This window comes from Acomys minous (assembly GCF_964271855.1).
Source record: "Acomys minous genome assembly, chromosome: 5".
In the NCBI taxonomy this organism is placed as follows: Eukaryota; Metazoa; Chordata; class Mammalia; order Rodentia; family Muridae; genus Acomys; species Acomys minous.
Genome location: NC_140494.1, coordinates 98,990,845 through 99,062,933, shown reverse-complemented (window position 1 = coordinate 99,062,933; position 72,089 = coordinate 98,990,845). Strand labels below are relative to the sequence as shown.

Genomic DNA, 72,089 nt, shown 5'->3' with positions numbered 1-72,089 from the left:
TACTTTCTTTGATCATATTCACCCTCAATTTTTCAACTCTTCCCAGAACTAGATTCCCTTTCCTACCTACTCAACTTCATATTTTTGCTTTTTTTTTAATCAGAGTAATTTTGTTTTTTTGCCCATATAGTCTTGGATTTATGGCCTTCCACTAGAAGATGGTTAACTTACCAGGGACTATAATTGTAGAGGACAGACTATCTTTCTCCAGCAGCCTATAATTGCCAGAGTAGATCTTAACCAAGGTCAACAGATCTAACCCTATTGCACTTTTTACGCTAGAATTTAGTCTGTATTTGGGCTTGCAGAAATCTTATGTATGATTTCACAAATATTTTAAGTTTGCATGTGTAACTGTTATTAGGGGTCCATAAGACATTTTCCTCCTATTAATCCACCCTCTGACTCTTATACTCTTTCTGTTCTAAATTATTAACAGGACAAATAATTAATTAGAATATTAAGCCCATACTACATGACCGCTGAAAACCAAAAGATAAGAAAGAGGAGACTGAGCCAAGATAGAATCATTAGTTTTTTCTTGTCATGAAACTTCTGCTCACTGACGGCATTGGAGGTATATACCTTGGCAACACATGTTGTCCTCTAACGTGGGCTAGACTTTGATAAAGTGACATCAGTACATTGTTCTAACAAATTCAAGAATGGTTTAGTTACTTCCACATCATAGAAAAATCTATGAACATAGAATATTGAGGTTCAGTCTAAGGAGAAGGACTTCAAATTTCTGCATTTCCTAAGGTCCCCAATATCTCTAAACAGTTTCTGTGCATCACTTTGAACAGATTCTTATGTACCTTTCACTTGAATCTGCAAAATATGGAAAATGGTGACTTATATTTTAGATCTCTGGACTTTAGGCTTTGAGGAAGCCAAAATGTAAATTCAATTCAAAACTTAACATTTATTAAATTAAAAAATATAATGTTCTCTCAATTTTTACTTACTTAGCTGGTCCTGAAAGAGCAATATCTCAAAATAAAACTCATAATGCATTATCATAAGTTAAAACCATCTCAAGAAACAGAGTAAGATTATTTTTGTATGTAAGGAGTTTAAAGTGCTATTATTATTATCATGTGTTCCCTTATAAGAAAGGATGATGATCATTTAGACTTCTCAAAGGATTAGTTCTCATGTGTAATAGGAAGGTAAATGGTTTGCAGCTAGCTACACTTTGAACTTTAATATGTCATTGTTTCCTTAGGGAACCTTGTTGTTTTACTCAAGTTTTCCTTGGAAGTCCCCCAGGGAGAATAAAACTAAATTGTACCTAATTCAGCAAGATAATGGGATAAATAGGAAGTATGGAATCCTTCTTCCTTAACACAGCAGCCCAGCGACAATTTCGTACTTATCAGTCTGTGAGGATTCTGAAAATTAGTCATGAGTTTCTTGCATCCTGGCCTTCCATGCAACTAGGCACACTGGACCTGATAGGAAAAACAAGCTATATATAGTTACATGCACTACTGCTGACATAGCAGCACAGAATACTTTCCCCTAGGAAGTGAATGCAACACACATACACACATCTAATGCCACATTGTGTTCATGGGTTATCTATAGGATTGTTTTCTATCTAACCTGTCTCAGAGGTCTTTCAGACAACACAGTATATACCAAATGCTAGTGAGAAAGGGATGGTGGATGAGAGTGGCAGTCTGCATGGCCAATAACCGCAGATCAAAAGAGGGGTAAGAGCTGAAAGATCCTCACCCTTAGTTTCTCCCAATAGAAAAAAGGAGGTGTGTGGTATTCCAATGCCCTAAACATTTCTGTGGGTTAATCAGCTCTTTGGCTACTATCCAATGTGCTAGACTATCGTGGAGTGTTGATAGGAAATAAGATACAGTAAGCTTATTTTAAGTAATAGTAACAGTAGATATGGGTATGTGGACTTGTTATAGCCACAGCTTCTACCCAAAATGTGTCAAAGACATGATACGAAAACCACTAGACACCGCCCTTTAGCATCACTCCAGGGAGAAAAAGAAGAATGTGATATGTCATGATGGAGCTCATTTGGATACTGCTGTGTGGTTGATTTCTGTCCCTGTTGTTTCAGAGGACAGACAGGGTCTGCCATATCCTGAACCACTGGCTGCCAACAGGAAGGGAGAGAGAGAGAGAGAGAGAGAGAGAGAGAGAGAGAGAGAGAGAGAGAGAGAGAGAGAGAGAGAGAGAGAGAGAGAGAGAGAGAGAGAGAGAGAGAGAGAGAGAGAGAGAGTTCAAGCATATAAAAATAACTAATGCTAATATCTTTCGAACTTCATCAGAATTGAATAAAAGTGAGGACATCAAAAACAATTGTATTTCTTAATTTATTTATTCACTTTATATCCCAATCATAGCCACCTCCCTTCTCTTCTTCCTATAGAATCTTCCTCCTCTCTTTCAGGTGTTCTCCTTCCCCTACCTTTAGAGAAGTGGAGCCCTCCCAACTACCCATTCTGGCACATCAAGTAGCATCAGAGCTCAGCACAACCTGTACCACTGTGGCATAGCAGGGTAGACCAGGAAGGGAGAAGTGATCAAACAGCATACAAGAAAGTCCCCACTCTCCTTACTAGGTGAGCCACATGAAGACCAAGTTGCCTATTGGGTACATACATGTAGAGTGCCTAGGTTTAGTCCATCTGTGGTCCATGGTTGGTGTTTTAGTCCCCACAAACCCTTCTGGACAGAGATTACATGGGTCTGTTGGTCTTCTTGAGGAGCGCCTGTTTCCATTAAGTCTTTCTATCCTTCCTTCACCTCTTCTACAAGGCTCTTTGTACTCTGCTCAATGTATGGCTGAGAATCTCAGCATCTGTTTTGATCAGCTGCTGGGTGGGGCCTCTCAGAACGCAGCTCTGCTAGGCTCCCGTCTGCAAGCATAGCAGAGAATCTTTAATAGTCTAAGGGGTTGACTTTCTTGCATGGTATAGCCAGGCATTTGTTGGACATTCCCTCAATCTCTGCTCATTCTTTATATCTGCGTATCTTGTAGGCAGGGTAAACACTGGGTCAGAGTATTTTGGGGTAGGAAGGTGTTCTCATCACCCTACTAAGAGTCCTGCCTTGTTAGAGGGTGGCCTGTTCAGTTTCCATGTCTGCTGATAGTAGGTGTCTCAGGTAGAAAAAAATGCCCCCATATCCTTCCAGGCATCTACCTTCCAATAGGTCTCTAGCCTGTCTCAGAAATGCCCCAGTCCACAGTTTCTCTTCCCTGTGAAATCACTCTGCCCTCCTGCCCTCCTCCCCACACCCTCCTCACTCTCTCCACATCAGATATCCACCATCATTTCCCTCAACATTCCTTCTCCTATCCTGTTCTCTCTCTTCCAGCACTTTCTCTGTCTATTCTATTTCCCCTTTACAGTGAGAATCATGCATCCTCTCTTGGACCATCCTTGTTACTTAGCTTCTTGGAGTCTGTGAATTATAGTATGGCTCTTCCTCTCCTTCTCCTTCTCCTTCTCCTTCTCCTTCTCCTTCTCCTCCTCCTCCTCCTCCTCCTCCTCCTCCTCCTCCTCCTCCTTCTTCTTCTTCTTCTTCTTCTTTTCGGTTTTCCAGACAGGGCTTCTCTGTGTAGCCTTGGCTGTCCTGGACTTGCTTTGTATACCAGTCTGGCCTTGAACTCACAGCGATCCTCCTGTCTCTACCTCCTGAGTGCTGGAATTAAAGGCATGTGCCACAATGCTCAGCCCCGGTTATTCTCTTCTATATGGCTCATATCTGCTTATGAGTGAATACATATCATGTGTGCTTTTCTGGGTCTAACCCTTTCTAGTTCCATACATTCACCTGCAAATTTTGTGATTTCCTTATTTTTAATTGCCAAGTAGTGTTTAATTGTGTAAATGTACAACAGTTTGTTTACCAGATCTTTGGCTGAGAAATCTGGGTTGTTTCTTGTTTTTGGATATTAAAAATAAAGCTTTATGAACATAATTGAGAAAATATTCTTGTTGCATAATGGAGCAACTTTTGGGTATATACGCAGGAGTGTTATAGCGGGGTCTTGAGGTAGAGCTATGTCCAATTTTCTGAGAAACCCCCAGATTGATTTCCAAAGTGGCTGTACAAATTTACACTCTTACCAGCAATGGAGGAGTGTTCACCTTTCTCATTTTCCTCACCAGAATGTGTTGTCACTTGAGTTTTTGGTCTCAGCCATTAGGATGGGTATTAGATGGAATCTCAGGGTAATTTTGATGTGCATTTCCCTAATGACAAATGAGGTTAAGCATTTCTTTTTTGTTTTTGGGTGGGGATCTGAGATTTTATTATTAAATATTTTTACATATACATTTTTATTATTACACATATATACAATAAACTACCTATAGCAAGAAGAACCATGAAACAATCAGGAATTATATAAATGTTACATTCATAGTTGTAGGCTCCAACTTTTTCAAACCTACTTTGGGGTTCTTTCAATGTTTATACCTCCCTTCTAACTGGTCTACCATAGATAGGAGAAAAAGGAGGTTTATGGGAATAGAGGAAGTAGAACTTGCTGGATTCAGGTTCTGGGAGCAATTGGCCTGGTGTAGTTAGCAGGATTTCAGCAGACCAGCAAATCCACCAAAGTTGCTGCTGGAACCTGGAGCAGCTAGAACCCAGAACCCCAACTGGAGCCCAAAGCCTTGAAGAATTCTCAGGAGTAGTCCTCTCTAGGTGTGTCTCGAAGTGGAAAGACAAAAAGCCAAACAATACAAAGACTCAAAAAGACCAGCCTCCTGTTTTGGGCTCATATATTTATTTTCTCTCAGCGTCTATACTAGGATGTTTTTCAGCTGGAAAAAACTAAGCCCCGCCCCACCCCCTACAAAGTGGTTTGCTTTTAAGTGGATAACCATCACCTGCTCTCTCACAAGTCTGTTCCCCATCCCACACTTGAGATCAAAACAAAAACATGTTTACATACAAAACCTATCCCTCACTTGGGAACAAAACAAAAAAACATGTTTATATCCACTACACGTAGTGCTTTGGCTATTTGTATTTGGCAGCCTTGAAAAAAATATCTCCCCATTTGAGATTCCTCTGTTGAGAAATCTGTTTAGCTCTGTACCCCAAATTTAACTGGACTATTTGGCATGCTGGTATTTAATTTCTTGAATTCCTTATATATTTTGGCTATTAGCCTTTTGTCAGATGTGTTGGTGATCTTTTCCCAGTATGTTGGCTTTCATTTTGTTCTGTTGACTGTGTCCTTTGCCTTACATAAGCTTTTCAGTTTCAAGATTTCCCATTTGTTAAATGTTGATGTTAGAGGTTGAGCTGTTGGTGTTCTGTTCAGGAAGTTATCACTTGTGCCAATGAGTTCAAGGCTCTCCCCCGCCATCTTTTCTAACAGATTTAGTATTACTGGTTTTATGTTATCCACTTGGACTTAAATTTTGTGCAAGGTGATAAAGGTGCATCTATTGGCACTTTCTTTCTGTAGACATCCAATTAAACTAGCACTATTTGTTGAAGATACTATCAGGTTTTCCATTGTAGGGTTTGGCTTCTTTATTAAAATTCAAGTGTCTGTATGTGTATGGATTTACTTCTGGGTATCCAATTTGATTCCGTTGATCAACAAAATTGTTTCAATACCCATACTATGCAGTTTTTATTACTGTTGCTCTGTAGTACAGCTTGAAATAAAAAATGGAGTTACTGTTAGACGTTCTTTTATTGTACAAAATTTTTTTAGCTATTCTGTTTTATGTTTGTTTGTTTGTTTGGGTTTTTAAATTAAAAATTTTTTAAATTTACATATACATTTATATTATTACACATATATGCAATGAACTACTTGCAGCAAGAAAAACCATGACACAATCAGGAATTATATAAATGTTACATTCTTAGTGTTTTGGGTATTTGTATTCGGCAGCCTAGAAGAAAACATCTTTCCTATCTGGGTGTGTCTAAAATTCTGAATGTAAATCAATATCATATCTTGTCATTATCAACTTAAATCATCTATCTAGACCAAAAAATATCTTAATGCCTAAACAACTAAGCTTAATTGTGAAACTAAACTATCTGGTCTTCAACCCCATCAGAGACTTGAGAAGGGATAAAATTGATTACCTGAGTATACGAGTGTAAGCATCCCTGCATCACTGGAATAAATCCTACTTGATCATTGTGGATGATATTTTTCATGTGTTCCTGGATTTTATTTGCAAGTACTTTGTTGAGTATTTTTGTAACAATCTTCATAAGTGACAATGGTCTGAAATTCTCTTTCTTTGTTGGATCCTTGTGTGGTTTAGATATCAGGGTAACTGTGGCCTCATAGAATCAGTTTGGCAATGTTCTTTCTGTTTTGATTTGAGGAATAGTTTGAGGGGTATTGGGGTAAGCCTAGTAGAATGCTGCACTGAAACCGTGTGGCCCTGGATTTTTTAATGACTACTTTTATTTTCTTGGTGGTTGTAGGCCTATTTAAATTGTTTTCCTGATCTTGACTTAATGTTGGTAAGTGGTATCCATCAAGTAAATTATCCATTTCATTTAGATTTTCCTATTTTGAGATGTCAAGTCTTTTGAAAACAACCTAAAGATACTTTGGATTTTTTCTGTGTGTGTGGTTATGTCCTCCTTTTTATTTATGATTTTGTTAATTTGGATACTCTTCCCCTGCCTTTTATTTAGTCTGCCTAAGTGTTTGTCTATCTTGTTGATTTTATCAAAGAACCAGCTCTTGGTTTGAATTGTCCTCTTTGTTTCTGCTTTATTGATTTCAGCGCTGAGTTTGTTTACTTCCTGCCATCTACTCCTCTTTGGTGTGTTTGCTTCTTTTTGCTTTAGAGCTTTCAGGTGTGCTTTTAAATTAACTGTATGGAATTTTTCCAATTTCTTTATGAAGGCACTTAGTGCCAAGACCTTTCCTCGTAGTACTACATTCATTGTGTCCCATAAGTTTGGGTATGTTGTGCCTTCATTTTCATTAAATTCTAGAAAGTCTTTAAAGTCTTTCAATATATCCTTTCTGATTCAGTTGTCAATAAGTAGATAGCTGTTCAGGTTCTATGAGTTTGTTGTCATTCTCTCTTCCTGCAAGAGAGAATGTTGCAGGAAGAACATTGAAGTGCAGCTTTAACCCATAGAGTTCTGATGGAATACAAAGTGCTATTTCAATTTTTTTTTAAATATTAATGCCTCCTTTGTGGCCTACCATGTGGTCAATTTTCAGGAAGGTTCCATGAGGTGCTGAGAAGAAGGTTTATTCTTTTGTGTTTTGATGGAATGTTCTGTAAATACCCGTTAGGTCCAATTGACTCATAATGTCAGTTTCATTATTTCTCTGCCTACTTTGTCTATCTGACCTATCCATTGGTGAGAGAGGGATGCTGAAGTCTCCTATTATTAATGTGTGTAGCTCTGTATGTGGTTTAAGCTTCAGTAATGTTTCTTATACAAGTGTGGGTGCCCTTGTATTTGGGGAATAGATGCTCAGAATGGAGCTGTTATCTTGGAGAACTTTTACTTTAATGAGTATGAAGTACCCTTCTCCATGTCTTTTAATTAATCTCGTTTGAAAGTCTGTTTTATTAGATATTAGGATAGCTACTCCAGTTTGCTTTTTTTGTCCATTTGTTTGCAGCATCTTTTGCCAGCCCTTTACTCTGACATAATGTTTATCTTTGTTACAGAGGTGTGTTTCTTGTATACAACAGAATGATGAATCCTTTTTAGCAACCATTCTATTAGCTAAATTTGTTGATAGATGTTGTTTAAAATTGGTTTTGTCTTGGAGTATATTGCTTTCTCTAGCTATGATAATTGAGCATTTGCTGGGTATAGTAGTCTGGGCTGATATCTATGATATTTTAGGGTTTGCAAGACATCTGCCCAGACCCTTCTGGCCCATAGAGTCTCTGGTAAGATGTCAAATGTAATTCTGTTTGTCTGCCTTTATGTTACCTAGCCTTTTTCCCTTGCAAGTTTAAACATTCTTTTGGTCTTCTGTAATTTAGTGTTTCGATTATTATGTGGCAGGAGGATTTCCTTTTCTGGAACAATCTAACTGGTGTTGTGTATGCTTCTTGTATGTTTATAGGCATCTCTTTAGCTTGGAGAAATTTTTTGTTGATTTTGTTGAAAATATTTTCTGTTCCTTGCAGCTGGGAGTTTTCTCTTTCTTCTATTCCTATTATTCATAGATTCAGTCTTTTCATAGAATCCCAGATTTCCTGAATGTTTTGTATCAGGCAATTTTTAGCTTTACCATGTTTCTTTTACTAATATATCATTTGCTTCAACTGTATCTTCTATACCTGAGATTCTCCCTTCTACCTCTTAGATTCTGTTGGAGATGCTTGTGTCTGTTATTCCTGTTCTCTTCCCTAGGTTTTCCATCTCAAGGAATCCTCCACCTTATGCTTTCTTTATTGTTTCTTCCATTTTCAGGTCCTTCACATTTTAAACTGTGTTTTCCTATTTTTCTTTAAGAGATTTACTCATATCTTCTTTAAATGTCCCAAATCTTCATAAGACTGGATTTAAGTTCATTTTTTTGTGTTCCTCAGCTGTGTTAAGACATCTTGGGATTGCAGTAGAATGATACTTGGGTTCTGGTGTTGACATATTGCCAAGGCTCTTGTTATTTTTGTTCTTGTGCTGCCCTTTAGCTATCTGGTTGTCTCTGGTATTGGCTGATAGTTCCTGGTGAACACAGGCTTCCAGGAATACACATAGGTGTGAGGTCCAGTAGATGGAGGATACAGGGGCCAGGCATAGCTCACCCCTTGACACATGTGTTTACATGCTTGGCCCAGGGAGTGGCACTATTAAGATATGTGGCATTATTGGAGTAGGCGTGGCCTTGTTGGAGGAAGTGTGTTGCTGTAGGGGGTGGGCTTTGAGTTCTCAGTCAGTTCATTTCTTGCTGCCATGGATCAAGATGTCATATGTCATAATGCAACTTATTTGGATTCATTTCTATGTATGTTGTTTCAGAGCACTGAATGGGTCTGTCATATTCTGAACCTGGTGACCACCCAGGACAAAAGAAAATAAGAGTGAATTCCATATCCTAGTATATAAAAAAAAATAATTAATACCAATATTTTAAAAAATCTTCCCAAAAGTTGAAGAGAAATGAAAACATCAAAATTAATTATCTAAGTCCAATGTAACTAAATTCAAACAAAAAAATCCTCCAGTGAACATCTTTAAGTTTTTCATTACTTAGATAAGCATGTTTAAGTTAATTTGGACATTATTGTTTAACAAAATTATCTTCCAACCTATGGATGAGGACATATCTTTTATATTTATGTTTATTAATTCCTTTAGCAATGTTTGATATATTTTGTTGTACAAAATATTGTACTTTCCACTGGGTAGCATTGGTATATATTATTTTTAAATTTCCACTTCATATTATTCTTTGTTAGTATATTAAAATGAAATTGATCTTTACATGTTGATATTCATTGTTTATTAAATGTTTATGTTCCTTATGTGATTTTTGTTTGATTCAACTAGACCTTTGTTCAAATTGGCCACATCTGTTGTAAAGAGTGTTGAAAACCAGACTCAGTGGGTCAGGGTAAACTGAGATGGATCATAGAGTTGGGCATTGATCATCACTCAGCAGATTTCTTCTGAGGGAACAAAGCTTGACTCACTAAGACCAGAAAAAAATGCTACCTGGGGCCAAAGAGAAACAATCTGTGGACAGTGAGTAACTGTCTGGGCAGCAAGAAAAGGGGGGAAAGGATCACACACATATACATATGGCTGAGGCTTCAAAAAGCTCCAACAAATTCACCCATACACATACATGCATGCATGCATACATACATATGTACACATATACGTACATATATCATACATACCCACATATTTGTTAGATGGAACAAAACTCCAACCAACTTCACATATATACATATATATATATATATGCATGTATACATAAACACCCATATATACGTACATACATGCATACTTACACACATATATACATATATATACATATATAGATATATGCATATTGGGCATATGGAACAAAGCTCCAAGCATTTTTTTCTCTCACAACTTCTATATCCCAGCAAAATCTTTCAAGCAGTATAAATATCACACTGTAGTTACATTTCTATTTTTCTATAAGTGCATGATTACAATGACTATACGTAGAAAAACATGTTCCCCAATGCATTCACATGTTCAAATGTTTCATGTAGTACAGGTGAGAAACAAATGTAAAAAATGAATTATTCCCAAGAACCCACATACATTTGTAAACGTGTTTTAGGTTAGCAAAGTGTAAGCAATGAAGGTAATTTTCTCAACTGCAATTTGCAGTTATAAAGAAAGGATCAATTATTTCATTATTTATCTTAACAATTAATCTTATAAAATCTTTAAAAATCCCTAATTTAAACTATTATATTAAAAGGTCATTCCTATGTTACATCATCAAGATTCACATCTACCTATTAACATTTTTTATTAAATCTTATTAGGAAGCTGAGGGCATATATAGGTACATGAAATTAATCATAACCTTGATCACTTTAAAAAGAGGGCATAGATGAGAGAAGCATGGGAGAATGGTAAAGTAGAAGGATCCAGAGGGTCCTAGAAATCTACAAGTAGAACATTATGATAGGCAGATTTGGGCCCAGGGGTCCCGCTCAAACTAAGGCACCAGCCAAGGACAATACAGGCGGTAAACCTTAAACCCCTACCCAGATCTAGCCAATGGACAGAACATTCTCCACAGTAGAGTAGAGAGTGGGATATTACTTTCTCACATACTCTGGTCCCTCACCTTTGACCATGTCCCCTGGATGGGGAGACCTGGTGGCACTCAGAGGAAGAACAGCAGGTTACCAAGAAGAGACTTGATACCCTATGAGCATATACAGGGGGAGGTAATCCCCCTCAGGAACAGTCATAGGGGAGGGGAATAAGGGGAAAATGGGAGGGAGGGAAGAATCGGAGGATACAAGGGATGGGATAACCATTGAGATGTAACAAGAATAAATTAAATTATCTGTATTGTCAGTAAAAAAAAAAAAAAAAAAGAGGGCATATCAGCCAGTATTAGTCAGGATGCTATTCTTCCTGTTTCCTGACATTACAAAGAAAGAAAGAAAGAAAGAAAGAAAGAAAGAAAGAAAGAAAGAAAGAAAACAAGTAAGAAAGAAAAAAAGAAATCCCTAGATCAATTCTCAAGAGAATGCCTTTCTGAACTTCAATTTGTCCCCTATGATTTTCTAAATCAAACCAGGTAGCCAAAACATCTTAACCTAACTTTACTAACCATCTACATCTCCAAATTTTTCTAGGGGCTGTGGACCTTACTAACAATCTACATCTCTAAGTCCATTCTGAGGGTGGTGCATAACTCATTAATCTGCTCCAGCAGCAATGCTTGAAAAGATGAATCACTGTTACTGTACGTGCCAATGATACTGCCCAGGGAGGGGCTGAAAGCCCTCTTGTAGTTTTCACACAACTCACAGATTATGAGACATGTAATGACTATGAAGACAACAAGCAGAGAGATTCCCCATAACAGCATTGAGTCATCAGGGCACACAGTTCTCAGAATTCTGCCTCACATGTTTGTGCTAATACTGGGCTGCATTCCATGGGTTCTAAAGCTCTTCCTCATGTACTGTCTCCAAGAAAAGAAAGATCTTTATTCTTCATGATTTCTAATTTAGTAGCAGGATATCTTCACTATTATGTGTATATTATTCTCTAGGGAAATGTTTAACCAGAGTAATGACCCACAAAATGCTCTAACCCAGTTTTATATGGCTAAACATAAAGAACTAGGTATAGAGTGTCCTATGAACTTAACTGGAACTGTAAAATATAACTGTAATTATATTTTATAACAACTATGGCGATAGAGCTATTCCCTATATATTAAATATCAGCCCTAGCTGATATACACCAGTTAATAGAAAAGCCATGGGAATACTAGTGAAATTAATACCAGCTGTCAGAAGACTGGGCCTGATACTGCTTTGGGAGTACTTTGCTAGAGTCTGCCCAAACCATGAGCCTGGGGTAAGGAAGTGTAGCCACAGAAGCAATGGTCAACAGCAAAGTATATAGGTGGCTTTCATGAACCAAAAGGCAAATCTTAGTAACACTGAAATCTCATGCAGTTCCAGCTTTCTTAATTGGGATTAAAAAAAAAAAAAACACTGAAAGCCATCTTAGGACTAACCAGCCTATCCAGGTCACTCTTATATTGGTCCCCTGCAAATATATATTGCCAGCACAGCTCATGACTCCTCGAGTAAATTCTAGATGGACCTGAGTAAGACCATCCAACAAGTCCCTCCTCCAGAAATAACACAAACATACTTAAATATAAAGCTTAAAGGCTTGAGATGATCCACAGTAGTGTAATACTTGCCTAGTGCATGTGATTCCTCAAGTTCTATGCCCAGCACTGCAAATGAATAAGGATGATAATAATAATAATACATGCTTGAGGGGATGGGAAGATGGCTCCATGATTAAGGGCTTTTCCTGCTCCACAGAGAACATTCATTTGCTTTCCAATCCCCATCTATTGTTTTAGATCAGACTCTGAATAGCAGGGGTATGCACTCCACCTCACAGGCATGGCTGTGCAGTCCCTCATGATAGTAGCTTTACTTATCCATGTGTCAAAATATTTTTTCTGGGTTTACTTCATAGATCTGGAAACCCTGCTGATAAAATGGCTAGGACAATCTACAAAGGGGTCAAATTGAAGCTGAAATATTGTCTACCATGTGTGGAACTATCCTGGTGCAAATCACTGCACAGAAGGTTGAGGACTGTTTTGAGGAGGATGTGCACTCCACCAACTCTGCAAAACATTTAGCCTACTGATAGTATTATCAAGGATCATTAGTGAAAGAGGAAATGAGAAAATCATTTTTAGAATAATGCTAAGTAACCGAAGATCAATAGTTCTATCTAACAAGTATTTCTGAGTTAAAGCCAAGAATATTAATACAGAAACAAGTAATAGGCTGGTGTAAATTGAACCCTAAATCTCAAATATTTAGAATTCCCCAACACCTGAAATAGACAACAAATGCAAATGCTGAGTTTAAAGCTTGAAAATTGCAAAATAGCAAATGTCTTATCTCAAGTTATTTTTTAAGCTACTATGGATACTTGGTACTTCAAATAAAGGATTATAAGAATAGTATCTTTCCCATTAAAAAAATATATAATTCTCTATTATTTAAAAAAAAAAAAAGACGTTGTCTTAGTCATGTGTTGGTGTTGCAGGCCACAATCCCAGCACTCAGGAGGCTGAGGCAGTGGGTTTTTGTGAGTTCAATGCCAGTCTGGTCTACAAACGGACATCTAGGATGACCAGGATTATACAGAGAAACCACGTCTCAAAAACCAAAGGACAAATATTAAAACAAAAAGATATTGTCTTAATTTGATCACCAATAGTTTAATCGTAAAACAAACAAACAAAGCTTTATCTGCCGCCTGTGCATCATCGTACTGCAACTTAAATATGAAAACAGTAGCTGAGATACGTGCTATCAGTAGTCATAGAGACTGAAGAGGCCACCTTCCAACCAGACAAAACTCCTAGTAGAGGAAAGGAGACACCAACCCACCCACAAAAATTTCAACCCAAAATTTACCCTGCATACAAGATATGCAGGTATAAAGAATGAGCAGAAACAATGTCTTTAGTCATCAGAGAAATGCAAATCAAACCGACTCTGAGACTCCATCTTACACTCATCAGAATGGCTAAGATAAAAGATTCAAGTGACACCACATGCTGGCAAGGATGTGGAGAAAGAGGAACACTCCTTCATTGCTGGTGGGAATGCAAACTAGTACAATCATTTTGGAAATCTATATGGTGCTATCTCAGAAAACTGGGAATAGGGCTTCCTTAAGACCCAGCCATTCCACTCCTTGGAATATACCCAGAAGAAGCTCCAGCACACAGTAGAGACATATGCTCAACCAGGTTCATAGCAGCCTTATTCATAATAGCCAGAACCTGGAAACAGCCTTAATGTCCCTCAGTAGAAGAATGGATAAAAAAAAAAAATCCTGTGGTACATTTACACAATGGAATACTACTCAGCTATTAAAAACAAGGAATTTCAGAAATTTGTCGACAAATAGATTGAACTAGAAATGATCATAATGAGTGAGTTAACCTTGAAGCAGAAAGAGTCAAATGATATACTCACTTATATCTGGACACTCGCCAAAGGGGCATGTCACATGAAAGTCTTCATTTATCGGGAAAGTGGGTCAGAGGGGAGGACATCCTATTGGGACTCTAGGTGAGAAAAGCATGGGAGAATGGGGAAATAGAAGGATCCAGAGGGTCCTAGAAACCTACAAGAAGAACATTGTGATAGGCAGATTTGGGCCCAAGGGCCCCGCTCAAACTATGGCACCAGCCAAGGACAATACAGGCCGTAAACTTCAAACCCCTACCCAGATCTAGCCAATGGACAGGACATTCTCAACAGCTGAGTGGAGAGTGGGATATGACTTTCACACGAACTCTGGTGCCCCATATTTGACCATGTCCCCTGGAGGGGGAGACCTGGTGGCACTCAGAAGAAGTATAGCAGGCTACCAAGAAGAGACTTGATACCCTATGATCATATACAGGGGGAGGAGGTCCCCCTCAGTCACAGTCATAGGGGAGGGGAGTAGGGGGAAAGTGGGAGGGAGGGAGGAATGGAAAGATACAAGGGATGAGGTAACTATTGAGATGTAGTATGAATGAATTTAAAAACAAAAAGAAAGGGAAAAAAAAGAAAGATCGGAGATTAAGGGAATGTCCAACTATGCCTGGCCATATAGCAATAGAGCCAACCCCTGACACTTTTAAAGACACTTTGTTATGCATGCATAGCTTTCCTTTGAGGTGCCCCACCCAATAATGGGTCAAAACAGACACTGAGACTCACAGCCAAAAACTGAGAGGAATGCAGAGAGTAGTATGAAAGAGGGGAAGGAAGGATGGAAAGACACAGAGGGAATAGAAGCTCCACAAGAAGATCAACAGTGCTAACTAACCTGGGCCCAGGGCAGCTTGCAGAGATGGAAACACTAAAGACCAAGTATGGACTGGAACTAGGTGCTCTGTACATATGTACTGATGGGCAGCTTGGTCTTCAAGTGGCTCCCTAGTAAGGAGAGTAGGGCTGTCTCTGGCATGGACTTTTCTTGCATGCCTTTTGATCACTTTCTCCTGGAGGGGCTTCTCTTGCCAGGCAACCATGGTAGAGGATGTGCTGAGTCTTGATGCAACTTGATGTGCTGGGATGGGAAAGTGTCCTCTTCTGTGGGTAGAGGAGGGGGGATATGTGAAAGAGGGAAGGAGGGTGGTAGTGGGAAGAGAGAAGGGATGATATTACAGTTGTGAGTAAATTAATTAATTAAAAAAAGAAAACATGACTGTTCCTGAGGGGGATTACCTCCCCCTGTATATGTTCATAGGGTATCAAGTCTCTTCTTGGTAACCTGCTGTCCTTCCTCTGAGTGCCACCAGGCCTCCCCCTCCAGGGGACATGGTCAAATGTGAGGCACCAGAGTATGTGAGAAAGTAATATCCCACTCTCCACTCTACTGTGGAGAGTGTTCTGTCCATTGTCTAGATCTGGGTAGGGGTTCTCAGGAACAGTCATAGGGGAAGGGAATAAGGGGAAAATGGGAGGGAGGGGAGAATGGGAGGATACAAGGGATTGGATAACCATTGAGATGTAACAAGAATAAATTAATAAAGGAGAAAAAAAGGAATAATAATAAGAATCAAAAAAAAAGAAAACATTAAAAAAAATCTAACCAATTGAGGAATTGTTGATCTTCAGGCCCTCTGTGTGTTTAACTTTGCTATTAAATAACAAGCCTTTATTCTGTCAAGAGAAAAATCATCACTTAAGATATTTCTAGGAATTTTCAGGAAAAATGGAGACACAGGGAAAGCCATTTTCCTAACTTCCACAGACTAAAATCTATCTTTCTATCTAGAGTCTTCATTCCACTTTCAGTTCTCTTGCCATCTCCCAAGGTAAGAATCTCCATTCCCTGAAGCTCTGCTGATGTCCAGTCATTGGGGATTGTTATTGACATTCATATGTGACATTCATAAACTCTGGGGAAGGGTGATTTCTAAATTCATCTTAAACATTCTCTGCAATGAGAGGCTTTCAATGCCTAGCCTCTTTCTTTATTCCTGGTCTAAAACCTATTATTTCATGTTTTTTTCTACCCTTTATCTTATTCCCTGATACTGTAGAACAACATCCAGTTTTTTTAAATAATATTATCAATAAACTATACACCCTATCCAAAATGTTTTGTCTGTTCCTACAAAAACAATAATCTATAACAAAATGAAAATAATAATCAACTGAGAAAAAATGCATATACCACACAAAAACAAATCATAATCAAACTTAAAATGGACCTATTGCCAAATAGCGACAATTTCTCAAATAAATAATAACATGAATTCAGAATCCATATTTATTGTGTCATTTGACTTAAAATGGGGGGAAAGGAGACTTTAATCTATCAGACTATTAGTAAATCACTGGCCTCTCGGCATAAGTATCCAGTACACACAGTAAGTGAATGTTACCAACTTAGATGAGTAGATTAAGAATTTATTCATACTACAGTGGAGAACACATAAAAAGAAAGTGAGGCATTATTCTGGCTTACATACCCAAAGAAACATTATGAGTGAATATGAAAAAAAACTTAGTCAATGACAAAAGATCAGATTTGTGTTATTCAACTTGACCAATGCAGAACCATGCTCTTTTCCTGGAAACAAACAAACAAACAAAAAACAAAACAAAACAAAAACCCACAAAAAAACAAGAAGTCCATAATGAAAATGGAAAATCAAAAATGTCATTTGTGACATTAGGCTCAATTAAACACAGGGAAAAAATCATGAGGAATCTTGGAAATGGTAAGGAAAAGAAAAAGAGTTACAAAAATATTTTAAATGATTCAAAATTCCTTTTAGCATATGAAAGAAATAAGGGCCGTATTGTTCAAGTTACAACGCATATGTACTCCAACACATCACATGATAAAATTTAAACACTAAGTTTAAAAATAGAATAATGCCTAGGCAGAATAAAATAGAGTGAAAGGTCATCATGAAAAACATTTTAACTAACTGCAACTTATCAGCATGTCATGTAGTCACAGGCAGATATATGCTGTCTCCATTCAAAATTTCCATTTACTCAGAGTTTTTCTTAGGGCTATTTTTACATCTTTATTTCTCAAACTGTAGATTAATGGATTCATCATGGGAACCACATTAGTATAAAAGACAGAAGAGGTTTTTCCTTGATCCATAGATGAAGAAGAAGATGGTTTGAGATACATAAATGCACCTGATCCAAAGAACAGAGAAACAGCAATTATATGAGAACTGCAGGTACTGAAGGCCTTGGACCTGCCTTCAGCAGAATTGATGTGGAAGATGCTGGAAAGGATGAAACCATAAGAGATGAAGATGGTGATGCTGGGCACAATGATGTTGATGCCTACCACAATGAAAACTACAATCTCATTGACATAGGTGCTGGTGCAGGAGAGCTGCATCACAGGGAGGATGTCACAGAAGTAGTGGTTGATGGTATTTGCATCACAGAAGGTCAGTCTCAGCATGCATCCTGTGTGAGCCATGGAACCAGAAAATGCCATCATGTATGAGCCAAGCATAAGGTTCAGACATAGTTTAGGAGACATAACAATATTATACAAGAGTGGATTACAGATGGCCACATAGCGATCATAAGCCATTGAGGTCAACACGTAACATTCAGAAATGACAAAAAAACAAAAGAAATAAAGCTGTGTCAAGCATCCCATATAAGAAATGACATTCTTGCTTAATATAAAGTTCATCAGCATTTTAGGAGTGAACACAGTTGAATAGCAGAGGTCTGTGAAGGACAAGTTAAAGAGGAAAAAGTACATTGGGGTGTGAAGATGTGGATTCAGTGCAATAAGGATTATCAAACACAAATTTCCAAGCGCAGTTACAATATACATTATCAGAAACACAAAGAACAAGGGTATTTGGAGTTCAGGCTGGTTTGTTAATCCTACCAGAAGGAAGTCAGTCACCCAAGACACATTAGCAGAGGCCACCATTCTTCAAGAGAATCTGCAGACACAGGAAAATGATCTCTTTAGGAAATGATCCTCTTTCTGTCATTGTTCCTTCCCCACCAGTGATGGGTCGAGCATGTGTGAGACTAGCCCCACCTGAGCACTTAAGTCAAGTTGTAAAAAGCATAACCAATTATCTTATATCGGGAATGACGATGATTAAAAAATGTGAATATGTTTTCTAGAAAAAAATCGTAAATGAGAATAGATGAGGACTGAAATATTATTCTGTAATTTTACTTATTCTGCTACCAGAGTCCCCTTCCATCTGAATAAAACTGAAGGTTGAGGTCTTGGCTACAAAGACCATAGATTCGGAATGATATCTGGTACATGTAGGAATGATGCTAGGAGATTGTTTTTAACCACCCAAAGTCACAGAGAAAGTCATGAGCCTATAAGAATATGAATCCTATCCATGAAGAGGTGATCCGGCAACTCGAGTGGCCACTACATCTCTTTGCGTTGTCTGTTCTCCCTAAACATTTTTTTCACTTGAGCATGGTGATTATATAACATAGGGAAGACATAGCATGTTGCCATCTGGCTCATAATAAGTAGGATGTTCATACATGTGTGACTCAGAAAATCAACACTTCAGCAAAAATTCAGAGATTTCTTACCTTTGCTATTCAGTGTATATAGCAGAGAAAAGTTGAATTCCAATGTTTTGTATCCTTTGATTCTAGAAAGAGAATATATATATATATATATATATATATATATATATATATATATATATATATATATATATTGAAGGCTTAATTCCTGATATACTCTAAAAATACTGGTGAACTACAGATAAGATTGTGTTATTAGAACATGGAGTGTTCTCCAAATGCAGAGGAAAGTAACTTTGTTACAAGTCTCATGCTGCCAGGAGATAAGGCAAAGGTTTTATTGACTTAAATGGCTTAACTGACTGGCTTATAAATTGAGTAGAAGTATGCTTACTCCCTTCCAGAGAGAATATCATTTCAATATAAAAAGAAACTCAGTGGCTGTATTTTCAACTTGGATAATGATATGCCTTTAGTTCCCTAAAGACTTAGAAATGTAGGCAAGTTTCCCTTTTAGGGACAATATACCTTATTGTGGAGATATAAAACCCCAGCTTCCCCAATTATCTTGATCTCTGTAGAGAGATTACCGGATGGGTTCTTGGTCTCTTTTTTCATCTTAATTAAGAATTTCCAGCTGAATATACTCCAAGCTTTTCTAAGTACTTTCTCTGAAATTTTTTATTAATTTATTCATATTATATCTCAATTGTTAGCCCTTCCCTTGTATCCTCCTATTCCTCCCTCCTTCCCGCTTCCCACCTTCTCCCCTCCCCTATGTCTGTGATTGAGGGAGACCTCCTCCCCCTATATGTGCTCTTAGAGTATCGAGTCTCTTCTTGGTAACTTGCTATCCTTCCTCTGAAAATTTTTAATGATTTGAGTAAATGGATTCAAGTCCTGTGGGCCATAAAATACCATATATGGTGTATATATATAAGAAACTTAAAGGATATACATTCTTGTGTGGTTTTTCCTTCTAAACACCTACCTGACATTCTCAGAACCTTGCTATGTCAGTAATTGGGGTTTCAATACTATTTTTAGAAGAAAATATTTTTTATCTTATAAAGTCCAACTTAAGTACTTTTCTCTTATAGATTTTAGTATTTTACCTTATTTTTGCCTAACCCTAAATCACAACTATTTCTCTTTTGTTATCTTCAATAAATCTTAAATATGAATGTTTATTTTTATAGATAACTCCCTGTGTGAAATTTTTGTTAAGATGTGAGACCAGTATTTTTTCTCTTTCTATTTTTTTTAAATAAAAATTTATATTTATTGCCAGAGTCTGTATCTGGTGAGTTCAGTAACCTGGGACAGAGATGTGGAGTCAGCACAAAGGAAAACTCTGAACATTTGTTGTAGTTTGAGCAAGTGGCCCCGAATAGCTTGAGCCAGTGGCCCCAAATAGGTTGAGCTATCTTTACTTATTCAGAATTTTGAAGCGTTACACATATATGATCAGATTAACCTTTAATTACTATATAAAAATCTCAGTATTAAGTTTCTCTTCTTCCTTCCTAGTTAGTGATTGACCTTTGTCCACATCTAAGCAGTATAGTATTACAATCCAAATGATTATGTCATAACTAAATACACTTAAGTATTCCAAGCCAAATATTATATCTAGCCAGGCACAACCAGTTTGGTTTGTGTGCAGGCTTGAAACAGTTTCAAAGTAAAAACAATTAAAACCCAAGAATAAGCCTCTAACAGTAAAAATAACTTTTACATCTTAGTATAATCTGAATCAATATATTTATAATATGTATTAAGTTTTTTATAAGCCAACTTTATGTAATTATACACATGGTCCTAATCTATTACAACATTCTCATTAAGCAGAAATAATTATCATTTGTCATTATCCAAAATTTTTTTCCTTGTCCAAGGTGGGAATGAATCTATGCAATTTCTTTTAAGATCATGACAAATTTTTACTTACTAGCTTGCCCTGAAGTTAAGTTAACTTGACCTAATAATGAACTCTTCACTATTGATCTTTTGGGTCTCATCTCAGTAGGTCCTATCTCTTTAGACCCTATTGTCTCTTGGTTTTGATCTTTCTCTCACTCTAATGCATTAGCATACTTAGGTCCTCAGAAACAGTAGTTGACCTTTCCAAGCCCCTTTTTTCCTCAAATATTTTATCAATATTAAAGACCCTCTACTAAGGAATTTTTATTATAAAGGTTTTGGCCAGTCATGCCTTTACTTGACCTTTAATAAACAAGCAGGGGTCATAAGCAGGGATCATGGCTCCATCTCTCAAGGGTTGACATAAGTCATTCTGGGCATCATTTTCACTGGATCTCGCCAAGTGGAAGAGGAACTCCAAGGGCCTTGCCTCAAGGAGATTACCCACCGAAGACTCATGTATTTTTCTCCAAAGGCATTCTGGATATCAGTCCCACTGGATCTTTCCAAGTGGGAGAAATGCTCCAAGGGCCTTGCTGCATGGAGATCACTCACAGAAGACTCAAACATTTTTCTCAAGAGATGTAACATGGTTCCCACTAATTCACTGTAGCCTTGTTTTTTGAAAATCTTTTTATTTCATCATTAACTTATGCATAATTTGAAAACGAAATTGGCCTACTGTATCAGACTTGGCTCTTGTACTTTAATTCCACTACTTTGGAAACAGAGGCAGGCAGATATCTGAGTTTGAGACCAGCTTGGTCTACTCATTAGTTCCAGGAATTGGGCAACGTTAGTCACTAAAAGAATGGATGGAAATCATTGTGGTAATAGATTCATTCCAAAGCGTATAAAATATAGAAAAGATTATGAATATTTGCAGAAGAGATCATAACTTGAACAAAATTTTCAGGAGCTCGGTTTAAAAAAGGAATATTATATCCATCTTAGTAATAATTTTTATTTGAGAATTTCATATACATTTACACATTGAAATGACCACGTATACCTGATTTCATCTTCCAACTTCCCTCATATATTTCCAACTTGTCTAACTCTTAACATCATATATTTGTCTTACAACCAATTAAGTCTAACTATTGATATCCATATTTCAATGGGTGCAGGACTATTCACTAAAACCTAGGAAACCAACCAGTGGTCACTCTCTCAAGGAAAAACATATTCTTCCCTTACTAGCATCTATTATTAGCCAATACATATTCAGAAAGAAATAGAGACTGGAGATCATCTTACCCATCTGTGTAGCAACTTTGGTTGGCTCATGTTGTGTCTTTTCTCTCCAGTTACCTGTATAGCACATAAGCACAATGAAAACTACCCCACAGGGATGCAACTTGATGTGCTGGGCGGGTTGGTAGGGGCTCCCCTTTCTGAGGGGTAAGGGAGGCTAGAGCATGGGAAGAGGGAGAGAGGGTGTAATGGGGAGGAAAAGAGGGGTGGGGCTATGATTGGGATGTAAAGTGAATAAATTAATTAAATAATAAAAAAGGCCTTTGTACTCCAATTTGTCATACTGAATCCAGGATGCAGTCAAAGGCCACAAATTATTTGTCAGGACCCTAAGTCACCCAAATCATGTTTCAAATGACTAAGATATCAACTATCAAATACATGGTTGAAGTATAGAGCTAAGCATTTTGATTATGTGGTTTTAGATAATATATATATAGAGAGATGTGTTTCCACTTAAAGTTATTTAAGATAACATGTATATTTCTATATCACGAATTGATATCAATTTACAAAGTGCTGGATCACATTGTAGATATAATAAGAAAATCAACCTTTAGAAGGGAAACCATGCTTCCTTGAGACATTTGGTGTTTTGCTTCTTTACATTTGAAAAGATTTCATTATTTATTTATTCACTTCACATCCTGGTGATAGCCCCTTCTCTCCTTCCCTCCCATTCCCACTCTCCCTCCCTCTCCCCCATGCCTCATGCTCCCATATCTCAGAATAGGGGATGCCCTCCCTACCCACCCACTCCAGCTTATTAACTTCCAAACAGGACTAAGCATAGTCTCTTCCCCTGTGGCCTGGCAATGCAGTCCCTCCAGGGGGATGTAATCAAAAAGTGGCAAGAGAGTCTAAGCCAGAGATAACCCTCACTCCCTTCAACAGAAGACCCACATGAAGCCTTAGTTACCCATTGGCCACATCTTTGTAGGTGGCCTAGATCCAGTCCATGCAAGGTCCTTGGTTGGTGCCTCAGTCTCAGCAGGCCCCTTTGGTCCCTGTCAGTTGGCTCTGTTGGCCTTCTTATAAACTTCCAGGCCCTTTTCTCGTTCCCCCCACTGTTCCACTAGATTCCCTAGGCTTTGACAAATGTTTGGCTGAGTTTCAGCATCTGTTACAAGAACTACTGGGTGGAGCCTCTCAGAGGACAACTTTACGAGCTTCCTCTCTGCCAGCATAACTGAGTATCATTAATGGTGTCAGGGATTGTTTCTCTCCCTTAGGGTGTGTTTTGGGTTGGGCCAGGCATCGATTGGACATTCCCTTAGTCTCTGCTCTATCTCTATGCCTGCACATCTTATGGCAGGATGAATTTTGAGTCATATTTTTGTTGTTGTGTTAGTGTTCTCCTCCCTCTACTAGGAGACTTGTCTAGTTAGAAGGTGTTCTCTTTGGTCTCTATGACCCCTGCTTTTAGGAGTCTCTGCTAGAGTTCCTCTCATATCCCCTTGAGAATCTACTCTGACTTAGACCTCCAGCTAGTAATAGTTTCTCTTTTCTCTACATACCTTTTGTCCTCCAACCTCAAGAACACATCAAATATATAATCCAACCTGATCAAGTAGGCTTCATCCCAGGGATGCAGGGATGGTTCAACATACAAAAATCTATCAAAGTAATCCACCATGTAAACAAGCTGAAAGAAGGAAATCACATGATCATCTCATTAGATGCAGAAAAAGACTTTGACAAAGTACAACACCCATTCATGATTAAAAAAAAACTTGGAGATATCAGGGATACAAGGCATATACCTAAACATAGTAAAGGCTATATACAGCAAGCTGGTAGCCAATATCATGTTTTTATTTTTAAACAAAATCAGCTATAAATAATATTTCTAAATTATTTTGAGACTATGATACAGTTAAATCAATTCTCCCTTTGCTCCCTATAAACTCCCATATACCTCACCTGGCCCTCTTTCAAATTCATGATTTTTTATATTAATTGTTATTACATGTTAATCGTGTGTGTGTGTGTGTGTGTGTGTGTGTGTGTGTGTGTGAAAGCAGTATCAGCAAAGGCCAGAAGAGGGCATTATATCCCCTGGAGCTAAAGTTGCAGCCAGTTTTTAACTGTATAAAGATTCTAGGTTCCCTACAAGAGACAAATAAGCTGTTATTGGCTGAACTATCTTGCCAGGCCAGCAGATGTGTTTGATAGACCAAATTGTTATAAGAGTATGTGATTTTAAAAAAGTTTAAAACGAGATGTTTTGTATAATAAAGAATCTTTTGTGGTCAAAATATTAAAGAATTTGGGCATAGAATAAAACTGTAATTTAAATAAATTATAGTCTGAGAACATTGGAAATATTTGGACAATAAATCTTAAACAGTTTTAACCATGACTCCTTATAGTTTTGTGTTCTCATTGTTTCACATTGTAAAGACAGTTAAGTAGACCGGTTTATGGATCTAAGTGTCTGATATCAGTGAGACTCCATGTTGCTATTTATAATTGGACATGGTCTCTTATCTCTAGACTTCTCTTGTCTTCTTTTTAAGGCATGACTACCTCAGTCTAAATCATCCTAAGAACACGATGCCTACAGATCTATAACCAATGTTTCTAGAATATTTTCAATGAAAGTGAGAAATAAGAAAAGAATGTCTTTAAAAGTCACCAGAAAGAATTCACAAAATTCATCAGTTCATGGACACAGGAAGTATGAGATCCTTTATCATTTAATCTAACAAATTTCTGAGTGCATCAAGATGCAATAAAGATAATATATAAACTGGGTAAAATGGCTTTCCTGCTTATCACGATCCTTATCTGAAGTGTAAGAAAGTAACTGGTGAACAGTCAGTGCCCTGTGCTAGTCTTACTGACAGCTGTAATAACTGTTTTGCTATGAACCCAATCTCTCAGATACCACTTCAAGAGCATGCTTTCTAAGGAACTAAAATTTTTGGCTTCTCCCTAATTGGCTAACTCATTCTGACCCAAATAAACATTTGATTTCATACTTGGTGTGCCTCAACTAGGCCCTTAGATTTAAAGCACATATCAAATTATCGCTCTGTAAAATCATGTCTCAGTTTTAAAAAAGGAAATAAAAAGTCTATTTAATATCCAGTTCTTGCAAAGTTTGAATATTGACTTCTGTTTTAACTTTCTTATTTTTCTCAGCATATGTTTACGAAGCGTGTGTGTGTGTGTGTGTGTGTGTGTATGTGTGTGTGTGTGTGTGTGTGTGTGTGTGTAATTTAGTGGTGCTAATAAAAACACCAGGACAGAATAGGGCAGATTGAGTGTTTGAAACCTTGGAATTGTTTCCTTTACAACCCTGGGAGCTAGCAATTCAGGGCGAGTTTGTGCACAGGTTTCTATTATTGGAGGCTTCTTACTTGGTTTAGAGGTGACTAATCTTTAACTGTTTCCGCACCAGGACCTTATTCTGGGCATTAATGTCCTTGTCGGAGTTCATGCTTCCTCTGCTTATAAAGGCATCAACCAAATTAGATTAGAGCTTACCCTATAAACTGCATTTTAAAATAATTCCTACATTAATGACCTTGCATCTAAATGATGTCAATTTGTAACAAAATGCTGGTCTCATTGGGACTACATTAATATTAATCATTATTAATAAAGCAAATAAAAAGATATTTAATTTATTTGTAAAACTGATGCCATGTGTATAAGAAATAGCATCCTATTGTATCACTAAAAGAAAATAAAGTTGCCAACTATATACTGAACTGATATCCACTTATATTTAATTTAATAGGTTAAGTCAAAAATATTATAAGCTTCTAGACACTGCCATATAACAAAGGATTAAACAATGCAGTCATGTATATGAATTTGAGTGTAGAAGCCATTGTTTTATTTTAAAAATATTTTTATTCTTTGAAAGTTTCATATATTCATATAAGCATACAATACATATTGATCATATGAATCCAACATTACCTTTCTCTAAATCATCCAAGTGTTCCTATTCCATCCTCCTACTTTCATGTCTTCTTTTTTATTGTTATTAATAACCCTATTTCTACTTAGTGTTACCTATAAATACTAAATATGTGACTATCTACCAGGAATGATCAACATTCCAGTGACCATGTCCCCAAGCTATCAATTACCAATAGGCATTTCATATGTACCTCAGGAACAAAATAGGACAGAGCTTTATTATTTTTGTATCTTTTTGTCAGGAGCCCACAAAACATTTTATTGACATTATATAATAAACATCTAAATAAATGCATATTCTTCTTACCAATAAGATGGATGTTTTAATTACAAACAGAAATTGAAAATTTACAACCACTGTTATATTCTCTATGTCCTTCGATGTATATGCTTTGTATATCATTGCTACGTTGTAATTGAATTATCTAAATATTTATTTTATTTTATATGTATGAGGGTTGTGTCTGAATGTATGTATAGCACACAGCCATGCCTGGTAGATAGTATGAACAGAAGATTGCATTGGGTCCCCAGGAATTGGGTTCAGACCTGCCTGTGAGTTGACATTTAGTTGCAATGACCCTAACCCAGTTATTCTGCAAGACCAAGTGCTATTAACTGCTGAACCACTGCTTCATTGGTTGAGGTATTTTTTAAGTTTATAATCTGATAAATATAACATTTCTTCCTTCCCTTCCCTCCCTCCAAACTCCCCCATATTACCCTCCTCAGTGTCCTTCAACTCCTGGCCTCTCTTTTTCACTGGTTGTTATTGCTTGTAGATACATGTATATGCATATGTGCTTCTAAATATAACATTTTTGTCTGTATTTTGATACATTTATTTATATTTTCAGGGTTGACCACTTGGAGCTGGACAACCAATTGGTATTCTTTTCCCAAGGGAAGACCACCTCTCTCTCTCTCTTTTTTCTCCCCCCTCCTCTCTCTCTCTCTCTCTCTCTCTCTCTCTCTCTCTCTCTCTCTCTCTCTCTCTCTCTCTCTCTCTCTCTTCCCCAGATTTCCTTGCTTGCCTATAGTTCATTATGTAGGGTTGAAGCCATGTAGAATACTTCCCATTCCCATCCATGTTGCCATGTCCCTTAGTGTCTTCTTTGTTCAGAATATTTCATATTTTTAATTAATGTTGCTTAATCTGTATCTCTAGCAAATATCTGCATTAGAGAAAACACTACAATAAAACCTGTGTAAGATGAAACAAGGCAGTGCTATGTAAACATGTGAACACATTGGTTAGTTTGTACAGCTTCTTTAGTTTAGAAACTCAGTTCAAGAGGACAGAAAGCACAAAACTCACAGAAGTTATAGCCAAAATCAAGTCACATGCTTGCAATTTCTGTCAGCTTTCCACATTGAGACATTTGCACCGCATGTGTAAAATGATGAGATCAGAGAAACTTTCATCTTGATTGGTGCCTGATGTAGTTCATATCCTACAGCTTGAGACTGCTCTGCACTCAAACATGAAAATATTAGGGAAGAAATTTTCCTGACAATCAAAGAATGGCAACTCAGTATTGTTGAAGGTAGCTGCAAATAAGCTATGAAATTATTAAAATATCTGGAGGGTGTGTACAAAGTAAATGTAGCCTGTTTCAAAACAGTGAAAATTTTAATCCTTTGTGTGATTAGAATGATCTGATTTTTTAAAAATTATATCAGCCCTCACTTTTCCCCATACAATACCTTAATACATCAGCTTTGCTTCTACATTGTTTTTTCATGGATCCACAAATCTCCAAATTTGTGTCCTTAAACATTCTATTGGAGCTGAATTAATGTCTTTTCTGCTTGTATACGCATCAAGGTTTTCATTGCCTGTGAGATTTTGTGCCAACTATTCCACTTTCTGGAAATACCATCTCTATGGCTTTCTTCCTCTGTTAAATGACTTCTGAGTGTACAAATTACCTCCTCAGAGAATCCCACAATGGCCACTCATTCAGCATAAGCCATCAGTGCTCCCCATATCATCTCCTTTCATAAAGACACAAATATTAACTGCATGATTTTTAACACATAAACATCTGAGACACAAATGACACAATTTAAATAAGTACCCGCTAATTAAGATTATAAAATTCATGTCTGAGGAGAACAAAATTTCTCTTCAGAATATTGTTAGAACTTGTAGTTAGATGTTTTGTCACTGAGGACAGTTTGTCCTCATACCCACCACATTTCTAAGTTCAAAGTTGTGCACACAGATGTAGGTTTCATTTATTTTGGTCACAAAAAATGCTATGTTTCCTGTCCTTAGTAACTGGGATAAGAAAATTTGACTTCACTTTTCCAAATTCTCTTGAACTTAAAGTGGGAACAGAATCAGAGTGGCAGGGATACCACACTTCTCCTCTTGTTTTAGAGGGAGGAAAAAAATCTCTCACAAGAAAAAGTCATTCATGCCTGAACTGAGGTTCCCTAAATTAAGAAATAAATACCTCCAAGACGCCCAAATCAACGCATTTCTATCACATCTCTATAGAATTCTTAACGTATTTTAGTAAAAATAAATCTTCATAAGCTTCTTATTTCTGGATTTATTAATTCGGAACTTCTACTTAAATTCATACACGGTGGCTATGCTTACTTGTAATCCTAGAACTCAAAAGGCTGAGACAAAAGAGTCATGAGTTTGAGTAGCCCTAAGCTACATGAGACAAAACAGAAAATAAAAATTAGGAAATCTAAATGTAATCTAGAGAATCAACAACCGAAGTGTTCACTTTGTATATTTGAAAATGAAGGACTCATCCTCTTCTTCTTCACAGTGCCTTGATCTGTGAGCTGACTTGTACAATTAACTTTTCTATTGCCAACCAACTGGAATTTCATTTCAACTTCTTAGGAGTCTCTATATCCATGCGTGGAGTAAGTAAGATAGGCATCTATAAGCAAAAAAGTCATTGTCTATATAAGCATGCTTTTCTTCAAAGTCTTACTCAGTGCAATGTGGACATCCTTGTTTCTCAAGCTGTAGATGAAAGGGTTCAGCATTGGGCCCACAATGGTGTAGAAAACAGTGGATACTTTATCTTCACCCGCAGAACCAATGGGAGAAGGTTTAAGATACATGAAGGCAGAGGCTCCAAAGAAAATGGAAACAGCTATTATGTGAGAGCCACAGGTACTAAAAGCCTTGGACCTGCCCTCTGTGGAACGGATATGGGAAATGTTGGAAATGATCAAAGTGTAAGAAGTGAAGATGATCAAAGCAGGTCCTATCACATTGACACCCACCACGATGAAAACCACCAGCTCGTTGATGGAGGTGCTTGTGCAGGAGAGCTTCAGGAGTGGGGGTATGTCACACATGTAGTGATTGATGATGTTGCCATCACAGAAGGTGAGTTTCAGCATGCACACTGTGTGGGCCATGGCACCCACAAACCCCATACTGTACACACTCATTGTCATCATGAAGCAGACCTGATAGGACATAGTGACTTTATAAAGTAGGGGCTTGCATATGGCCACATATCTGTCATAGGCCATGGCTGTCAAAATACAGCATTCATCGATTACAAAGAAGGCAAAGAAAAAGAGCTGAGTCATGCACTCAGCATGAGAGATGATGTTCTGTTTCACAAAACTCACCAGCATTTTGGGAGTTATGACAGAGGAGTAGCAAAAATCAATAAAGGATAGATTGAAGAGAAAGTAGTACATGGGGGTGTGCAGGTGCAGGTTCAGAACTATCAGAACAATCAAGCCCATGTTCCCCACCATGGAGACCACATAGATTCCCAAGAAGAGGAAGAAGAGAGGCAGCTGGAGCTCTGGTTGCTGTGTCAAACCCAGAAGGATGAACTCCTTCACAGAAGAATTATTTTCCAAGGCCATCTTTTAGATCATAGCTGTGAGAGTGGAAAAAATGGAAACACTAAGATAATATTCCAGCTTTTTCCAGTAAACCCACTATAATAATAAGAGCCTAAATGGAAAACTATTCTCAAACCTATCTTTCTCTGTACTTTTAATCTTCCATTTATATTTCCATATGTATGCTTTATAACAATAAGGACATGTATAATGATGAATAATGGGTCAGGGAGACAGTAGCAGCACTTGCCTCTAAATCTGATAACCTTTGTTTGATCCACAAGATCCATAGTAGCAAAGGAGAGAGCCAATTCCTGCACATTTTTCCCTGATCCTCACATATAGCTGTGAAATGTATGCACCCCCACAAACATATAAACAAATAATAAGATATCTTAATATGTTAAAGGACTAATATTTAATAAATTAATGTGTGTATTAAAACATGCATTTCTGTGAGGATAAGGGGCAGACTGCTTCAGCATCTCCACTTCATTTCTAAATTGATAGCCTAGCTCCTTCCTCAGACTCCATGGTGGTCCCCAGGTGAGAAGTTGAGGCCTATCACAAACTCTTTGGCTCCCTTAGTGGAGAGTTCAAAACAAAGCACAAAGTTCACCTTTTTGTATGGAGACCCAGGAAAGATCCTCTTCACATTCTTCCCTTTCATCGCAGTGGCAGAGGGTTCCAATATCTCTGATGGCTTTATGGGTATAAGATGCAGAAAGAGACAATGCTAGTCCTTCTAGGTTAGAGTGAATTCTGGACTGAGAGATCCAGAAAACACTGTTCATTCTCTAAAGCTCTGAGAAATCATTAGCTACAGATCATAACTGATGGAGAGGTTTGCCCACAGGGTACTACTCTCTAGCCTTGGGGAGATAAATAGCATCTACTGATGCCAAAAATGCCACCTGCCAATATGACCCAAGAGGTTTTTATGACCTGGTAAATCCTAGGGACATGATTAAAAATTGAAAGACCATTGTTCCCCCAGGGAAAATAATTTAGAGCGTTTGCTGGCCTATGTTTACATACATGTTCGCTGCAGTGAAATTGGCTTTTGGGAACAATACCATTTTTATTTCATACTAAATGGCATATACCATTTCATACCAGTGAATAGGAAATTAAGAAAAACATGGCATATGTCCATAAAGGATTTTTCCTAGTAGCTGACACTACTACCTGAAAGTTACATAAAATCACATACTGTGGTAGTTTGAATGAAAAATGTCTCAAATATACTCATGTATTTGAAAACTTGCTCCCATTAGTGGCAGTGTTTAGGGCAGCTATGGGACCTTTAAAGTAGAACCTTACTGTAGAAAGTGTGTTACTAAAGGCTGGTTTTAGCGTTTACAGCCTCCTTACACTTTTTATTCTCTCTCCCTCCCTCCCTCCACCCATCCCTTCCTCCATCCCTTTCTTTCTTCCTCCAGTCCTCTCTCTTCCTCTTTCTGATGTGTAGATGAAAGTGTAATCAGCCAGTTTCCCCATTCTGTAAACATTCTATGATTGATAGTTATGATGTACTTTATGTCTCCTTAGAACTCTAAGCTAAATTAAAGCCTTGCTTAAGTTGCTTTTGATCACTGCATTTTACACCACTAAAACACAGACTAAGAAAATATGTTGCTGGCCATATGTGCATGTGTTGGAGCATTCACTGGGGCTTAGGCAACCCATCAATGGCTGCCACCCTAAATACATCCTCTGACATACTGGGACATTACTGCTTTCCTGTCTTCTACTTCTTCTCCATTTTAAATGTACAAAAGTGGAGATTTGAACTAGCACCTACCTATGGCTGTATTTTTCTCCATATATAATTTTTCTGGTTCTATCCATTTAAATTCAAATTTCATGATTTCATTTTTCTTTCTTTTTAAAAATACATTTATTTTATTACACATGTATAAAACAAACTACACACAGCAGGGAGAACCATGTGACAATCATGAAAATCATGAGTTCTGTAAACATTGCATTCATAGTGTTTTGGCCATTTGTATTTGTCCTGCCTTGTTGGATCTAAATTTCTGAATTAAATTCAATATCTATCCTATCTCAAATCTAATAATTTAATTTCTTTATCTTGATCCAAACTGTTATTATCCCCTAACCAACTAAACTTGATTGTAAAACCATACAACCTGGTCTTCAATGCCCCTCAGAGATATTCCACTGTCTATGAATACCATATTTTCACTGTCTTTTCCTTTGTTCCTGTGTGTCTACATTCAATTCTGTAGCTATTGTTCATAGAGTAGCAATGTAATGTGCATTTTAAGTACATCTTTTGTAAGGAATGAAGTCCCTGCGTGTGACATAGCTGACACAGAAGGCAAATCTATGCTTAGTAACATGAGTACTGCAGATTGATTTCCACATGGGCTACATCCGCTTACCTTCCTTCCAACTGGGCATAGTGATTTCCTGTGTCATACACTCATGTCCACACTTGTCATTTGTATTCCTGATGACTAGAATTGTGAACGAGACGAGATGGAATAATAGAAGTCTCTTAGTCTACACTCACGTGGCAGCTAAGGATGCTGAACACTTCTTAAAGTATTTGCTGGACATTTGTTTGTCTGTCTGTTTGTTTGTTTTTTCTTTTAAGAATGTCCTATTCAATTCCATGGCCAATTTGCTACTGGGATTATTTGTTCTCTAGATGCTTAGGGTTTTTTTTTTGTGGTTTTTAATTTTATGTTTATTCTTTTGTTTTATTTTTCGTATATTTTAAGTACTTCTCTGTCTTCTAATCACTTTTTAGAAAAAAATTCCTACAATGTATTTTGATGATAGTATTTTCTCTCTCCTAACTCCTAACCCAACCAACTTCATACCTTCTCCTTATCCCTCCCTCCCCCACTCTAAAAAACTGAAACAATGAAAATCAAAACAACAAAACAGTAAAACCAAAAATATTCAACCAAAGAAAACATCACATATAGCATTTTTTTGTGTGTGTTGGCCAACCATTCCCAGGAATGGGGCCTGTCCTGGACTGTTGTTGATACACCCAGCGTTACGGTTTCCCATTTCCCAGCAGGTATAAATTGCAAATAGCTTCTTTATTCAGGGTAGGGCTTTCATGTCTACTTTCCCTTCTCAGTGCTGGTATATTTTTCATGTTTGAACTTTTATAAGACCTATTCCTGTGTGTGTCATCACAGTCTCTGTACACACATCAGTCATATACCACATCTGGCTCTTACCATCTTTCTGCTTCTTCTCCCATATAGATCCCTGAGCCTTGAGAGGATAATTAGGACTGTCTTTAGGAGAGGTGAGATGGAAGCTACTGGTTACCTACCACAACCTGCCGGGAAGGCACTATTACTGAACATACCACTTGCTTATACCACCAAACAGGGGGAAATTGAGCTGATGACAAAATAGAAGTTTTGACCACTACTGACTAATGTTCTGGTACCATATAGTACTTTGGATATTACCAGAAGAAATATTAATCAACATCCCTCAGCTACAAACCCTGTGGCCTAAAACATGTGAATGGACTGTTACTTTCTCACGTCACCACAGGCCAAGTCCTCAACACAAAGAAGTTTTTTTTGTTTGTTTGTTTTTGTTTTTTTTCCCCCAGAGGAGCAAAGGACAGGAAATAAAAGACAGGTGATAGAGAACAAGGGAGAGGAGAAAGGGACATTTGTCCCTGGGATGCAAAGGACAGCCTCTCTCTCAGATGTAGCCCATAGGCAAATATCAGTTTAATAAAAGTAAAAGGAGTCCTCCCATGTTAGGATGAATTGCTTAATGTTGATTGGGCTTGTTAATTAAGGTGGCCAAAAAAAGGGCTTTTGATTGCAGGATTTCAATGCTTTCATAGCTGGACCCTGTTAGTCAACTTCAGGAAGAGAAAGTGGGCAAAAAGGGAATAGACCTTGGTGGCTAGCTTTAGGAATGCAGTCTAATGTTTTCTTAGCAAGGCGGAGAGAGTGGAGGAGAAGGGAAAGGCCTGTCAGAGTGATGTTCGCCGTGCTTCAGCTGGCTAAAGTCCTTTCTACAGTGCCTATCTGTACGATACACTGCTGCAATAGTAGCACAAGTTTTTATGTTTATATGTGTGTGATAGAGAGTCACACTTTAATATTAATATCATGTCAAGATTGTTCAATGCAGGCAGGTCTCAATACACACACACACACACACACACACACACACACACACACACACACACCTTACAAAATCTCAATACAGTTTCCTTTTCTTTACTTCTCCAAGCTCCTCCCCATTTCCCCTCCCATCCAGATCTATTCTATTTTTACCTCCCTTTGGAAAATAACAGGCTTCTTGGAGTTAAAAACGAACATAACAAGATAAAAATTAATAAGATAAAATAAAAAGCATATCAAAGTTAGACAAGTCAACAGAGAACTAAAAAGGCCCTTAAAGAAAGCACAAGAATCAGAAAGCCAATCATTCACCCAGTCAGAGGTCCCATAGAAGAACTAACCTAAAGCTGTAGTATACATGTGGAGGACCTACTGCAGACCTGTGCAGGCCCTACGCTTCCTGCTACAATCTCTGTGAGTTCATATGAGCTTTGCTTAGCTGTTTTAGAGGGCTTAGGTCTCCTGGTGTCCTCGTTCTTTCTGTCTCCCCTACTACTGCTGCCACTTCTTCTGCAGAGTCATGAGCTTTCAGAGGAGGGATTTGATGGGGACATCTCATTTAGAGCTGTGTGTTCTAAGGTCTCTCTTTCTCTCTCCCTCCCTTCCTCTCTCTCCCTCTCTCTCTCTCTCTCTCTCTCTCTCTCTCTCTCTCTCTCTCTCTCTCTCCTCCCTGCATAATGTATGGTAGAACATACATTATGTTAAGGGAACAACCACTTTTTATAATTGAATTTAATGTCCACTCCATGAATTTTTTGTACATTTTACATAAATATAATTTGTATATAGTCACTAATCCACTGAGATAGCTCCTATTATATTGACTGTCTTACTAGATAAAGAGTCTTCTTTGCTGTACAGAAGCATTTTTAGTTTCATAATATCTTGTTTTCCAATTACAAGAGCTCAACTTAATCATCCCCTATCACCCATAAGTTGAATTGTCAACTACATTCGTTCCTCTAGCAGTTTTAGGTTCACTACCCGATTAGTTCCAGGAACTACCATGTACATGCATTGCAAGGAAGGGATCATCATGCATCTTGCAAAGGATATATAGAAAATGATGACAACATATTCTGTAAGTCTTTGTGTAAATTTTGCTGTTCCTAATAGAGAAAATTCAGGCAAACAGTTACTGACAAATTTGTACATTTAATAATCAAGACCTAGAATGGAAGTCTGGGATGAAGAAAAAACCTTAAACAACCCAGAAGTCAAAACATACCAAGATGGTAAATGAGGACTCTTGGTACTTAGTGGTCAGGTAGCCTAGGAGCTACAAGATCCAGGTTTAGTGAGAAGTCCATTTAAAACATCATGGTTCTGAGATTCACTTGCATGTGTGTGTACACAAATACATGTATACAAACACAAACACAAAAAGCATGATGCTGATTCTGAATTTTGAAAATAAATGTAAGAGTAGGCACTACAGGAAAAGCAATTTTTTAAAAAAATGTTAATTTTTACATATACATTTATATTATTACACATATATACAATAAACTACCTACAGTAAGAAGAACTGTGAAACAATCAGGGAATATATATATATATATTCAATGTGTTTTGACTATTTATATTTTGGAGCCTTGAAGAAAATATCTTTCCTCTTTTGGTTAGTCTAAAATTCTGAATGTAAATTAATATCTATTATACCTTATCATTATCAACTTAAAACATCTATATCTAAAAATATCTTAAACCCAAAACAACTAAGCTTAATTGCAAAACTAAACTATCTGGTCTTCATCGCCATCAGAGCCTTGAGAAAGAATAAAATTAGTTACCTGAGTACACAGGCAGTGCATTTTTGTTTTTTGTTTTTTGTTTTTGTTTTTGTTTTTGTTTTTGTTTTTGCTTTTGGTTTTGTTTTTAAGTATCTACTTTTTATATGGTTAACATATTTTAACATGATTTTATAATTTTTCAAATATATGAACTGAATTTTACCATAATTAACTTATTTCTTTTATCTAATGAACACGTATCGTTTTATTTATCCCTTTCCTCGGTGTGCCCATAGGGCCTTTCCACCAAGGGACAGTGATAAAATCTCCCTTTACCCCTTCCCTGTAGCTTCCCCATGTGAAGAACGGGCTACATCTGAGCCTGTGTGCACTATTTGTAAACTTATGTCTAGGTTCTCTGATGGCAACGCCTTGGGTAGGAGCATCAGTTTGTGCGGGGGCCCCTGGGTTCAGATCCTCCAGCCTCGAAGGTCTCCTTGTGGAGCTCCTGACCACTTCCCTGCCCTGACCCTGTGCCAAATTTTCAAACATGCAAATCCATTAAATGCTTGAGTTCACAGCACCCACAATTTCAAAAGTGTGCTGAGTAACATGTATCAACTAGTAAAAAAAAAAAATCATCTTATTTAAAAAAAGAGCGGAAAGGAAATGCGGGAAAGACAGACACAAAAATTCACATTGTGAAGAGGGCTACGTATAGGTATGTGCACGTGTATGCTGCTATTGAGACATAGACTTCACATTTTTACAACGCAGTTTATTTTTAAAATCTGTTACATATTCACTGAGTGATGCTGCTCTTTAGCAAATGCCAGTTGACTATCTAGTGAACCTGTATCTGTTTTGTTTGTTTCTTTTTGTTTTTTTCTTTTTAGCTTACATATTTACTTTACCTCTGGATCACAGCTGCCTCTGTCCTCTCCTCTTGGTCCCTCCCTCCCACCCTCTCCCCCCTTCCCTTGTCTTCAGAAGAGGGGAGCCCCCCACACCCCCAGCACATGAAGTTGCATCAGTGAACCTGCTTTCATCTATATTTTTATACAAATTATTATTACAAATAGTACACTATAGAGGCTATTGTAGTAGTATCCTTAGGTTGGATGATGACTATTCAATATTGTCCATTTTACATTTTTATTTGAAGATTTTGTACATAGGTACCCTATATTTACCTCCTTTCCACTCTCCTCTTTCACTTTAATTCTTTCCTTGTTGTCTGCCAAATTATGACCTCTTCTACTATGTTTAATAGAGACAATATGCTTATATGCTATGTATATTAATACATATTCTACTTAGTTCAATAAGTAGTATTGCCATTACTCACATATATTTAGAACTAATCCTTAGGATTTGAGTCTCATTTTAGAAAAACAAGTTGGTTCCCCACTGACTGCAATAGTTATTCATATAGGAGTGAGGTCTTGTTAAAATTTCCTCCCTCCATGTTTGCATATCGACTTTGTAGGTCCTATACAGGTAGCCATGTTGTCAAGAGTACATGTGTATATTCTGTATTGTAGCCAATCAGTTCTAAGGTAGAAAAAAATTCCTTGAGGTTGACATAAACACAAAATAGAAATGATTAGATAAAATTGGGGACATTGACCTATTTGCTTGTGAGTTTTGCCTCAAAAATTATGTAATGCATTATAGTATTTTTATGTTTCCATGACCAAAGTAAGGACCTATATTCTATCCTTATAAATTTTATTATAAAGGAAATTTAGAAATGAATAAATATACTCTACATTTTTTGAGAGACAAAGAGAATATTTATTTATTTTTTAATTTTTTATTAATTTATTCTTGTTACATCTCAATGGTTATCCCATCCCTTGTATCCTCCTATTCTTCCCTCCCTCCCATTTTCCCCTTACTCCCCTCCCCTATGACTGTTCCTGAGAGGGACTTCCTCTCCCTTTATATGCTCATAGGGTATCAAGTCTCTTCTTGGTAACCTGCTATCCTTCCTCTGAGTGCCACCAGGTCTCCCCCTCCAGGGGACATGGCCAAATATGAGGCACCAGAGTACGTGTGAAAGTCATACCCCACTCTCCACTCAATTATGCAGACTGTTCTGACCATTGGCTAGATCTGGGTAGAGGTTTAAAGTTTACTGCCTGTGTCATGTTTAAAATCCAAAAAAGAAAATATTTGAATGGGCAGAGCTGGTGACATAGTTAAAATCACTGTACCCAGAAGGCTGAGACAAGAGATAGCAAGACTCATGCCAGCCTAGGATATAGAGAAAAACCCTGATGGGAAAATATTGCATGCTAATATTATTATCTCGGTGGTTTTATAAGACTCCCAACAGTGGGAGTGGAAGTATCCCATTAGCCTGCTTTTGGTACCACTTTTCTTCTACTGTGCTGCTTATGCCAGCCCTGATATGAGAGTCTTTGCCTAGTTTTGTTATATCTTGTTATGCCATGACAGTTCATATGCCCGGGAAGCCTACTCATTTCTGAAGGGGAATGGAGAAGGAATGCATATGGGGGTAGCGGAGAGGAGTGGAGAGAGGGGAAAGGAACTGCCACTGATGGGTATTGTAGGAGAGAAAAAAAGTTTTTAATTAACAAGATACTACATGTGGGGAAATTTCTCAAATTTACTTCCTAGGTATGCAAAAATAAAATGTCTAAAAGGAAAAAAAAATGTACTAACTCTTAAAGAACATGCTTTCAGTATAATAATGAGTCAAATGGAAATTCTAGGAAAGAAAGAGGCTTAAAAGGTATCTCCATGTGTGGGTTGAAGGAGAAGAGCTGGGATAAGAAATAATATACTCTATTTCAAGAAAAACAATATCAGAATCACAAAGGTAGTAATTAAAAGTTATAGAAATATAAGAGATACAGGAAAAGAAGTAAGCCATTCCAAACACTCTCTGATTACATAGACTCCTACAGAGGACACATTCAAGAAGCAATCTGCAGGGGGCCAGCCCAGTGCCAGCCAGGTCAAGGAAGGAAAAGTGAATAAGATATGGTGTTTGGCATAATCCTGCAGCCCTGGCAGCCGGTCAGAATGTTTCTTTATTTATAAACAACTCAGTAAGCTGGGATAGATTCGTGTTCCAAGACATAGATCATATCATTTCTGTCCCCAAACATGTGTTTTAACTTCTTCTTGGTCATAAGTTTAGTCATCATTGATAAACTGTGACTGAACAGAGTTATCTTTTACAATCATTTTTGGGGTCATGAATTTAGTCATCATTGATAAGCAGTGAGAGAACAGAGTTACCTATTGCAGTCCTTTCCCCTTATCAAGGCCATAACCTAAATTTTAAGAATCTCTATGCATATTCTGCTAAAGCATGACAATCAGTTCTCATGCTGGTAACTCTTACAATTTCAAAGGAACTAGAAAAAAAAAGAAAAAAGAAAAATCTCCAAGAAACCCTGGGCAGATTTCCATGTCCCAAATGGTGTATTATAAACACTTATGCTCAGAGTGCCAATTGTCATTAGGCCCAACAAAAATCTTCAGGCCAAAGCAGCTTCACTCAGTCATAAAGAATTAAATTATGTCATGTGAGGTAAAATGAGTAAAACTGCAAACAGCTGCTTTAAGTAATTTAAGCCAGTATAAAAATTGTATTTTTCTCTCATATGCAGAATTTTGATTCTTAAATATAAACATTCATTTTATATAATATTACACAAAATCAAATAAGCAAATATGACAGGAGAGATAGAAGTTTGCAAAGAGAAAGTAGCCAATGACAAAGCGTGTTAGGAGGAATAATCACAAAAATCACATTATCTTTCATATGAACAATCATTAACTAATTATAAAAATGTGCATATCCTATAATAACATATGTATACATACATATGTGACATTAAAGTTTAAGAAGGTATTTATGTAATGGGGGAAAATAGAGCCAGGAGAATAGAGAGGAGTGGATGGGAGAGTGAATGATCATGAATATAAGTTACACTCTATGACATATACATAATAATGCCATAGTGAAATTCATTTTTATTGCTAATAGAGAAGTAACTACAATAGCCTATTTGCCTCCCCAATAAGACACTAACCACAATTGTGCCCTTCTATATAACACAGTGTTCATGGTTCCTCAAAGGTTTCCAGTTCATCTTTAATATGCAAAGTTCAGAAACTGACAATGAATAACATAGTGAGATGCACGTTACAGGTCTGTAATCCTAACACTCAGAAATGTGAGTTCAAGCACAGCCTGATTACATGGGAGGACCCCAAACCAACCAACCAAACACCTTAGAACAGTAAGCCTAATAAAAATTAACCACAGTGAATTAAATGTAATATCCTACCCATGAGCCTCAAACAGATAAGGGATGTGAGAGAACTGCTCCCCTGAAAAACTCAAGCACAGTAGAAATAGATGCCTTTATTTATGCCTATAATACAGCACTAAGGAGGAAGGAAGACAATAAGTTGAGACCAGAATGAGCGACTGAGAAAGTTTTTGTCAAAGGAACAAAGTATGTAAGTAAGTAAGTAAGTAAGTAAATAAGAAACACAAATAAGTCTGAATAATGAATAGTTTACTAATATAGTAATATTGCTTCAGTAATTATTATAAATATATATACTAAGATATAATAACTGTAGGGGATATACATGGGGCATGCATCTGCCTCTCTTCCACTATATTCGACACCTTTCTATAAATCTAAATTAATTCGAATATCAAGAATCATGTTGAAAATGCATAGGAAGCTAAATGGAATTAGAAGTTTAAACACTGAAGACTAAATTTTGAGTAAAGTTGAAAAATCAATAAAATATTTAATCTAAATACAGACAACATGATTGAAAAATAGTAAAGCTTCAGAGGTACATTGGTAATCTTCAGTCAAACTTTTGAATGCTTATTTAGCACCCAGAGATGGCAATGTAGAGGAGACAAAGAGTAAAAAAATGTAGCCGAAGATACTCACCAAAAAATTAAAAAGTTAGATGCCTAACTGCACTTTGAGACCCTGGGCTCTTAGTGTTTAATAGCAAGTTGACTAAAGGAGGTTTATATCCACTGTTGTATCTGAAATACCAGTTCTAGATTATCAAGACCTAACCACCTATAAACATAGGTAACTCTCTACTGAGTAAATGTTCTGCAACACTCTTTTTTAAGACAATTAAAATTGTCATTACCTTTTTTAAAAAAGTATTTTCTAACCTGCTTCATTATATCTTATAAACATTTAAGACAAAAGCCAGAAAATATGGCATATTAATTATGCAACATATTAACAAAATATTCAAGTTTGGGGATGAGGGGATTGCTCAGTATATCAAAATGATGTCACTTGAGCCTGATTCCCTACTTTGTATATTCTGAACCCACTTAAAGCTGTAGTACTGTGTTCAATCATCTGTAATCCCGTGTACCTGTGGGAGGTGGAGACGGGAGAATCTCCAGAAGCTCACATCCCAGCTAGCCTTTCTCAGCCCACAGTGGAAGTAGCCTGCGTTGCACAACCTGAGAGGATCTGAGTCACACCTGAAGGCGGACCTCTAGTACTCAAACATGCCTAGAAATTTTACATTTTCTATAAAATTAATCCAAAGCTTAAAATACCCCCAGAAGACACAAGTCATTTTTATTTTTATTAAACACTGCTTCAAATAGAATAAATTTAAAGTTACTAATGACAATATATAGTTGTTCTAAAGCATAATACATCAGGCCTTGTGCTTAACTGTTAATAACTACGCACTAATTAGAAATCATGTACACAAATGAGTTTTTTTGATATTATTTGTAATCGAAAAAAATCCTACATATTTTATGAGTAATAATGTTATCACGCAGATACCCATTATGTAGTAATTAAACCAAATCAACTAAAGATCACCATTATTAACAAATAAAAATCATCCAAGCTGTTACTTCCTTGTAGCATGAACATGTAAAACTTATTATTTTATAAATTTGTTATAAAAATAACTAACTGGAGTCGTGATGTGGTGCAATAGACTTGAATGTAATATTCCTGCACTGTGATCAGCCTTCTTTTTCCTGTCTTTTACCCAACTCCCAATCGTTTTGGTAACCATGATTCTAGCACAAAATGAGAAAGCACTTTTTAATCTGGTACTTTTTATTTTAGTTGTTAGAGGTTTCAGTATTTTGTAACATAAAATTCACTTTGATTTGGAGGTGAGAAATAACGTAGGACACAGATTATGGGACAATAATAAAAACTGTGCAGCTAACATGATGAATATGTTATTAATCGTTTGGAGCACTTCTTAGATATGCCTGAGTTACAAAAACAAAAATAAAGCTACTCGTATATTGTAAAAAGTTTACCAAACTACACATATAATTATATGTGAAGCCACATTGACAACAAAAACCTCTTCACTGAAAACATCAACAAAAATTACAGTCCTCCAGTTTCTTACAGTGTTATCGTTTCTAGTTAAAATCTGTCTTTTCTCTGAAACTTAATCAATGACTTCCTTAATGCCACCTTGACATCCTTATTTCTCAAACTGTAGATCAGTGGGTTGAGCATGGGCCCAACATTAGTGTAGAAAACTGAGGATATTTTTCCTTGTTCCATAGATCCAGAGGAATATTTAAGATACATGAATGCAGCTGATCCAAAGAAAAGAGAAATTGCCATGATGTGAGAGCTACAGGTACTGAAGGCTTTTGATCTTCCCTGGGTGGATTTGATGTTTAGAATGTTGGCAAGGATGAAGGCATAGGAAATGAGGATGGTACAGCTGGGGACAGTGATGTTAATACCCACAACTATGAGAACCACAACCTCATTGACATAGGTGCTGGTGCATGAAAGCTGGAGGAGGGGCAGGATGTCACATAAATAATGGTTAATGACGTTGGCATTGCAGAAGGTCAGTCTGAGCATGCAGCCTGTGTGGGCAGAGGCTCCAGCAAACCCCATCCCATAAGAAGCAAAAGATAACATAAAACATACCTGAGGGGACATGGTAACCTTATACAGCAGTGGATTGCAGATGGCCACATAGCGATCATAGGCCATTGAGGTCAACATGTAGCATTCAGAGATGACAAAAAAGAGAAAAAGAAACAGCTGAGTCATGCACCCCACATAAGAGATGGAATTCTTTTCAGAGACAAAGTTCATCAGCATTTTGGGACTGAAGACAGAAGAGTAGCAGAGGTCAATGAAGGAGAGGTTGAAGAGGAAATAGTACATGGGGGTGTGAAGGTGGGGATTGAGGCCAATCAGGGTGACCAAGCCAAAGTTTCCCACCACTGTGACAATGTAGATGATTAGAAATAGGTGAAAGAGTGGCAGCTGGAGCTCTGGACGATCTGTCAATCCAGCAAGGACAAACTCAGTCACAAAGGAGCCATTTCCAGCCAGCATGCTTATCAGTGAAAATCTAAGAGAGAAGAAAATTTTATTTATAGACTAACTAGTTCTGGTTTCAAGCTTTCAACATTAGCAGAATTTAGCACAATTGAAAAAACTTATCCTTTGTCATCTGAATACATTATCACACACACCCCTTAGTACAAATGTGTGTCACTCCTGACATTTTATCTTCATAACCTGAATACTACAATAATATTTTTCTATCCTTACTTCAGCATATTGAGTTACTCTGCTTGACCTGCATGCTTATCTATTAGTAAACATAGGTGATGGTATGCGATTTACAAAAGCACTCTCTTTCATCTGTTCCTTAGTTTCAATCAGACAACCTAGTTCTTCTACAATGCCTGTAAACAGTGAATACCTGTAGGGCATCAGCCACACAGACACATTCCTCATAGTGTGTAAGGTTGCCATCGAGTTTACTGCAAGATTCTATGAAGCTAACAACTGGTGGCAGGTATGAAGGATATCCACATTACCATAAGATTTATCTTTTTAATAGTATAATATCTAATGATATGATATTCTTCCATGTTTTACTTTTTTTATTCTCTATGCTAGCTTCACCGAAGAATGGATAAATATTTTTATCTCAGAAGTATACAAAGGCATGAAAGAGGAAATAGTAAGTATGGTTTCATTAATTATATATATATATATATATATATATATATATATATATATATATATATACTCTTTATGTATGTGGTGCTTTAATATTTTATTTAATATAAAATAAATACCCCCTCCCTGCTAAGGCAGCTTTGTATTTCATGTGTCACCTGGATCTATTATGCTTGTCTTGCTGCCAGACTGAAGGCGCAGCTAACACAGCAAAGCGAGAACACATACAAGCACATAGAGGAGTCTGAGCTCTGTACTACTGGTTGTTGTTTTCAAATATGATAATTACTCTCTTTTTTAACCACAAAAAGGAACTGTAGACATGAATAAGGAGTGGAGGAACTCACCTTCTTGCTTCTGAACAGCCCTCTATGTATGTCTCACCTCCCCTATCTACTAGGTAGATTTGGCATCAAATGTAACAAAGGTGGCCAGATGCCATCACAAAATCCTCCTTGGCAAAAGTTTCATGGAACAGATCTTACAATCTGAATTTTAGAGGAGTCACTCTGAGGTGTGAATAACACTATTAACTAAACATTTTTCCCAAAGGCAGTAAAGGAAATACACAGACACCACTCCAGAGCCAAAACTTAAATAGAGCACATGGCCTGATTATAATTCTTTTGTACCTGATTAGAAATACAGGAATAGGTATCCCCTAAGGAACACTCCATGGGGAAAAACACAATCTATGTTTAAATTCCACTTTGTCATAGTAGACATTAACTTTTCACCAGGTATTATCTATCTTGTCCACTGGGTATAGATTTAAAAGGTGTAAATACAATTAAAATCATTAAATCTTTCATTAAATTCTAGTCTATGGAGTAAATAAATTTAAGTGCAAATCTCTATGTAATTGCAGTAAATTTTATTGATTATCCTCATTTCTAATAATTTTATTATATATTAATTATACAATATAAAGTTTGCATATAATACACTTTGAACACATTTGCCTCATACTACTCATTCTCTTTCCCTCCCCTTGGTGAGGAGGCCTGGTGGCATACAGAGCAGGAGAAGCAGGTTATCAGGATGAGACCTGAAAGTCTGTGGTCATATGATGGGGAGGAGGTCCCCTTCTGTCAGAAGTCTACTGGAGGGGGAATAAGGCAAAAGAGAGAGATGGGGGAACTAGAAGATACAAGTGAGGGGATAAAAATTGGTATCTAATCTGAATAAAATATAATAAATATGATACTTAAAACAGAAAGGTAAGAGGCTAAAAAAAGTACGTAAGTAAAGAAAAAAGAGAATAGGGGGAGCGTGAGGCAGTTTGGTTGCAGGAGATTGCAAATTGGGACTCTGTGTCCCCCCTCATTTGGAGATTTCAGTAAGATTGCCTCATAGAGTTTAGGGAGTGCCCACTGCACTAGGTTTCCACACCACCCCTAAAATGTGTTTCACTCCAAGCTGTATCTCTAGTCATTCTCTCCCCCTTTCCACCTCAGAGACTCCCTATCCCAAGTTCACTTGCCACGTCAGAATGAAGATTGGAGGTTTAACCTAAGAATCCACATAATTTTCAGGTGGATGCCTCTATCTGTCTATAATTGCAGCACTCAGAAGGTAAAGATAGGCTTTCTTTGGAGCAATCTGGCTATCTGGATTATCTATATTGGTGAGCTTTTAAATCAACTGAGAGACCCTAACTCAACAAATAAGTGAATAATGATGGAGAAAGAAACCTGATATCAACTTAGAACATATGCACGCACATGCACACACGTGTATGTACACCTCATGTGTTCACAGACTTTTGAACACCATACATGCATTAATACACACTTGGAGATAGTAAATAAATAAATAAACCTGTTTACTTCACAGAACCCAGCAACGTGTTGTTCTGATTGTTCTCCACCAGGCTATGTTGTTGACTGGAAAAGAATATTGAGATGACACTTTATAGCTTGAACTCATAACTCAATGTTGTTTTTTATTAAACTATATTTTAGATTTGGGTCTTATCTAGTTGACCCTGTGTCCTTAAGTTATTTTGTATGTCTAGTAAAATATGTATATCTCAGTAGATTTCAAACCATTTTTCACAAATGTGATTTGTCATGTGAAGTAAAAAAATGAAGCAAAATTACAAAAATATAGAATATTATTGAGAGGACAACTATAAGCACTCTTGATAACTGTATAAATATTATAGCAAATAAAAATGCTTAACTCTAGTTGAAGTAATTTATTTATTTTATTTATTTTTTACATATATATTTATATTTTTACACATACATACAATAAACTACTTATAGCAAGAATAACCAAGATACAATCAGGAGTTATATAAATGTTACATTCTTAATGTTTTGGCTCTTTGTATTTGACAGCCTTGAAGAAAACATCTTTTCTATCTTGATATGTCTAAAATTCTGAATGTACATTAATCTCCATCACAAATTGTCATTATCAACTTAAAACACCTATCTAGACCTAAAATCATCTTAACCCATAAACAACTAAACTTCACTGTAAAACTAAGCTACGTGGTCTTCAACTCCATCAGAGACTTGAGAAAGAATAAAGTTGATTACCTGAGTATGCTGGGAGTGCAGGTTAGTAGCTTTCCAAATGAGAAGATGACACAAACAGTTTTCTGAATAGTCACCCAAAACTCTCTATAATCTTGGAGCATCTTCTTCAGCCTTTTGGCACAAAATATCTGACAGACATATTTGTGAGACAGGAACTGTTGAGGACTTGCTTACTCTGTCTTGGCAGAGTTTGGCCATCAACTCTGTCTGCATCCAAGCTTGCCCTTTTATAGGCAGAATTCTGTCTGTGGTAGAAATGAGGAACCCAGAGGCCAGTTTGCCAGATTTGAAGACATCTCCGTAAGGAGGTTCTCTGATGTTCATCATCCTCTTTGAGGTAGGCTGGGTATTTCCAGGATTAAATCTGCCTCAATGTCAGTGAATCTTTAAAATACTAAAAACATTTTTAAATGCAGTATTCTGCATGTCTCTGAGGATATTGAAGACCGTATCTAACTATACTAACTTATCTTTCTATAGAATCATATCTATCTACCACACCTAAGATGTATATTCAGATTTGTTCTAACATTTATTGTGTGTATTTCTCAGTTTATATTTCCACATATATTTTTAAACTTTTCAAATATCTACATGAATAAAAGAAGCACAGTTTAAAGATTCAACTTATTCCAAGTGCACATGCCAACTGTTTTTATACTACTAAAACAGCCAGTCCTGCTGGAATAGGTAAGGCTCTGATATTCAGGAAGCTGACAAAACTCACGATTCACTGCCTCAAGAATATGTTATCAGTAAATGGTCCCTAAAAGCAAGAAGTCTCTATGTAGAGCTAACTGCTTGTCAGTGATGGGGACTTAGTGAGCCATTGTCCACGATGGTCAGGGCTTACATATCCATGAGGTAGCTACACTCAAGTCTTCCATATTCCTGTCAGTAACCCATAAAATGAACTCTTGTGATCAACCCCAACAAACTCATTGTTTTACCAGCTTGACTTGTGTTCAATTGTTTCTTTGGTCTGTTGTTGGTACCCTACATAGAATAACAGGAAGTTTATCCTTGTTTCCCCAGAAAAAGTCATATGATGTAATGAATGACTATGTGTTCTGAACTGACTCAAGTCTTATGACCACACACCAAAAATGACATACATTGGAATCCAGTGTGTGTGTGTTTGGCTAAGTCATTTTTCTCTGCAAATAAGTATGTGGCATAAAAGAGGCTCCTTAAATATATATTTAACTAAGAGGACATGACTCATAGGAAAAGCTTTTTCAGTCTTCTCCTTCTCACATTCCTTGATAATAATTATCAATTTTTAAAGGAAAATGAAATAGTATGCAGTCACACATGCCTGTGCCACTTTAATATGCACACTTAAATACACACATTGTAGGAACATGTGCATCTTTTAAATTTTATCTTAAATCTTTACATTATCTCTATAATAGCCATCATGGCTGGGTCTATTTTCCAATGGAATCCCAACTTCTGAAATCTTTATGAAACAATTCTATAGAATGCCTGTCTGTTTCCCCCCACACACACACAATTTTCTGCCCTTGCATTTCCTCATCAAATGCACAATGGGTGTGATTCCAGGCTCTGATTCATGTGTGAATCTTAAAGAATCACATAACTATTCCTTTAGCGAGATAATAGATGCATACTACTTTTGGCCCTGAGAATGAAACTCAAATAAAAGCACGTATGCACTTTATCCCTAAACCTTAAGCATACTGTGGTTAGGTTTTTAGAGAAAGCAAATAGATTGTTTTTACAAAACTACATCCCTCATATATAATAAATGGCTATGTTCTCTGTAGGCAGGAATGTAATTTTGTCATTTTACAAACAACTAAACCAATTGATATATCAGAGAAAGACAGTGACAATTTCAGCTCTATTCAACCAGAAATGAGATTGCCTGTGTATCGTCATAATTCTGGTGGTGAATTGGGATGATAACATCTTCAGAGACCTGGAAAAATATGATTTGAAAAAGTACAGAATTTCATTACAGATGTGAGACTAAAAATACAGAATAAGAAAACTTCTGAATGCCAGCTGTGATGGCACATGCCTTTAGTCCCAGCACTCGGGAGGCAGAGGCTGGCCGATCTCTGTGAGTTCAAGGCCAGCCTGGTTTACAAAGTGAGTCCAGGACAGACAAGGCTACACAGAGAAATCCTGTCTCAAAAACAAAAACAAAAAACAAAACCACAAAAAAAAAAAGAAAAGAAAAATAAGGGAAAGAAAAAAAGACAACTTCTGTAAAGGACCACAGGTAATCTTGAAAAATTGACAACCATGCTATATCTATATTTTTGTCCTGTTTTATCTCATCTAACTAGTTTAGTTAAGGAAACTCCTTGCAGTTCAGTAAACAAACAAGAAACCAAAATCAAAATTGTTTGATAAATGCAAGAAAGAAAGGAAAACTATGTAAAGATATTTCACAAATTTTCTTTAACAGAGAAAGCACACATACACACACACACACACACACACACACACACACACACACACACACACACACACACAGCCACAGGTATTGGTATCTTTAGGAACAGAAGACAGGAGAAGACAGGTCTCCGTCTGATATTGGCAATGAGCAAGATGTTGGGGACATATGAAGCTGAAACAACTCTGATGGAAAAGATTAGCCAGAAGAGTTACCTTTCATAGTGGCAGGAGGAAAGAGATTACAGTAGAATTCATCTCCAAACTCTAGAGAGAGGTAAAGAAAACAGAATAGAAGAAATGTAATAATAAAGACAAGAAGAGAGGACACAGCAGTGCAGTGGGGCAGGGTAAAAAAAAAAAACACTACTGTTCACTCAGCTTGTGATTCTCTTCATGGTTCTCTTCACAGCAAGCTTGACATCTTTGTTTCTTAGACTGTAAATGAGAGGATTCAGCATGGGTACCACAAGAGTGTAAAACACTGAGAAAAATTTTCCATGGCCCACAGTCTCAGCAGATGATGGCTTGACATTTGCAAGTAGCCCAGACCCATAAAAAAGACTAACAGTTATGATGTGAGATCCACAGGTGGCCAAGGCTTTGGACCAACCCTTACCCGATGACATATGAAGAATATTTAAAAGGATCATAACATATGAGACCAAGATAATGAGACTAGATAAAATGATAATTGTTCCAACCACAGCAGAGCTCACAAGCTCGTTGACGTAAGTACTACTGCAGGAAAGCTGAAGGAGAGGGTAGATTTCACACATGTAGTGGTTGATGATGTTAGAATTACAAAACGTAAGCCTGATCATAAACACTGTGTGGACCATGGCACCAGCAAAACCCATCAAGTAAGAACCAAACCCCAATAGACAGCAGATCTTAGGGGACATAACAGTTGTGTACTGGAGGGGATGACAGATGGCCACATAGCGATCATAGGCCATAGCTGTCAACACATAGCACTCAGAGTTGACTAAGAAGCAGAAGAAAAACAATTGACTCATGCATCCTGTATAAGAGATGGTATTCTTCTCTGAAACAAAACTCATCAGCATTTTGGGGTTACAAACAAATGAGTAACAGAAATCAATGCAAGACAGATTGAAGATGAAAAAGTACATGGGGGTATGGAGATGTGAATTTAGGCAAATGAGACTCATTAAGCTCAAGTTTCCCACCACCGTGGCTGTGTAGTTTAACAAGAAGAGGACAAACAGGAGCAGCTGGAGCTCTGGATTTTCCGTTAATCCCATAAGAATGAACTCAGTCACTGAAGAGTTATTCTCTGTAACCATTTGCTTCATGATTTGCATCTGTAATAATAGGAGAAGAAAATGACATCAACAAGCAACCTATCTCTAATTCTAGAGAAATGGAGTTTCTGCTTACTAAGGGGGAGCTTAGTGAACACAAAGTAAGGTATACAGATAATATAACTGCTCATATTTGTTCCTCCAAAAGACGTTTCCCAATTCCCTCACACCCATTTTGCTCTCATGCATCCAGAAAAAAAAATTACAGGCAGAACTCCAGTGTCTCTAAACATTGCTTCCCTATGTTTTTCTGTACTTTCCTAGGAATAAGGGCAGAAAAAAGTAACATGTAAGTAACCCAAAGGGGTTTGAAGAGAAATTGTCAAGACAAGGATTGTTCACCTCTGTCTTCAGGAGCCTTCCCTACTATCAGAACTCATGATGTCTTCCTCTTCACTGTCCTGAGAGAACTGGAGTGGAAAGTAACGAAGCACGTTTTAGTCATTAGTATAGTTATGCCTGTGACATGGTAGGAGTGTTATCATGGAAAGTAACATAATCTGGATTTCAGAACTTCATGAGAAATGCATCTTCATATATGTGAGAGAAATCCATCATCTTCTATGAATCTCCAAAACATCACTTGAGTTGAACGAGAACGTGTTTCATAAGACTAAGGGTTCTGAGAAAATGCACTACCAGTCCAGGAAATTATTCTTTTTTGTCATGGGACTTCTTCCCACATTAGAAGATTCCCTTGAGGGTAGACATCACTGAGCTTGTTTTTGTATCCAGTGTCATAACTAATGTTGAATGTTTAGCGATAAAATAATTTCCCAGCAGGAGTACTAGAGCCTTAGGGAAGACTTTCGACTAGTCTTCTTTCTTATTGTCCTCATTATACTCCTCACAACTCTGAAAGACAAATGTCCAGGGACATGCCCACTTGCCAATTGTAATTTTCCTGTGATTACAATATAAAACATTAGACCAGTGAGTAACAGTGTACAAAATATCAACACAAGGAGGATTGCAAATCAATATAAATTTAAATCGACATTTTTCACTTTGTAACTACAAAACTGCAGACTTCTCTGTCCCTTGTTTATGTATAGTTGTAAAGTATACTCAAGTATGATTTGGTTATATCAATGTATAATTCTTCTCTATAATATGTAAATCTGTGGTTCAATTTTACCACTGTAAAAATAAAAATATGATGATATTCTTCAATAAAAGAGCAATATTACACCCCTAGAAGCCTAGGCCTTCTTTCTTCAGCAGGTGAAACCCCTCCTGAAGATATTTTCTACAGACAGGAAGAAAGAAATTAAGACCAACAAAACAAATATCAAGTATTGCTGATCTCTCTACATGGGAAAAGCTCTGAGACTGGCTTAGACATGACAAGATGTCTCTGCATAACCAATAAATCTTGTTGACTACAAAATACTCAGGATTTATGTCATCTTTTCATAGGACATAGATAAAAATTGCCATTACAGTTTGTTTCTACATTCCAGACTGGCTTATAAAGGAATACAGATGCCTTCACCTGATCAAAGAGTAGAAAACCATTTTCTACTAAATTGTGCAAACTGCTGATTCTATGCATGTATTTATATAAAAAATGTATATTACCTGAGAAAATTTATATGTTTACAGAACAAAGGGACCAAAAAAAAGACACCAATAAAGTTGAAGTGTTCCTGACAGGATTCATTTGAAGGATGCTGAGTCATGTTTTTTCCAGCATCCTGCTTAATCTAATCACAAACTGCCTCAATTTGGAAACAACTCAGATGTCCCTCAACTCTGATGCATTTACACAATGGAATACTACTCAGATGTTAAGAACAAGGAAAACACGAAATTTGCAGGCAAATGGAAGGAACTAGAAACAATGTTCCTGAGTGAAGTAATCCAGACCCAGAGAGACAGGTGTGATATATACTCACTTCTAATTGTATATTACATGATAACCACACAACAGTACTCAGACCTAAAGAAGCTAAAGAACAAGAAGGACCCTAGGGAGAATGCTTAATTCTCATTCAGAAGGGCAAATAGAATAGATACCAGAAGCAGTTGAAAGAAGGAACAGGATGGGAACCTACCATAGAGGTCCTCTGAAAGACTCCACCCAGCAGGGGATCAAAGCAGATGCTGAGGCTCACAGCCAAATATCAAGGAGGAGCAAAGGGAGTCTTATGGAAGAGTTTGGGGGATAGAAGGTCCTGGAGCTCCACAAGCAGACCAGTGAAGCCAACAAATCCAGACAGAAGAGGAGGGTGTGGCATAAACTGATGCACAGACAAGGAACTATGTATGGTGAGAACTTAGACCCTCTGCTCAGATGTAGTAGATAGGCAGCACAGTCTCCTTGTTGGTCCTATAATATGGGGAATAGGGACTACGTATGACATGGATTCTGGTGGCCACTTCCCCTGGAATTGTGCCCTTGCTAGGCCACAGAGGAAAAGGGTACAGACAGTTCATATGACACTTGAGAGCCTGAGGTCAGATGTTAGGGAAAGAGGTCTCCCCTTTCTGAGGACTAGGGGAAGGAGAGATGAAGATGGGAAGATAGGGCTTAGAGGTGACAAGTGATGGGGGGCTCCAATCAGGATGTAAGAAAAGAAAAAACTGAAAAGAAAAATGGCAGGCCATCAAAATATGTCAGATGATAAAGGTATTTACCATAGAAACCTAAAAATCTGAGTTCCATGTCAGTAACCCAATAAAAGACAGAAGAAAAGAAAAAAAAGAACTTGCATCCCTTTCCTTAGGCATTTGGGGATTTTAGAGTCTTGGCTGAGAAGCCAGGTATAATGGTAATAGGTCCTCCTTCATATGTTACTTGGTCTTTTACCCTTGTGGCCAGCGCTAGTAGCTGATTAGAATTGGTGTTGACCAAGAGAATCCTACTGTTTAATTAAAACAAAGCGTTAAGAAGGCCGATGACAACGTTGATAGGATATGATTTCTGCCAGGTACTCTGAATGTCAAAGTGAAGACATTCAGTGAGACACAGGGAAAAGGCTGGAATAACTATGACTCTTATGACTGCCAAATGCCTACTCATCTAACTAATAAACTCTAAATTTCATTTACTCTAATATTTAATTCCCACTTGCTATTGCTCTTTCCCCCGACTATGCCATTTCTTGCTCTTGTACCAATACCTTGTCTTATCCTGCCTAGTTTCTGCCCATCACTGCCCTTTACTAACTAGAGTCCTAGTATACACCAGGAGGTAATAATATGAACACATAATTATTTTAATTATTACTGAAAGCTTTCATTTTGGACTTATCCATCAGATATTGCTTCTTCAAAAATTAACATTCTACTCTCAGGGACGTGCTGGAGATCGTACCATGTATCTTAATCACATGTGCTGAAAGGCTACCTACTCTGCTCTTCTTGAAGTACACTGGGAAGGAATGACTTAACAACCTCCACATAACTAGTTTCACTTGAGCATTAACTATTTCATGAAAAAAATATAGATGATTAAAAAAATTCAAAGAAATAATATAATCCCAGGTGGAAGCAGTCAATGTACTAGCATAAAGAAAAAAAAATCAAGACAGCATGGATTCTTCTTGTTGTTGTTTGCTTTTAAATATCAATCACAATAGCGTATGTTTCCATACGTGATCACCGTATCTGCAAGTGTCGTTTTGGAATGTTGTAGATACTTTAATAAGTAAAGACTTGTTAGATGAACTGAGTCCCAGTGAGCAGGCCTTAAAGTCTGGTGTCTGGCTTGGTTTCTTGATTGCAGATGCACTGTGCCAAGCTATTTCACACTTCTGCCATTATGTCTACTCCATATTAAATGGAAGCTGGTAACAAAGAGGTAGTACTCAGAACAAGTGTCCTTTGCTTATTTCCAATATTTGTACATCACAGTCATTTTTCAATACATAAAAGAACACACATTGGAGGAAAAACCTTACAAGTGTAATTAATGTGATAAAAAAAAACCTTTTCACAACACAGTTATCTATAAATACATAATGGAAAACACACTGGAGACAAACACTGTAAGTAGGTAACGTGAAAAAGCATGTAGCAGTAGTCTTCAAAATCATGAGAAAAGTCATATTGCAGAGAAACCACCCAAACGAAATCAGTGTGATAAAGTTTTGCACTTCATGGTATTCTTATACAACTGTAAAACCTTGCATGTGTAATCAATCTGTTAAAGCCTTTGCATATCACAATAGCCTTTGAAGAAGTTAAAAAAAAAACTCACACAGAAGGGAATCTATGCCTATAAAGGATGTAGTAAGATCTTTAGCCAACATACTTTCATTCAGTTACACAAGATTATTTTTTTCTGGGAGAAAATGTGACAAGTGTCAACAATCTATTCAAACATTATAATGGCCTCCTTTCTTCTGTTTGCACTTGCCAACTCATGTGGCCCAAGTCCTATAACTTCAAATGAAAAGGTAACACCTTTAATAATTATGTTCAATTAAATGAAATAACTCATCCAGGTATAAAATGTTATTGGTGTGTATTAGTGCCTTTGATGTTGCTGTGATAAAACACAATGTCTAAGGCAACTTACAAAAAAAGTTTAATTTGGCTTATGTTTCCAGTGGGATGTGTGTGGATTAACCATGGAGGTGGCAGTGTAGCAAGTATCACACATGGCAGCTAAAGCAGGAAGCTCAGAGCTCGCATACTGGACCTGCAGCGTGAAGCAGAGTGGGAAGTCTAAACAATGTGTGGATGTAAACTCTCAAGCCCAGCCCACATGATGTACTTCCTCCAGCAGGGCAGCATTTCCTAAATCTCCCCAAATGATACTATCAATAATGAAGGACTGATTTTTCTGACTTCAAGCCTACATGTTTGTTTTCTGTTACATGAATCAATCCATGATGAAGAAAATCTCTGTAGTTAACTCTTTAGATGCCTCAACACCCAAGTTACAGGAATAAATGGTTACACAAGAAAAACATTCATGAGTAAACTGTATTTTGTTTAACAATTTGTTTTAATTTTAGTTAGGTTATATTGGTGGGTCTTCATGTGTGTATGTGCACAAGCATGCTGGATTCCAAAAATATTAAACCCTTTGATCTTCTTATTGAAGGAATGACAGAGGGTTGCCAAAATTCTGACCCTGGTTTTAGGGATGAACTTGTTTTAACTCCTTGGCCACTCCTTTAGCCCATAAATATTTTAAAGTCTTTATATATCATCTTTATGTGAGGAAATAGGAAAGAACTCATACAAGAGAAAAATCCTATTCATGTAAATGATTTGAGAAAGTCTTTAGACACTGTAGTTTGCTTCAGTTTCAAGAAAAAAGTCCTGTTTTGTCTTTTATTTTTTTACTGCCTTGAAGGAAGTAAATTACTGACCATATTCACTCAAGTCTGATAGCTATCAGGAACTGTGGTTGTGGTTTCTATTTTGAAATAATAGGAATAAGTACTGAAGTTGACTGTATGTGTGGTAAATCTATTTACAGAACTTCTTTAGGCCAAGTTTGTATTTCTCCTGTGCCTGCTTTTCATCTATTGTGCTTTCACATGGTGATTGGTAGTTTTATGCTGCAATATATAAAAGGTGATGTCCATCATCTAAGTGGTTCATTGTTTATTAAATATCAGGCCGCCGTGTGATCATATATTTCCGGTAAATGTGCCTGTGAATGTGTAGTGGGTTGTTGTTCCACGTTTCGTTTTTCATATTTTCACAACATTCTGTTATTTATCCAACCTGGGTTGGGTGTCACTAATTATTCAGGACTGAATTTTAAGTCTTGATTCTTACATATCAGCCTCCTGAGTACAAATTCAAGCATAGGTGTACCCTCCCAGTGTATCCTGCCTTCTCAACACATTATAACAATGTTAAGGTTAAAATGCTTAATAGAAGAGAAAAAAAACCATGAACGTGGAAAAGTAGAGAACATAAAGATAGCCTATTAGGGGCTTGTTCCTGGAGAAAACTGACTCTCCTCTCAGCAGCTGTTGCGTGCCTGTGGCTCTTTGTCTAGAACCTTGTGAGTTGTCTCCCATCCACCTTCGCATGTCAATTGGTGCTGTCATTTTTCAGGTCTCATTTCAGCAACCACAGTTTTGCTATTTCACGGTGCTCTTCCCTGTCATATGTAGAATGTACTAGCTGGATAGAAAACAACAAATGGATGGGGAAATGAAATATATATAGTACCCATATAAGAAGTTCCCAGAACAATGAAGCAAAGATAGTGATAAACATGAGACAGTGTCATGTGTATAGTATAGGCAAAAAAAAAAGTAGTATATAATTTTCTATTACTTTATTGTGAACAAATCAATGTTACATTTTAATAAAATCATTATGTCTTATGGACTATTAAAGCATCTATTTATTAAAGAAAAAACAATGTGCTTCAACCAAACAAAAACAAACAAACAAAAAAAAAAACAAGCAAAGAAAAAACTTTAGCCAAACTCCTCAGCTTTTTCATGTCAGAAAAAGCATTACTAATCCAAAAAGATCAATGAAATGCTGCTGGACAGATCACCCTGCTTGCTTCATTCATTCCTGTCTCAGGATATGACCATTTTTAAAATCTGCCATCAAAGCCTTGTATATAATCTTTTTCTTGAGACATCTTTGTTGGTCCTTCCATGCCCATTGGATGCCTAATTTCTGACTCATGAAACAACTCCAAAGAAGTTTCACCAATTCTGTGACAATTCTTTCTATACTTCTATTCCTTCTTGGAACTCCCAGTGTTTAAAACCTGGAATTCTAGAGGCATGTTTGTTTCATACCATCAACTGTGTATCTTTAAGTAGGCTTATAATCATTTTCTCATCCACAGCACAGAAAAAGAAAATGTATCTTTAATCACATGTTTTAAAATATGACATGTAGCACAATATTTTAGGTATATTTTTGAAAATAAAAAATGGGATAATAAGACTTACACATTAAAAGAAACATTTCCAATTGCCCCTTATTTAAGATATAAGTACATGTATGTGAACATAAGCTTGATATATTTACACATATGTTGACATATACATATTGGTGTTACTGAACAATCCTAAAACTATGAACAAGTTTATATTTGATCAATGGAATATAACTTGAGCTGTGGCTTGGTTTTGGCATTGTACCTTTTGTAGTCAAAGAGAATCCTATCATGTAATAAGAAAATTAGTAAATTAGTAACTTTTGACATTATGTGTAATACTCTATTCAATAGCCAGGACCTTTGAAAATCATATATATATATATCCACAGATCAAAACTAATTGTAATTGCATTTATAGTCAGTGCTAACTGTCAGTTAACAACAGCCATGTCAGTTGGGTTTGATGAAAATCATGAGCAGAATGGTAATCTAATCCAGCTTCACATATCAAAAAAAATGAACATTATTCAAAAACATGTAGTATCATAAAAGACATCTAGCTAAAAACCCAGAATAAGAAATATCTATTATAATCTGAACAATTCTCTCAAAGTATGGATGACTCTACAGTATAAATTTTGTGTCATCCATTTTCTCTTTTAATGCAAGTACAAGTAATTAGTACCCTGAAACAGGTGAGATGGATCTGCAGAATTTTTCAGAAAAGCAAAACACAAGTAAATTTATTTGGAAAACAATTAACTCTCTGACATTCTTTGAATGAATAAAATATAAAATGTATTAGAAAAATAGTTAGTAGTGTTAGTCTAAGATTTAAAAAATTATCAGTTCCATCTCGTTTCTTCCAAGTTCTGTGTCTGAAGAGTGTGGTGTCTTTAGTAATAGAGTCTTGCCTTCAAATTCTGAAAGGCACCTAAGGGCCACAGGAACAGCTCAAATGATTTGGGGGAAATATGTTCAACTCTCTTCGACAGCAACTCAAAGGAAGGTTTCCCAGACCGGAACTGAAGTGAGAACTAGCTCTCAGAGTATCTAAAGGTGTAATATAAGCTGACAGGGGAAAAATAATCAATGTTCCTATCCACCTGCAACTCTGATGAATGACAACATTGACCAACATTGAAAGATATCCCTAACGGTCCTTTGATGGCACATATGTCTTGAGGACAACCAACAGCTGTCTAAATGTCTTAAGTCCTGCATATTAGGAGGAAATTGATGCCTGATACCAGAAACCTAGTCATGGACCCCAGCGGAGAACCTACGGCTGCCACTTCCAAAACCAATATAATTTCTTACTGCATTCAAAATATGTATCCTAATACTTACTAATACAAAGAGCTCTCAACATCAGGAAAGACACTTTTTTTTCCAGTCATTGTAGAGCATTACAGAAACCCACAACTGACCAAATGCAGAGAACAACTGGTCATGGGCTTCCTACTCCTAGTGAATACATATAGACTATAACTCTTATACCTTAGGGTCAGAGGATATCAACAATGAAGGCTGAAAAGACTGTAAGAGCCAGAAGACCAGATGTCTGCTGTAAGATGTTGTCCTTTTATATGTAAGAGCATTTCACCCTTGAAATCTCAAAAACATGGCTGCCTAAACAAGACTTGCATAACAATAACAATAGCAATATTTGACATGCCAGTGTGGATAGAGGAAACCTCACAAGGCTGCACTCATAGATGAAGAGCTACAGGGAATTAATAGCTACTGAGTATAGGAAAAATCAGTCTTCTGATTTGAGCTCTCTGATGATTATCTGATCCCAAACATTCAGGCCTAAAAGTATATAAATATAAATAGCACTAAATAAACTAAGTATGATTTATTTGCACATGTATGCAAATATACTGTTAAATGTGCATATATTTTAAAGTAAATTAAAGATCATGAATTTGATACAGAGGTCACAGAAGGCAAGATTAGTTGGAGGGAAGAAAGTGGAGTACAAATGATATTATACCATACACATATATAAAATTATCCAAATAAATAAATAATAAAACAATATAAAAAGATGTCATCCCAAGGTCTCTATCTGATTAGAGTACAGTAGCAAGTTGAAGCCATGTTCACACAGAAGACAGGTCTTCAGGCCGTGGATAATTCCACGGGATAGTAGCTCCATTTTATGTAGAGAGATGAAAAATGTAACTATATTTCATGGAGAAAAGAAAACTATAAGAGTATAAGTATTCCTTCCCTACTCTATACATATTATAGAAAGAGAAATTAAAAGAAGAAAAGTACATCCTAGAAGGAAGTCGATAAGGAACAGAAGTAAAGAGAAAGCCAAATTGGAGACATGGATGATGCTGACAATATAACTCATTCACTTAGATTGTAATTTTCTTCAGTGTTTTCTTCACAGCGAGTTTGACATCCTTGTTCCTAAGGCTATAAATGAGGGGGTTCAGCAAAGGCAGCAAAAAAGTGTAAACTACTGAAAAAAATTTCCTCTGAACCACAGACTCTGCCGATGATGGCTTAATATGAGCTAGCAGACCAAATCCATAGAACATGGCAACAGTTATTATATGAGAACTACATGTGCTCATGGCTTTGGACCAACTCTTAGATGATGACAGATGAATCACATTAACAAGAATCAAAACATATGAAGATATAATAATGAGACTAGATACAGCAACAACTACAGCCACAGAAACAGAACTCACCAGCTCATTGGCCTGGCTGCTACCACAGGAGAGCTCAAGGAGGGGGAAAGTGTCACACATGTAGTGGTTGATAACTTTTGCATCACAAAAGCTGAGCCTAACTATACACCCTGTGTGAACAATAGCCGAAGAAAGCCCCATCAAGTGTGCAGCAAGCATTAGAAGACAGCAAGCCCTGGGAGACATGACTAGTGTGTAGAGCAGGGGCCTACAGATGGCCACATACCTATCATAGGCCATAGCTGTCAGCACATAACATTCAGAATTGACAAAAAGGCAGAAGAAAAACAGCTGAGTCATGCAGCCAGTGAAGGAGATGGTATTATTTTCTGATACAAAGCCCATCAGCATTTTGGGGGTAAACACAAAAGAATAGCAGAAGTCAATGAAGGACAAGTTGAGGATAAAAAAGTACATTGGAGTGTGAAGATGTGAATGCAGACAGATGAGACTCATTAAGCTCAAGTTTCCCACCACAGTAGCTATATAGTTCACCAAGAACAGGAAAAACAAGGGCAACTGGAGGTCAAGATGGTCTGTCAGTCCCATAAGAATGAATTCAGACACTGAAGAGTGGTTTTTCATAGTCATTTGCTTCATGTGTGGCATCTGTAGAAACATCAGTGAGAATCAGGGGAACTTAACAAAGAAGCTTCCATCTTAACCCCAGAGAAAGAGCGGGAGTTCCTTGTTTCCGATCTCAGGGTTGTCTAAATAAGCACTGCAAGGCATCAAAGAACTGGCTATCATTTTTTTTTCTCAATTGCCCACCCACAATGAGTGACTCTGCCCTGAGGTAATGCTGAGTGGAGTGTTGCTGAACATTCCTCCATTCTTTGCCTTCTACTAATGATTTGAGCTAAAAGAAGTAATCTAATGTCTTCCTCCATGATTTATATTGATTTTGCATTTCAAGAGAAATTCTCAAAACATGGGCACTTCAGGGCTTACCTTTTTTCTGGATGCTTCATTGCTGTTGAAGCACAAGATCCCTGCCTACCCAAAGTCCTAAAGGGCCTGATGTCTGACGATAAGGGTTAACACATATCAGAACAGATCCATCTCTGACTTTCTAAAACATGTACATTGGAAACAATGACATGATTTCAATTTGAGAATTTAGCTATATTTTTCCCCTTACCTACATGATGGGGGAAACATGCATAAAGTTGCAAATATCATCTCATTCAAATTTAAGTCTATTCAATTGACCAGCACAGAGCATTTTTCTCACCTCTATGATGTCCTCCTATGTTGTAGGAACCCTTAATAATAAAAATTTCTGAGCCTATTTACAATAGACACCAGAAACCTAACATTGAATCTTTGGGGATTTGAAGTTCTACTTAATTTAATTTCCCTCCAGGACCACCTACTTTCCAAGGCAGAGTTGTATGCAGTCCTTTGGGAATGTTCTCATTATCTAAGAACAAATCTAATCTAGGAAAGCCAAGGATATAATGATTTGTCTTTTCTAAGGACTTTCTGAAATCCTCTGGAACATCATTAATAAGTACATAATACTTTAACTTTCAACAGAGATTTGCAAAGAATAGATTTTTTAAAAAATAAAGTACTTTAAGTCCTTCTGAGTTTTCTTACTATGAATCTGCTAAGAAGTGACATAATTTGCCTGACTCTTATTTGTATTTATATGTCCATATTTCTCTATGTAGTTATGAAATAAGGTTCATAAAAGATAGATGGGACTTGAGTTTTGTGCAGGGTGATAAATATGGATCTATGTGCATTCTCCTACATCAGACATCCAGTTAGACCAACACAAATTGCTGAAGATGCTTTCCTTTTTCCATTGTATGGTTTTGGCTTCGTTGTCAAAAATCAGGTGTGTATAGGTGTGTAGGTTGATTTTTGTGTCCTTGATTCAATTCAATTGAATTTGATTCCGTTGATCAACCTTTCTGTTTTTATGCCAATACTATGTTGCTTTTATTACTATTGGTCTGTAGTGTAGCTTGAAATTGGGGGTGGTAATACCTCCAGAAGTTCTATTATTGTACAGGATTTTTTTTAGCTATCTTGCTTTTTTATTTTTCCATATAAAGTTAAGGATTGCTCTTTCAAATTTTGTAAAGAATTGTATTGGAATTTTGATGAGTACTGAATTGAACTGTAGATTGTGTTTAGTAAGATGGCCATTTTTACTATTTTAATCCTACCAATCCATGAGCATGGGAGATCTTTCTATCTTCTGCTATGTTCTTCAATTTCTTTCTTCAAAGACTTGAATTTATTGTCATGCAAGTCTTTCACTTCCTTGGTTAGAGTTACACCAAGATATTTTTACATTATTTGTGGCTATTGTGAATGGTGTTGTTTCCCTAATTTTTTTCTCAGCCTGTCACTTGTATACAGGAAGGCTATTAATTATTTTGAGTTACTTTGGTATCTAGTCACTTTGGTGAAGGTATTTATCAGCTGTAGGAGTGTGGATCAATCAACATATATCAGACACTAAAGCTAATACAAGAGAGAATGGTGAATAGCCTTGAACCCATTAGAACAAGAGACCGTTTTCTGAACAGAAGTGCAACACCACAGTCTCATTATGAAATGAAAGGCTTCTGCAAGACAAAATACACTGTCAGTAGAACAAAACATCAGGCTACAGGATGGGAAAAGATCTTCAGTAACCCTACATCCAACAGAAGGCTAATATCTAAAATATGTAAAGAACTCCAGAATTAATTGCCAAAAAAAACCAAACAAAACCCAATTAAAAATGGAGTGAAGAGTTAAGCAGAGAATTCTGCACAGAGGAATCTCTAATGTCTGAGAAGGAGAAGCACTTAAAATTCCTTTATTCATTATTTTATCTAACATTCATCAGAATGTGTAAGATCAAAAACTCAAAGATAGCACGTGCTGGTGAGTATGTGGAACAAGAGGAAAATTCTTCCATTGCTGGTGGGAGTGTGAGCTTGTACATCACCATGGAAATCAATCTGAAAGTTTCTCAGAAAATTGGGAATATATCTACCTCAAGACACAGCTATACCACACCTGGGCATATACCCAAAAGATACTTGAACATACAGCAAGGACATTTGCTCAACTGTTTATAGCAGCTTTGTTTGCAATAGCCAGAAACTGGAAACAACCTGGTTGTTCCTCAAACAAAGAATAAATACAGAAAATATGGTACATTTACACAGGGGGACACTACTCAGATATTAATAACAAAGACATAATGCAATTTGCAGGCAAATGGAAAATATCTTCACTGAGTAACCCAGGCCCTTAAAGACAAATATGGATGCACTCATGTATAAGTAGATACTAGTCGTAAAGTACAGGATAACCATGCTACCACCCATAGGCCCAAAGAAGCCAAGGAGGGCCCAAGAGAGGATATTTGAATCTCACTCAGAAGAGGAAATAAAATAGACATCTGAGGCAGATGGAAAGGAGGGATCTGGGTGGAAGAGGCAGTGGGAAGGGTAACATGGGTAGCTATCAGGTGAGGAAAAAGTAGGCAGGATAGGAAGGACAAAGAAAAAGAACTAAAATCAGTGGGGGCATCTCTGAGACAGGGAGGCTCCCAGGAGTCTATGAAGATCACCTTAGCTGAGATTCCTAGCTGAGGAGGATACGAAGCCTAAAGTTGCCACTACATGTAGCCAGGTGTGATTTCCAGTAGAGGGAAGGAGACATCCATCCATAAAATCTTTGACTCATCACCTACAAGAAGTATAGGGGTAAAGATGGAACAAAGATTGAAAGAACAGCAAACCAATGACTGGCACCACTTGAGACCCACCCCATGGGAAAGACCAACTCCCAACATTATTAATGATACTCTGCTATGCTTCCATATAGGAGCCTGTCTTCTGAGAGGCTTTATATAGCAGCTGATGGAAACAGATGCAGATATCCACAGGTAAACAATACGCAGATCTTGGGGAGTCATGTGAAAGAGTGGGAGAAAGGATCGATGGAGCCGGAGGGATCAAGGGCACCACAAAAAGAGCCGTAGAGCCAACTGATCTGAGCCCACGGAAGGTCACAGAGACTGAACCATCAAAAAAGAGCATACACAGGCTGTACCTAGACTCCCTACACATATGACACATATGTAGCAGATGTGCAGCTTTGACCATGTGGCTTACCTAACAATCAGAGTGAAGACACTTTGTTGTAACTGCCTTTGGATCGCTTTCACCTAGCTGGGCTGCTTTATCTGGCCTCAATGGGAGAGGATGCACTTAGTCCTGCTGCGACGTAAGGTGCCACGTAGGTTTGTACCACTTGAGGGCCTCTCATTCTCTGAGAAGGAGAGGGTAGAATAGAGGGTGTGAAGGTAGAACTGGGAGGAAAAGAGGGAAGAGGCTGGGATCACACTGTCAATGATAAATAAATAAATAAATAAATAAATAAATAAATGTTTGGAATACACATCAGTGGTCCTTTTAGTTTCATCAAAATGGTTCTAATTTTATACTGATGAAAAGGCAAACTTTTCAAGGAATGCTGTTGGAAAAGAAGACATATCTACATATAGAAGATAGAAACTAGATTCTCATCTATTACTATGTACAAAAATCAATTCAAACATTAAAAAAAACAGTTTAGAACAAGACCTGAAAATTTTTAATGTCAAGAGGAAAATATCAGGAATATGCTTTGAGATCTGAGCACAGACAATAACATTCTGAATAAAACCCCAATAGCATAGAAAACAATTGAATTAATAAATGGAAATACATAAAACTAAAAAGCTCCTTCACAAGAAAATAAATTAATGGAGAAAAAAGACAGCATTCAGAATGGAAAAATATTTGCCAATTGATCATCTGACAATGTTTAAATATTAGAATGCAAAAGCCTAAAATCCAAAATATAATAATTTAATCAGCAAATGGACAAGTGAGGGCTGAGAATGCAGCACACTGAAAGAATGCTTGCCTCGCATGCATAGAACCCTTATTTTGATCCTCTTTTATGCAAAAAATAAACAAAGAAATAATTAAATGAGAAGATACATTGAAAAGCTAGACATAAAAATTACAAATAGTTAATAAATATCTGAAAAAATATTCACTATCCTGAGCCTTGTGGAGAAAATTCATTTCAAAATTATATTGAAGCATCACATGGAGTCTCAAATCTGCAATCCTTATACTTGGGAGATGGAAAGAGATGGAGTTCTACTGTTGGACTACAGAGTAAGTCCCCGTTGGGGTGTCAGGAAGAAAAACAAACAAACAAAAAGAATAAAAAGCCCCGTGGCAATTCTATCTTACTCCATTCAGAATGTCTGTCCACAAGAAAAAAACTAAGGTGTAAAGAGAGAGGAACTATTATACAGAACTGGCGGACATGTAAATTCGTTAAGACAATACAGAAATTAGTGTGGAGATTCCTCCAGAAGAACTTAAAACAGAGGCATCATGAGATCCTGTTTTGTCACTCCTGGAGTCCAATACCCATGTCCTGCACACCCATGTTTACCCATAAATTCTTCATTGTAGCTGAGTTATGGAGCCAGCATAGAGGCATAGAACTGGAGGAGGCAATAAGGAAAATATATTATGGATGCATGACAGAGTGTTATTCAGAACTAAATTGTAAAATTTGAAGGAAACAGCATGGAAGTTTTAATCAAGTAAAGTGAAATGTTAGATTCAGAGATATACCATGTTTTATGTCATGTGCAGAAGAAAGATTCAAGAGATGGCGTGGGGACAAACATGGTGAAAGTAGTTTGTTTACACCCATTAAATTCCACACTGAAGACCATTAGTCTACACAGTTAACAGAGAACCTCAAGACAATGCACTCTTTGTCTTTTTGCTATAAGATTCTCAAAGGCTTGCAAACAACATGGCATCATGTACACAACACCATAGACTCATTCAGAATAGTACTGTTGCCCTAGAACTTCACTGTGTTTCTCCTATTCCTTCTCTGTTCCCTCCTAATCCCTAGCAACCATTATTATTTGTATGGTCATTGAGAATTTATCTACTCCACATAGTAGAGCCACTGGACTCACCTACAATGTAGCCTATGCAGGCTGGCTTTTTCACTCAGAAATGTGTGCTTAAGACTCCTCCATATATTTTCAGGGCTTAATAGCTAATTCCTCCAACTTCCTTATATGGAATGTATTACAGTTTATTTATTAACTCAACTTTTGAAAAATATCTTTGTTGTTGGTGTTGGCAAACATGAGTAAAGCCACTACATTCATATGCAGGTTTTCTGTGGTAATTTATTTTCTTTTTTATTAATTTTTTTATTTACTTTATACACTGATCACAACCCTGTCCCTTCTCTCTTCCCATTTCCCTCCTCCCCTTCTCCTAAGAAAAGGAGAGCCCCCTCTCCACACCAACTCACCCACACACATCATGTCATCATAAGTGCACCCTTTCCCACTGAGGCCAGACAAAAGAGCTCAGCTAAGGGAAAGTGACCCAAAAGCAGGGAACAGAGTCTATGTCAGAAACAGCCCCTGTTCTAATTGCTAGGGGACCCTCATGAAGACAAAGCTGCCTATCAGCTACAAGTGTGTAGTGAGCCTAGGTACAGTCCATGCTTGCTCTTTGGTTGGTGATTCAGTCCATGAGCCCCCTTGGTCCTAGGTTAGTTGACTCTGTGGGTTTTCTTGTGTAATTTTTGTCCCTTCTGGGTCCCTCTATCCTTCTGCTGACTCCAAAAAGGCACACTGAGCTCTACCTAATGTTTGGCTGTGAGGCTCAACTTCTGTTTAAACGCACTCCTGGATGGAGCCTGTAAGGGCAGTCATACTAGGCTCCCACATGTAAGCATAGCAGAGTGTCATTAAGAGGGACAGGGGTTGGTTCTTTTCCATGGGATAGGTCTCAAGTTGAGCCACTCGTGTTTGGCCATTTCCTCAATCTCTGTCCATCTTTTATCCTTGTACATCTTGTAGGCAGGGTACATTTATTTTCAAACCAGTCATTATGAAGTACCTAGGAGCAGAAGGACTTTGAGATAAGAAAATGATTTGCTTTGGTTTTTGTTGTTTGTAGTGGTGGCAGTTTGGTTTTGACTTGGATTTGTTGGGAGGGGGAGAATAAAGTTGGGTGTGTAATTGGGTGTAAAGACAGAAAGGACAAGAAACAACAGAGGAAGAAAATAAAAGTTGAGAAAGAAAGAAAATGTGCGAAGGAGAGAAAAGAATGTGAAGTGGACCCCATGTGGGTGTTATACTTAGATTTTGATTTTGATTTTAGGGCTCATATCCCTAAATTATTTATAACCACCACAAATGATAATTTGCATATATAAATTATATTCAGATGATGTGGTAAATTTTGAAAGCAATGTGAAATTGTTAATGGAGGTAAATATTGTGGAGTGTTTAAATATTATAAAATAACATACCTATATCTGGACTGAGATTATTTTTTTTAATCTATTGTTATCATCCACTTAAATACACACAAAAAGGATTATTGGTTTTAGTTTCTTAGTTTACAATACAATAAAATTTATTATTTCTCAAATAAACTGTACATTTTGACCAAGGCCTCTGGTATTCCTTTCTAAGAATCTCTTCCTTACTCTGGTAACCATCGTTCTTCCCTTAGTTTAGACATGTTCAAAGGGCACAAAACGACAAGCTTGATGTAACGACATTCATCGGCAGGGCCCAACACAATGACAATGTTTGAAATATTGCTTATAACCATTTAGAACACTGAACTAGAATCACATTTAAACAGCATCTGCTCTTTTAACACCATGGACATTGGACAAAACTAAAATCAACTTTAAGCATTTCTAAACATTCATACACACAAAACCAGCCTATTCGCAGACAACTTCTTCAGTCTAGGAATACCCGCACAGCAGCTATTTCAGAGGCTAACGAAGAACTAACTATGCTGAGTAGAAATGACAGAAGTGTCTATGGATGGAGAAAAAAGTTGGATTTTCTGTCTCTAGAGATAGAGCTCTTAAATTTACTGGCCTGGCATCTCACTACTACCTCTTCTCAGCATTTGAGGCTGATGGTCCTTGCACACCCGAATGAAGCCAAGGCATAGATATCCTCTTCCATGATCACCAAAGCTGCTGGCCAGGTATAGGATGCGCCTTTGCTTAGGCTGTTGTAATTAATACCGTAGGAGATGCCATTTTACGGCATTATTCTTGTTCCTGACACAGCCATAGAGTGCTGGCACATCTACCTTCATTACTTTTCATCCCATTGTACTCTTTTCTAGGCAACAACATGCCAGAGCAACTAACCTGAAATGCCAAATGTGCCCAGTAACATGTGACTGGCCTAGGTCCAGTACTACTTCATCTAAGATAGATGTTGTTATTCCAAAGCTCTACTCTGATGATTATTTATGAACTAGAGCAGGGTAAGAACTGCAGAGAGAAATATGTGGAACTTTTGATGAATGCAGAAAATCAAGAATCCACAAACATCTCAATTACTTAGGAAGATGGAATGAAGTAGGCGGGTGACTTCTTCATAAATATGTTTCTGAGATGTTTTAATTACTTTTTTCCCTCTGACAGCTTAACATATGGACATTGTCTTCATGTTGATGATACTGAATTTTCATGAATCAATATAATTAAATGTGTCTGTGAAAGAGATTCAATATGAATCTAATATATGTTTTTTTCCTCCTTTATTAATTTATTCTTGTTACATCTCAATGGTTATCCCATTCCTTGTATCCTCCCATTCTTCCCTCCCTCCCAATTTCCCCTTATTCCCCTCCCCTATGATTGTTCCTGAGGGGGATTACCTCCCCCTCTATATGCTCATAGGGTATCAAGTCTCTTCTTGGTAACTTGCTGTCCTTCCTCTGATTGCCACCAGGTCTCCCCGTCCAGGGGACATGGTCAAAGGTGAGGCACCAGAGTATGTGAGAAAGTCATATCCCACTCTCCACTCTACTGTGGGGAGTGTTCTGTCCATTGGCTAGATCTGGGTAGGGGTTTAAGGTTTACCGCCTGTATTGTCCTTGGCTGGTGCCTTAGTTTGAGAGGGACCCCTGGGCCCAAATCTGCCTATCATAATGTTCTACTTGTAGGCTTCTAGGACCCTCTGGGTCCTTCTACTTTGCCTTTCTCCCATGATTCTCTCATCTAGAGTCCCACTAGAATGTTCTCTCCTCTGTCTCAGTTTCCTGGTAAGTGAAGGTTTTCGTGGGACATGCCCCTTGGGCTAATATGCAGATATAAGTGAGTATATACCATTTGAGTCTTTCTGCTTCTGGGTTAACTCACTCATTATGATCATTTCTAGCTCAATCCATTTATCCACAAATTTCGGGAATTCCTTGTTTTTAATAGCTGAATAGTATTCCATAGTGTATATGTACCACAGTTTCTTTATCCATTCTTCTATTGAGGGACACTTAGGCTGTTTCCATGTTCTGGCTATTATGAATAAGGCTGCTATGAACCTTGGTAATATATGTTAATATAAAGTTGTGGGACCTGCTTTCCTAATTCCTGTTATACATTTGAAGAATCAATGATGTCAGAATAATATAAGCAGTGTGTGTAGATACATACATGATTTAACAAATACATATATAACACCTTGAAACCTTCAGTAATTATCAAATAAGCTTGTATTAGCTAGCATTATGCTTATGCTGCTTTATAAATCACTGGCTAGTATCTTAAGAACAAATATTATTAAAAATATATTTTATTAAAATAGTAAATCATTTCATTTTCTTGGGATAATATATCTAACTAGAAATTTAAAATGAGCCTGCTTCTTCCACAGAACTGATCCAGATACTTTGCTGGTTTGTTCTGCACCAGACTATACTGCTGACCAAAATAAAGAACTCAGTCCACAGTTTGTATGTTTGTAACTCTTATTCACTTTCTGGTTAAGAATCAAAGTTTTATAGTATGTGTCTTACACTTCTTAATCTATGTCTTTAGTAAATGTTGTTTGCCTATTAAGATGTGTATATCTGAGAAATTTCAAACCATCTTTCAACTCTTTTTATCATGATCTGTAATGAATAAAATGGAAGAACAGTAGTTGATACTGAATAACTAAACATTTTAGTAATCAATTTAATATTAAAATAAATCCAAATGCTTAACTGTCTGACACCAATCACTTAAACTAAGTTGACTTAAAGTTTTTAACAGACATTTTAAAGCCCATATTTCCAAACAAAATCTCCTGGAATCCTTCAACTACCAATATAGAAATTAACAGTTTAAAGATTTACTGTACCATGAACAGAACATATTCAGTATTTTGTAGCCACATTCTCAATATTGAATCACTCTTTCTGGAAAGAGGCTTATAATACTCTGGAAGCTTGCAAAACTTGTCATATTGACAAGGCAGTGCCATGAGGACACATTAGCACTACACAGTTTTTAGGACAAAGCAGAAGGTAAGGAGATGACTGTAAGTTGAACACTGAGCTTCAGTGAGGCAGCTTTAATGAATCACCATGCTTCTGTGGTTTCTTCAGTAAAGGCACCTGCCTATGCATCTCTCAAACTCCTGTGAGCAACTTCTTGCCTAGGCCTGCATAAATGACCTCAAAATAACCATTATTCCACCAAGCCAGACTTGTGCTATATTATTTCTTTGGTATGCTGTTGGTTCCCCATCTGGAGTAAGTAGAACTGATTATTGTTTTCTTAGAAGCATCACAACATTCAGGGAGAAGGATCTGCCCTTAACTCATGCATGGTCATGATGAGCACTAAGGATGTATTTTCTGCCCAGGAGACACAACAAAAAAGTGAGATATAATGCAAATTTCCATTTCTGTATTTTATGACTAAATCATTTTCTGTCCAAATAAAGATATAACATGTAACAGACTTCTTAAAGTACATATTAACTTTGGAAATAGTTACAAGCCTCACTAGGAAGGCTTATCCAAATTTCCCAGTGCCATTATACCAGAAAAAACAATCACTAATGTAAAAAAAAAACATGAAATGTGGTCTTGATGTCACAATGCTTGTGACACTTTAATATGAGGCTTTTGTAGAAATGTATGCATGTTTTTATTTGTACTTCAAATATTTATAGATAAGTTCCTTATAGCAGTCATCTAAAGTCTTATACAAGCCAATCTTTTCAGTAGTCCATATTCCTATAGAAACTTCAATCTCTGTAATAGTCCATATTTTTTAAAGCCCCATCTTACAATCATTGAGAACACGTCTCCTGAAGTTCACCCTGTTTCTTCAGAATTCTGTTTCATTTCTATGAATTTATTTATTTTCTTTGATGTATTTTTTTCTGTGTATGATTGTTTTTGCTTGCATGTTTGTATGTGTGCTACATACATGCCTGGCACTCACGGAGACCAAAAGAGCTTAAGCCCCTTTGAACTGTAGTTACAGACAGTTCTGAGCTACCTTGTGAGAGCTGGAAACCATACCTAGGTCTTCTACAAGAATAGAATGTGCCTTTATACATTAAGTTATCTGTTCTATTCCCCATATATATTTCTTCATAAGATATATGAGGTATTAAATTGGGTTATTCATCATTTGTTGTACAGTCATACAAAATCATCCACATGTCAACAATATAGAGAAATGCAGAGAGACAGAGTTGAAAAGTAGAGATTTCTTTTGCTCTCTGGAGTTGAACTCACAATCAGGGACATGTTTAGACTATATCCCTAAGCATTAAACCCAGAAGGTTCTGTTTTTCATAAGTTGCCTCCTTATTTATTTATTTATTTATTTATTAGTTTATTAATTATTTCTACAACATAACATCCATTTGAGGTAATGGAGAAAATAATATAGACATTACCATGACCTTTTCTTCTTTGTTCTATAGTCAAGAAAATATGTGTTTTAAAAAAAGGATCATAGGCATATCCTAATATCAGGGAAAAGAAAGTGACAATTTCAATTTAATTCATAACAAAATATAAGTATCCTAATATATTATCAGAATTGGTAAATGTGAGACATTGAACAGAGAACTAAGCCTAATACATATTCAAATAAGTATTAAAAAAATAAAATCTAGTCTCTTCTTGGTAACCTGCTGTCCTTCCTCTGAGTGCCACCAGGTCTCCCCCTCCATGCCCTATGAGCATATACAGGGGGAGGTAATCCCCCTCAGGAACAGTCATAGGGGAGGGGAATAAGGGGAAAATGGGAGGGAGGGAAGAATGGGAGGATACAAGGGATGGGATAACCATTGAGATGTAACAAGAATAAATTAATAAAGGAGAAAAAAATAAAAAAAATAAAAAAATAAAAATAAAAATAAAAAATAAATAAAATCTAACTCCTTTAAATTACAGACTTCTCTCACAGGTTCGAAGCTAAAAGCCTAGACTAAGAACCATTCTCAAAGAAACACTGAATAATTCCTGCAATTTTGGCAGCTCTGCTGCACCCACAATTTTAGTATCTTTAGCTTTTAAAAATACATCTGTAGGTATAAGGCTGTCAAATTGTGGAATAGTTCTTAATATGGCTTCAAAAGTGAAGGAAATTGAATACAAATAATGCATAGGTGAAAATATGTAATCTAACAATGTCTTTGCTGGCACAGATAATTAACACCAGCTCAAATCTGAGAATATCAAGTGCCCAAACAGTCACAAAGAGATTTACAAGTCATGATGAGAAGAAAAAGGATCATACAATAGAAATCTTGCTGA

General features: G+C 37.0%; 3 protein-coding genes across 7 annotated transcripts; all 3 read right to left on the bottom strand.

The window, feature by feature from the left end:
* Positions 1-17,229: 17,229 nt before the first annotated feature.
* LOC311598281 (olfactory receptor 8B8-like) lies at positions 17,230-42,971 on the bottom strand (the record flags this gene model as incomplete). 5 transcript variants are annotated; one of them, XM_084783313.1, is made up of 2 exons in its annotated part: positions 17,230-18,116; positions 42,914-42,971. In XM_084783313.1, the coding sequence occupies 2 exons, from the start codon at positions 42,969-42,971 to the stop codon at positions 17,230-17,232; spliced, it is 945 nt and encodes a 314-aa protein (XP_084639439.1). The 5 variants fall into 5 exon arrangements, with proteins under 5 accessions (XP_084639439.1, XP_084639441.1, XP_084639442.1 ...); XM_084783315.1 differs by lacking the exon at positions 42,914-42,971 and adding an exon at positions 29,469-29,723 and having other exon boundaries at positions 17,230-17,907; XM_084783316.1 differs by lacking the exon at positions 42,914-42,971 and adding an exon at positions 29,469-29,723 and having other exon boundaries at positions 17,230-17,904.
* A 5,989-nt stretch (positions 42,972-48,960) lies between these two features.
* Positions 48,961-49,914, bottom strand: LOC311598308 (olfactory receptor 8C8-like; the record flags this gene model as incomplete). Its single annotated transcript, XM_084783342.1, has 1 exon — positions 48,961-49,914. Exon 1 carries the CDS (start codon positions 49,909-49,911, stop codon positions 48,961-48,963), a length of 951 nt encoding a protein of 316 aa, XP_084639468.1. The 5' UTR covers positions 49,912-49,914.
* Positions 49,915-59,103: 9,189 nt separating this feature from the next.
* On the bottom strand, positions 59,104-60,066 carry LOC311598423 (olfactory receptor 8C8-like; the record flags this gene model as incomplete). The annotated part of the gene is made up of 1 exon (XM_084783471.1): positions 59,104-60,066. The coding sequence occupies one exon, from the start codon at positions 60,064-60,066 to the stop codon at positions 59,104-59,106; it is 963 nt and encodes a 320-aa protein (XP_084639597.1).
* Between the last annotated feature and the right edge of the window lie 12,023 nt (positions 60,067-72,089).